We start from the raw sequence: 72,089 nt of genomic DNA on the forward strand, positions 1-72,089 counted from the left end.
TATTCTAAAGGGTCGGGTTTCACAATCTATCTTTTGTTTTTAATTCTGTACCAAAGGCGATTAGTTTTTTGTTAGCTAATTATTGTTGTTAGGATTCAACTTCAAGAATAGACTTCTTGAATTCAAGAAACTCTTTCTTGAATTCAATCTATCTTTAATTTTTCGTTGTTTTTTGTTTCTTTTTTTTTTTTTTAGCTTCCGCACGTTTCTTGATTTTCTTTAGTAATTCTTGGACCCTATCGTTATCATTTTCAAGGCAGTGAAAGGTGATGAGTGTTATTGGAGTTTAGAAGATCTGAAAGAAATCTCAATTCTCCTTACTAAGCAAAGCAAATCTGATTGGTGGAAGAGTTTGTTCAAAGGTGGACCAGAAATTGGCACACAAAAAGTTGAGCCAGAGCAGAGTAAATTGTCTGATATAGACATAGAGACAAGGGCAGCAGTGGAAAAAATGATGTTTGATCAAAAACAAAAACAGATGGGACTTCCAACAAGTGAGGAGATTAAGAATCAAGATATGCTCAAGTTCATGGAACAAAACTTTTCATTGTGATCTTCATACTTTTCATACAAGGTAGCCTTATTTACCCAGTTGAATGTACATAAAAATACATAATCATTTAATGGGCTATAGTTTTTTTTTTTTGTACAAGGACAAAATGATCTCTCAATCTTTAAAGGATATTTTTGTAAATCAGCTTTTGGATTAGGGTGCTCCACTTTTAGTACAGTATGATAATACTACACGTTAGTTTGAAATGGCCCTTGCCATTCAAAACCTTGAACACAACACATAAGGTAGCATATATGCAGATTGGATCAGAGAAACCATGGCACATGCATGGAACAACTTTACCGCTTTTGTTTTTGAAGATATTTGTTGGATATGGTTTCTATATTAGCTAAATAAAATTAAAATTCATCATTTTCATTCTTTAATAATATTTAAATTAAGATTAAAATTCATCATTTTCAAAAACTTGAATTTTTTCATTTAGCTTTAATTTTATAAATCCAAAATGTTCTTTAATAGTCTATTTAAATTAAGATTAAAATTCATCATTTTCATGAACTTGAATTTTTTCCTTATTAATATGGAGTACACGCGCAACGCACATGGCCAGATACTAGTCCTATTAAAAGTGCATAGCTTTTGACAAATAGCTTAGTTAATCCTATTAAAAGTGCATAGCTTTTGACAAATAGCTTAGTTTGCGTTGCTAGATGAAACGTTAAAAAAGAAAATTCGATGTCAAAGGTTCAAACCTTGTATGAAAAGTATGAAGATCACAACGAAAGAATTAGTAAACGACTGACAGATTTTCTAAAAATTAATGCATTTCAATAGAATTCTGGTGACATTGCTTCTCAAGTAATTGTGTACAGAGCAAGGCAAAAAGATTCTTACTAGTACTAAACAAACTATTCATAGACTAAAATTAGCTAAAGACATTAAGAAAATAAACAAAATCTCATCCAAGATGAGAAGGAAAAATGGATGCCATCTCTTCTCAGCCTGAATCTACAAACTGTAGTACTGCCCGATCCAGCACATACCCCTATTTACTTTTTCTCCAAACCCTCTTCTTACTCATGAAGAGCAGAGCAAAAGATTAATAAAATAAAATAAAAATAAAGAAAACATAAATGAAAAAATAAAAAAATAAAAAAGCTAAAAAGGAGGAAAAAAACTACATCTTACATCGATAAATGGCTAAAGAAATGCATGTGCTAAAAAATCCAAATCAGCCGGTGGACAACTGCAAGCATGAACGTGCCAGAAGGTGATACGTGACATTCCTATTTAATTTGCAGCTGTTAGAAATGCCATTGAAGAAGCTCTCCCGTTTCCATCGAGGAAACTATCTAGCACAGGCTGCACAGGTAAAAAGCTGTCTGTAAATTTGGTAAAGAGAGGATGGGTTATAAGCAGTGAAAGCATGCACATAAAAGGGCAGCTCGGTGCACTAAGCTCCCGCTATGCGTGGGATCCGGGGCCCCGAACCACAAGGGTCTATTGTACGTAGCCTTACCCTGCATTTCTGCAAGAGGTTATTTCCACGGCTTGAACCCGTGACCTCCTGGTCACTTGGTAGCAACTTTACCAGTTACGCCAGTGAAAGCATGCACATAGATGAAGGAAATTCCGAGCTGAAGTTTCTGAGACATCTAGATTTAGTGTAAACCAAACATAGAAAATCTCTGTAGGTTAGTTTAGTTTTTCACTGGGTCGCTCAATTCTTGATCAGCTCACAGGTACTAAAGAAATTGTGCCATAAGTTAAAGAAGCAGATAACATATCCATTAACAGACCAAACAGTCACAAATCTTCAGTATCTTGTGGCTCTCAAATGATGAGGCAACTCTCAACCTTCAGCTCATCCATTGGCCTTGAAATTTGTAGATGAACTGTTGAGCACTATTTTCTCATGCCTAACTCTACAGGTTCAGAACTTATCAATTATCATCAAGCACCAACTAATGCTTTGTGGTGCCCAATTATCTCAACTTAAATTCTCTCAGCTCCCACACATGGGGAAGAAACAATGTACATGACCGTAAGTTTACACTATAGTTTTCTTATAAGCTGAAGATAATTGATATACAGAAAAGAGAAGCATAACTGCCAGCTGTCAGGTTAAAGCAGGAATGCTCTTCCAGCATGGTAATCCAAATTGCAAAAAGAACAAAATTTCAGTATTCTCCAAAAATAGGATTAGAAGTTATGGAGGAACCAGCAAAAGATATTTACCGAACACTGGAAGCCTTGCACAATACTTATCAAGAATATTTTTGGCATTATTGGCAGTAACTTAGGCTTACTGAGTAGAAGATTTGTCTTTTCTCTATCAAGAAATTTCGCTTAACTTTGCAATCCACTGATGTTTGGTGTATGCAGATCAGAGATCCCATTAAGCTCATTGTATATCACTATCTCTTATTGCGTTAGCCTATAACTTAGGATCTCAAACTAACTAGTATTACTGTTGAAGTGTGTGACCATCTCATCTAAAAGCTTAAGATGTTAGAGAGAACATACTTTTATTTACTTAATTATGTCTTCAACACGCCTCCTCACGTGCAGGCTTGATTCTTTTTTATGAGCCAAATACGTGAAAATTCTTTTTGATATTGGGTGGTGGTGAGACTCGAACCCAGAACCTCTTCCTGGCTCTAATACCATGTTGAAGTGTGTGAACTGTGACCATCTCAGCTAAAAATTTAAGCTGTTAGAGAGAACACACTTTTATTTACTTAATTATGTCTTCAACTATTACTTTATTTCAATAGTGTCCTCTAGGTATTTCACGTCAAAGCAAGCATCTGGATTGCTCAAGTACACTAGATGATATTTCTTCATTGAACTACTTCTCAGGTTTATTTAGTCCATTAATAGACATTTATTAGCAACTTAGTCAGAAATTAACCTAGCATCATTCAGCTGTTTCTTCAAGTATGTCTGATGGCAATTTCTCCATATTTATTAATCTAGCCAGTCCAGGGAGTCTCTTTTTGTTTGTGGTTAGGTCAGCCCAAGGTTAACTCTGTAATCTCTATCACTTAACCTCTTTTCAGTGTTTGGCAAGTTGTAAAAGTGCTTAAAACAAGCCATAAGCTGGGCAACCCCAACTTATCGCTTTTTGGCTTAAAAGTTATTTTTGTTTGACCAATGATTTTACCTTTTTTATCCCTTACACTTTTCCGTAATTTCCAAAAGAACCCTACATAACAAAAGGCCCCAACTCTACTAGTTTCGTTTCTTCTTCATTCCTCCACAGGTTTTCATCTTGGACTTCCATGGCTATCTCTATGGCATAAACCAGTGGTGTGTGTAACCTATCTTCCCCCTGTTTTTGTTTTCTGTGCATTAGTTAGAAATCAACCATCATATAGAGTATTCTTCTTTACGTTGATATTCTTGAAACTCTCAAAAAGTTAAAGCTTCTATAAGGATCTCATTTTATTTATGCAATTGAAAAAGATAATTTTGCCTAGTTGAGATTTGGTGGAGCTTTTGAAATTATTTCAGATGGTCTTCAAAGGGACAAGGATTCAGGAATGAGTCCCTTTTTTTAAAAAAAAAAACATCCTCCTTTGTTAGTAGCAAGTTTCACAAATAATTATTATTTTATTTTTCTTGAAAATCCTTTTTTTTTAAGAGTTAGAGACTCTCTATTTCCTTTTACCAAACAAAAAACAAGCTTGTTAGTAGTAAAGAATAACAAACACTAATTATCAAAAAATAAAATCTAAACACAAATATTTCTAAAATCTTTAGAGAAAATTCTTTAAAAACAATATTTTTAATGTTAACGGATTTAAGGACATTTCAGTAATTTTACCAGAAAAAAGCGCTTAACGGCACTTTTTTGCCAAACGCATCACTGCTTATTTTCAGCTTCAGTATTTTTATCCAAACACGTAACTACATATTCATAAAACCAGCTCCCGCACTTAAAAAGTGTTTTTAAGCCCTTGCTGCTTTTATTCAGCTAACCCAAACGGGCCCCAAATTTATACATCACTTGTCCCCAGAGGATTGAGAATCAGTACCTCATTATTTGCTTTCGAAAGGAAGAATGGTTCTTTTTCACGCAGCCCATCATTGTCAGCAAGAATTCTCTCCAGATCCTGCAAGTTAAAGAAGAATAATGGCAATTAAAAGAAACATCACGTAAAGAAAGTCAGTAAACAAGAAATGAACACAAAATTGAGTCATGTACTGAGGGTTGGTACTTGGTACAACTCCTCTCAGAATATATTGTGAAAGACCCTGGGATAATCCTACCCTAGTTGATATTGGAAAAAAACAAATCATATGGAGAAAGTATACAGGGAGAAAACACGAATTATGAATAACGTATGAAGATATGTTGAGGACTTGAGGGTTGGTACGAAATCACTCAGAATGTCATAGTGAAATGTATTAATCCTACTCTCCAATAGCCACTGAAAATGGACGAAAGCTAGTACTCCTGTTAAGCAATTGAGGCAAACTTGAAATATAGATACTTCCCAAGAATTTTTACACAATACTGAATTTCAATGGGGAAAGTCACAATTTTCAATGTGCTGCATTCTTGCTTGACCAGAGCTTATTATTCATTATATATTTTAATATTATTGCCTCTTTCTGGTAACCATTCCAATGGAACCACTCCTTTGTGTGGGTGATCGTAAGACGTTATTCTTCTGACGACTTCTCCAGGATTTTTTGTGTTGATGCTCCGGAAACATTCTCGTTACGATTTACACACCAATTCAAACTACACTAATTATATTACCATACCACTTTTTGGTGTTTCAGATAAATTCCCTTCTGTACGTTCTACAAGAAGCATTTTCTTTAACTATGCAATTACCAACAATCTTTTTAGGGCTAAAACATCAGCACCATTTTTCTTCCTGTGATTGCTCACTATTTCGTGAAACAATTTGGGCGACTCGTCAACAATTTGAATGGGCATATTTAAAGTTAAGAGAATTAGTGAAAATTTGTATATTTGTATAGAATCGTTTTAGGATTTTAACAGAATAATTTGGAATTCCAAATCAAAGCTCCTAGCTGAGGAGCCTCCTTGTATGTTGTTAACTACCAATGCAATAAGATATTTCTCTTCTCTTCTTCTATTTCTACTGCTTTATCCAGGAATTATATGTTTAGGAATTTAATCAGGTCTGGTTTTATTTAATCAATGAGGACTCACTCAGATTTTGTGATTTGCAAAGGGGAAAGCAAGATCACAAGAATTACAGAAAACCTTGTTCATGCAAAATAGAATGCCAAAGTGCTATCCCAACCAAAAACCTCAAACTATAAAGACCCAGAGGCACCATGAAGAACTCAGTTCAAAAAAGGACGAATTTCAGATGATTTTTTTTAATTTAGTTTTTGCAATTTCAAACACATACTTCTACATCAACTTACCTTTCTTGTCAAAATTTCATACTTGAGCAGGTCCTCTACAATCTTCTCTAGCACTTGTCGATTTCTCTGTAGCATTTGTTTTGCTTTATCATAAGCCATATAGTACATCTGTGCCAAAAAATCAAGCAGGCAATTAATGAATTAAGGAGCTTGTTATTGAACAAGGTATGGGAAAATAGTTGATGTCTTATTCCATGAAGTAATCAGTATATATACATGTACAGAGAATCCTAACTATGGAAAGAATCAAAAAGGAAAATCCTACAGATATGCTATCAAATCCCTATAGTTATGCTATCATGTATATTACAAGGAATATGACTACATTCATTCTTTAATACTCCCCTCAAGCTGGAGCATAGATATTGATCATGCCCAGCTTGTTACAAAGGTAATCAACTCGAGTTCCACTCAACGCCTTGGTGAACAAATCAGCTAATTGCTCTCCCGTCTTCACATAGCCAGTGGAAATCAAATTTTCTTGAATCTTCTCACGAATAAAATGACAGTCAACCTCAAGACGTTTAGTTCCTTTATGATACACCGGATTTGAGGCAATATGAAGAGCAGCTTGATTATCACACTTGACAATGATACTTCAACCCAATTTCAGACGTAGACTGTGACATAGCTTTATACTCAGATTCTGCACTGGATCGAGATACAGCATTTTGCTTCTTACTCCTCCATGATATCAAGTTCCCTCCAATAAAAACACAATATCCTGTAGTAGATCTTCTATCAATTTTCGATCTAGCCCAATCAGCATTAGCAAAACACTCAACACAAGTATGGCCGTGATTGTTATACAATATGCCAAGTCCAGGAGCTCCTTTCAAGTAACATAGAATATGTTCCAAAGCTTCCCAATGTTTGACCGTAGACATCACCTTCAGTTAAAAGGTGATGTATCCACATAATCTCAGACGTAGACTGTGACATAGCTTTATATTCAGATTCTGCACTGGATCGATCTAGCCCAGCCAGCATCAGCAAAACACTCAACACAAGTATGGTCGTGATTGCTATACAATATGCCAAGTCCAGGAGCTCCTTTCAAGTAACATAGAATATGTTCCAAAGCTTCCCAATGTTTGACCGTAGACACGGACATGAACTGGCTAACAACACTTACCACAAAAGAAATATCTGGACGAGTCACCGTGAGGTAGTTTAACTTTCCAACTAACCTCCTATATCTCTCTGGATCATTAAAAGGATCACCATCATCTTTCATTAGATGCATATTGGGAACCGTTGGAGTACTGCACGGTTTGGCTGTCAACTTTCCAGTTCGGAAAATAAGTTAAGAATATACTTTCTTTGAGACAAAAAAATTCCCTCCTCGCTTCTATTTACTTCTACTCTTAAAAAGTATTTCTACTGGCCCAAATCCTTTGTACGAAACCTAGTATGCAGGACAAATTTAATGGAAGAGATTCTCGCATAATCACTTCCTGTGATGACAATGTCATCAACATATACAACGAGGCCGGTAGAAGACTGAATGATCACATTTGCTCATTTTCAGCCCAAACCCCAGAACTAGCTCACTGAACTTGCCAAACCAAGCCCGGGGACTCTGCTTCAAGCCATATAATGACTTATTCAAATGACAGGCTTTCACATACTCCCCCTGAGCAACAAAACCTGGTGATTGCTCCATATACACTTCCTCTTGAGGATCACCATGAAGGAATGCATTATTGTTATCCAACTGATGTAGAGGCCAATTTTGAGAAGCGACTAAAGAAATGAACAAGCGGACAGAAGTGAGTTTGGCAACTAAGAGAAAGTGTCTGAATAATCCACCCATAAGTCTGAGCATACCCTTTAGCCACAAGTCTGGCTTTAAGTCTGGCCACGGAACCATCTGGATTAACTTAACTGTAAAGACCCACTAACATCCCACTGGTTTCTTTCCCTTGGGTAAATTCACCAAATCCCATGTGCGGTTATCCTCTAAGGCATGTATTTCCTCGAGCATTGCATCGACCATCCAGGATGATTCAAAGCCTCATTCACTGTTTTGGGTATAGAGATGGAGTCTAGAGAAGCAATCATAGATCTAGATGTAGAGGATAAGCGGTCATAGGAAATAAAATTAGCAATGAAATATGTGGATTTGCAAGTCCGCGTACCTTTGCGAAGAGCAATAGGAAGGTCAAGGTTCTCTGAAGGTGCAGGCGAAGGAAGATCTGGTGATGAAGGAACTGGTGCAGGACATGTATTATTGGTCTCTCGCCTCCTCAAGTAAACTTGAACAATTGGCGATCTTGCTAACGCATACGGAGTAGGTGGTGACAGTATAATAGTCGATCGATGCTCAATAGAAGAACTAGGAGGTGGAGGAACATCATCTGACTGTTGTGTCAAAGCATGGGCAACCTGATAGACTAGCCATTCATCTTCCTCCCTTGACTTGTACAAATTGGAGGTGCATAGAAAAATGGTGTAGTCTCTGAAAATACCACATCAGTTGACACCAAATACTTGCCAAGTTCAGTAGAATAACACAAATATCCCTTCTGAAGGCGAGAATAGCCCAAGAAGACACATTTCAATGCCTTTGGATCCAATTTGGTAACAAATGGTTGAACATCTCGAACATAACATGTGCTTCCAAATACCTTAGGTTCCGCTAGAAATAATGACTTATTTGGAAAAAGAACACTGTAAGACGTATTACCAACAAGCACCGTAGATGGCATGCGATTAATCAGAAGACAAGTCGTAGAGACCGCATCGACCCAAAACTATTTAGAGACCTTCATTCGGAACAAAAGTGCTTGAGCTGTCTCAAGTAGATGCCTATTCTTCCTCTCAGCATCTCCATTTTGAGACGGTGTATCAACACATGAAGACTAATGTAGAATAACATGCTGTCTCATGTAGGACTGAAATAGTTCTGACATGTATAGCGTTATCACTCCGTAGAATCCGTACCGAAGCATTAAATTGAGTTTTGACTTCAACATAAAAGGCAAAACAGTGAGTAAACACTTCAGAGCGGCTCTTCATAAAATAAATGCAAGTCATTCGAGAGAAATTATTCACAACAACAACAACAAACCCAGTGTATTCCCACAAGTGGGGTCTGGGGAAGGTAGTGTGTACGTAGACCTTACCCCTACCTTTAAAAGGCAGCGAAGCTGTTTTCGGTAGACTCTCGGCTAAGGGAAGATAAAGGGAAGGGCCAATGACAAGCAAACCAATCGGAAAACAGGCGAAAACACACAATTATCACTAGCTAGTACAGTTAAAACCGAAGCGAAGGCAACCACAAGTAATAACAGAAGTCCAAAAGGGCGAAAAAACATAAAGACACTAAGTGGTGTAATAAAGCTGATGTACCAAAACAAAGACAAAGCTCGACTACCTAACCCTCTACCCTAATTCTCAACCCCATACCTACTTATCCATGCTCATGTCCTCAATAAGCTGGAGCAACGCCATATCTTTCCCAATCACCTCTCCCCAATACTTCTTCGGCCTGCCTCTATCCCTCCGTTGGCCCTCCAAGACCAACCTCTCACACCTCCTCACTGGTGCATCTGTGCCTCTCCTCTTGAACCATCTTAGTCTTCACAAAGATAACAAAATACTTATTCCCAGTTTTGGAAATAACGGAACATGGTCCCAAACATCAGAATGAACTAACTCAAAAGCTTACTCAGCCCGCTTATTAAACCTTGGACCTACCGAGCTGCGATGCTGCTTTCCCCTGATTTCATATTTTGGTGAAGGAACTCTTTTGATTCATCGAAAATGCCACTTGGATCAGATGCTTTTGGTTCTAAAACTATGGTATCCAGTAATTCAAACCAAGTAATTACCACAAAAACATTAGTACGTAGTGCAACATGCCTCTTTTGATCCTCTTCTGTTCAGTTATAGGGCAAAAGACAAGGCGTTCAAGATCACTTAATTAAACAAGCTATGTATATTGAAGAGAAAGTTCGAGGAGAATGAGAAACGATCGATGCTCAATTGTCTAGCCTCTTATGGAACACTATTGATTCTAAATTAATGCCTTTGTTTCATCCATCCTAGACCTGCTTTTTAGTTTGGGAAAAGGCTCGTGCTCTATACACAAATGACATCTCTTGCTTTTATAATGTGATTTCTAGTTGACTAAACCATCGAACCCCTTCGTTTTCTAATATAAATAACACAAAATAACCATTCTCTAACTGCTAGGGACAGTAATGTAAATACATAAACTTAGTAATTACTCCCTCATTTTCAATTTGTGTCTTACTTTTCTTTTTAGTGTGTTTCAAAAAGAACGTCTCTTACTATATTTAGTAACTCTTTAACTCCAACTTTCTACGTGGCATTATTAATAGTTTAATACCACAAGATTCAAGGATATTTTGGTACATTATACACGTCTTTAGTTTAAGACCACAAGGTTTAAAATTATTCCTTACTTCCTTAAACTTCGTGCCTAGTTAAACTAAGACACATAAATTGAGGAGTAACAAATAAACACAATTACATTTAGGCTATATTTCATCCCTGCCTCTACGGTTGTACACCCTAGTAGCTTGAGCATGTTTAACAAAGCCATAAACCAAGTATTACTCCATCGTATTCAACAACTCGAAGATTAGAGATCCACAAAATACCATGACAATTTCTTAGTGGTAATCAAGTTGCACTGCATATTTGCGACAAATGCTATATAAAGATGTTTTTAGAGAACCAAACATATCAAAATCAACTGTCATTTTCGTAGAGAAAAGAAAAACATTGGCGCTAGATTTATAAAACAAATGACCAACAATAACAACTATGCCTCAATCCCAAACAAGTTAGGGTTGGCCATATGAATCCCCAAAGATCATGTATCTCCATTTAAATTCATCTTAGGCCAACACTATACAAAATAAAATTGTAAAACCAAAAAACCAACTGGCTAAACCAAATGATCAACTGACAAAAATACTCAACAAGTCACTTATAAGCCACTGGATTAGCTGCATAAGCAACAAGCCTGATACATATAACACGCATGCAACCAACCAAGGAAGAGTGTTATGGGTGTTACTTGGTTAAACTTCTACCTAGATAAACGTGCAAATACAATAGTGTGATATGAGTGTCCTACATATACATTTATCCAAATACCTGAACTTAACCTTTGTTTTCACACGTTCTCCCTTTTCTCTTATTTCTTATCAAAGATGTTAAACCCTTCTGATAATAAGCCCAAGCACACACTAAGACTACTACATGTAAAGTTTAGCTAAAGTCAAGCCAGATGGTGGGAGCTACAAGAAGAGGCCAAAAATATAGTTCTTCAAAAAACTGACTCTGGATATTTGGATTTATTACAAAGATTAAGTACCATTTCTGTCCCACAGTTCCGTTGAAGCAATAAAAATTTGCACATAGAATTCTCAGATAACAAGAAAATAATGTTTCATATCATCAATCTAAAGGACCAGGGAGAATACTCAATAGGTTTATACCTTTTCCACTTTTGTAGCCATCTCATATTCAAAATGGTTTCCCATACTCAAAGCTGTCACCTATTCAGAGCAGCAACACGGAAAAGAAGACAATTGAGACAAAAATATATCAATGAAAAAAGAGCAAATTAGTCACGCACCAAGATATACAGCGTTAATCAGTTACTTATGTTTGACAAATATTTTAACATGCACACATATCTATACATTTGGGCTCCCATTTCCATGTGCAAATCTTTTTGGCAAGATATTTCCATGGCAGAGATGTGGTTCACCCATTAGCGTCGAGGTGAATTATCTTCTGGTTTGGTTCCACCCCTAACTGTTTGCAGCCAAGGTCATTATAGCAAACAAAGTGATGTGGCTCACAAGCTAAGTTGTAACATTTCATTAAGAAGTTAATGTCTTAGGAAAGAGAAATGGCTCATGAAAACTATGGGATATCTAACTTTAGTGAAGATACAAAGGGGAAATATCTTTGAATGAAATAAAAGATAATGCAGTCACGAATAAGATTGGGAAAATAATGGTAAATACCGAATTGCCATGATGGTAAATCGTAGGACTATCATCGGGGCCCCAGCCATATTGAATCACCATCCTTGTAGCTATCTGTCACAAAATACTATGAATTATTAGGTCCCAGTATCCACAGCAAAGTATATGAGAGAACTATAGTTCAAGAGGGCAAGAAGAGAATTTTACAACCTCTTGTGCCTGCTTCAGCTCTGATGAAGAAAGAATGTTTTCTTCCCCAAATGGAAGCAATAGCTGGGCCGCAACATAAGAACCAAAGCAAAAAACTAGTCTTTTTTCAAGATATGATCTTGATTCAACATTCCCACTGATAGAACCTTCATTTTTAGCTTTGGTGATCTTAGTACACCCAATTCCCTGAAATCAGCAGGCCCAAACATTGTAAAAGTCAACATCTTCGGGACAGACCAAGCACACAATCCAATGAGGCAATCTTTCATGGGTTTAAGTAGGAACATTAGTTGTAAGCACACCTCTCTGTGTCACTATGAGAAATCACCAAAAGGTATAGGGAAAAAATACATAAGGAGTTAGTGGGAGTGTCAGCGTACAACTCACCCAACCTTATGGAAGACTGATCAAACCACAAGGGCAGCAAAGGAGATTCGTCTTGAAAAAGAAGGGAGGATAATGCAGATAGATAAACACCCAAAGAGGGTTTCAGTACTAAATATGCTCTACTCTTACAAGCTAAGTTGCTCCGACACGGCAGTTTAGGTGCCGCACCCGTGTCGACACGACACTAGTATGGATGTGGGTATGGGATCCGTACCGGATCTGGTCAAATAATTTTGGGTTCTTTGACCACGACGGACGAAAAAATTAGAGACGAGATACAATTTGATTCCCGAAATCAGAATTTGAAGAAAATAGCATACCTTATGTAAGAAATCAATCATTTACTTATCTACAACTTGAGAATAAAATAGAAATTCACATTTTACAAGCTATACGTAAGTATTCCACAAAATTTCTCATAATTTAGAGTTTTTTTTTATTTTTTTGAATTATTTTAAGCCGGATCCCTACACCCGTATCCATACTAGGATCTGTATCCCTGAATCTTAGAATTTACATTTCGAAAGATCCGATCTCTAGATCCGCACTCGTGTCGGACACCCGCACATGTGTCCGAGCAACTTAGCTTACAAGGGTAAAAAGAAAGTACATAAGCATTACAACAACAATAACAACACCTCTGTCCCAAACAAAATCGGAGTCGGCGATATGAATTCTCACTTCTTTCTTCAAGCTCAACTCATATCATCGTCATGCCAAAAATAAAATAATAATAGTGAAAATAAGTTTTATATAAAAGAAAAATAGTAACATTTAAAGCGTATCCCTAACTAGTAAGTTTCACCTATATGGATCGTTATCTTCCATTTTTTCTATTTTTAGCTAAGTCTACACTAGTTCCAAGAATTTGTAGGTCTAAACAGCTTCTTTTCATGTGATTTTAGGTCTACCTCTTCATATGGTCCAAATTTGCATCAGTGTCAACCTCACATAATGTGTTTGTGGAAGAGAGACAGATCTTGGATGCAGCTTTGATGGCAAATGAAGTTGTGAACTCTATAAGGAAAAAAGGAAAACGTCAGAAGGCTTTTGATCATGTTAATTGGGAGTTTCTGGATCTTTTAACGGTGAAGATGGGGTTCAGTGAAAGACGGAGAAGATGGATCAAGGTTTGCATTTCCACTGTCAGATTCTCTGTTCTTGTCAATGGTAACCCTTGTGGTTTTTTTGGTAGCTCAAGGGGCCCCAGACAAGGGGACCCCTTATCCTCTATGCTATTTATTCTAGTGATGGAAGCTCTGAGCAAGATAACGGATAGGGCAGCGGGTATTGGTTATTTGAGGGGTTTCACGGCTTTGATTAGGGAGCATAGCACTGAAAGGGTTTCAAACTTGCTCTTTGCAGATGACACATTAGCTATTTTTTTGTGATGCAGATATTAACCGGCTGACATACTTGAAACAGGTTCCTAAGTGGTTTCAGATCGTGCCAAGTCACAAAATCAACATCTGCAAGTGTGAGATTTTCCTAGTGGGCGAGGTAGACAACATTGAAGAACTAGCACAAGTATCAATGGTAAGGTGTACTCTTTACCTACGGGGCTACTACATACTTGGGTTGCCTCTATGTGCTTCAAATAAGGATCTCGCAGTGTGGAATCCTATTATTGAAAGGGTTGAACGGAGATTAGCAGGGCCAAAGCAATACTTGTTGAAGGAAAAGACGTACTCACTAAAAGCAATTTATCAAGTATTCCCACTTACTATTGTTCTTTGTTGCAAGCACCAGGGAGAGTCACAGGAAAATTGGAAAGGCTTCAAAGAAATTTTGTATAAGATGTGGCAGATGGCACCGGAAAGATCCACCTGGTAAATTGGGAGGTTGTCACAACACCAAAGTGGGGTGTAATAGGGGTGAAAGATCTTAGGGTGTTCAATAGAGCTCTATCGGGAAAGTGATTATGGAGATTTGGGATGGAGGAGCACGCCTTATATGAGGGAGGTAGTAGTTGAGAAGTATAGTTTTATGGGAGGGGATGGAGAACTAGAACTATTACAGTTCCATTTGGGTGTAGCATGTGGAGGAGCATAATGAAGGGGTGGGAGGACATCAATGGTCATCTTTAGGGTTGGGGATGGGAGAAGAATTAGCTTTTGGAATCACGAGTGGTGCGGGAAAGACTCATTGAGGATTTCATTCCCTAATCTGTTACAGAGTTTCGAACCAAAAGAAGTTGACATTCCATCAGATTCATAGGGAGTATGAAGGTGAAGTACTTTGGGATCTCACGTTTAGGAGAAATCCACAACACAAAGAGCTGGGGGAGTTTCAAAGGTTAGTGGAGTTACTTTACAAGCAAATCAGACCTCACTTTAACAATGACTCGTGGAGATGGGCGCTAAGAAGTGATGGTTTGTTCACAGTCAAATCTTTCTACCAGAATTTGCAAGAGAAAAGAGACGCGCTTTCCATATTTATCAATATGGATTCATAGGGCACCTAGGAAGGTGCGCTTTTTGCATGGTTGGCAACAAGGGGAGCGATTCTGACAGCTGAGAATCTGTGTAAGAGAAGCATTACCTATGTCATTTGGTGCTACATGTGCAAACGTCCGGGTAAAAAAGTTGATCATCTAGTGGTGCATTGTAGAGTGGCATCGGGTTTGTGGAGGGTGGTCCTGAATTATTTTGTTGCACAATGGGTGATGTCAGGTACTATTAGAGATGTGTTGCACATGTAGGCTGGTAGACATAGTAGAAGAAGACAATATACGGGACGTATGGAGAGAGAGAAATAGGAAAGCTTTGAGGGAATTGAAAATGATTTTGTACACTCGAGGAATAGCCTTTGTCTTTGATTGCTTTTTGGTGCACCTTGAAATTCCCACTTTTATAGATGATTGAGTGTCTTCGGTAGAAAATCATACTTTGTTGTAGATTCTCTACTTTTTGGTATACCTTTTGTATACGGGAGCTTTCCCATTTTTTTAGTAATACCATTTACCTTATCAAAGAAAGATATGGCCAAACCATCTCAACGTTAATTTATCACAACTCTCTCTCCATATTCATCCAAACGAGTAAACCAATTATTGAAACTCACATGTATGGAAAATGTCCAAGAACGTAATCATCAAGTTATACTCTCTGTCCCATTTTATGTGACGGTATTTACTATGCACGAAGTTCAAGAAATAAAGAAAGACTTATTAGAAAATCGTGTCACATAAAATGAGAAAGAGGGAGTATTATGTACCTTAAAGAAAAGCACGACATAAAAACATATTCACCCAACTAGAACTCAAAGGCTCAAGGATTGCTTCTTGATGCGAAGGCTTATATAACAGTAAAATAAGAGAATAGTAGAAAATTTCTATTCCCTTTTCCTTCTATTTTTGGAGGCAGAAGTTAAGAGAATAAAATGCTCATACAACTGATAGGGGTGTAGTTACTGAGTAGTGAGCAACTGAACGTACTCCCTTTTATTTTCTTTTGATAAAGTAAATAACCTTGTTCTTTTAACAAGAAAAGTAAATGATTTTATTAAAGTTGGGAGAAGAAAACTCATGTATACAAGTATACCAAAAAGTAAAGAACCTATACCAAACAATTGAACATACTCTTGTAAGAGGTTAGCACTAATTCTGATGCACTAATTCTGATGAAACAAACCACATCTTCAGGCAATGAACAGATACTGCAGTAAATATTACATGTGTAGATGACATTTTTCTAATCATTAGAATCACCAGGTATTGATAATTGATAACAAATCTGCATATGACGCTTTGATCCATAATGGCCAGCACGCTAATTGGTGGTCATAGAAACATATCTGGAAAACTAAAATTCCATATAAGGTGGCCTGTTATGTGTGACCTGGTAGCAAAAGAAGCTTGCCTGTCACAGGAAAATTTAAAGAGAAGGGGGATTAATCTATGTTCAAAATGTAATTTGTGTGGGAAGAAGCTAGAGAACAGCAGCCATTTGTTTTTGCATTGTGGAATAACTGATCAACTATGGCAGCTTTTCCTAAACGTGATAGGCATTACATGGATAATGCCAAGATCAACGAGGGAGTTGTCGGCATGTTAGAACAGTGTCAGACACAAGACAGATGGAAATTAATCCATGCATGCATATGGTGGACTATCTGGAAGGAAAGAAACTCAACATGTTTTAAAGATAGATATAGTTCTACCCAGAAGATCAAGATGAATTGCATTTTACTTTTTCATTTTTGGTGTAAAGAAACTTATACAGATGATTCAGTCTCTATTTTAGAAGCTTTAAAATCCTTGTAAGAAGAATCAATGATGAACTGGAGCTGTCCTTTGTTTTGTAAATTTAGCCTCCAGCACTGCCTTTGTGCTGAAGTTTATAGCTTCTGTTACCTTTTTCTCAACAAAAAAAAACAAAGCTCTCCTAATTAATCTGTGATCTCCGATCTGGTTCCAAAGTAAAATTTGTGTAGAACAAACAACAAAAAGGTTGGCCACCATTAATCAAGTGCTGACTGATAACTTATTTTCTTTTTGTGACACTTAGTGCGACTCTTACAGTCTTACTCTGTAGAACCATCACTTCTCTCATAGATCAATAACATCAGTCCGATAAATTTCTCTTGCTTTCTCTTTTAAGAAAAATGACAAAGATATAACTACAATCATACTTTAAAAAAGCTACTTCTAAAGAAGAAACAGAATATGGTACCTCCCACGAGAAAGGCTCAAGCCACAGATTATCCACAATATCGAAGTTTGGTAGAAGAAGAGCAATTAAACTCCGACCGGCAGCCCAAACAGCATGCGGAAACTTTGTTTCCATTGTCCACTACAAAAAAATTAAATGAAAAGTCAATTTCATGTTGTATCTCACATGAAGAGACAATAAAGATGCTTTCAGTATAGGCAGTTGTAGTTCACTATTAACTAAAGATAACTCAGCTCTACAAATTATAGAGCTGGTTAATCTTTTTTGCCAGTAGTTCACAAAGTTACTGAACTACTAACAACGAGACTGAAGAATGCACTTGAAATCCCTGGCGCTTGAAATGCTTTTATTGATGAGAGGCAGATTCTTGATGTAGTTTTAATTGCTACTGAACTAACTGGTTCAAGAGAATTGAATGAAAGTGCTGGTAATAGATTTGGAAAAAAGGGTAATGAGTCACCAAACGGAGTTCATTGATCGAAAGATGGGTTCCACGAAAAATGGAGAAGCTGGATTAGTACTGCATATCTATTGTCAGATTCTCAATCTCCATTAAGTCTACTTGCTTTCTTTGAAAACTCTTAAGGGTTTTAGTGATGATGCAATATCACTTATGCCTCTGTCTTTGTGATGGGAGGCATAACCCTAGATAAAGCAGCAGAAGGTGGATATCTGAAGGGCCTCCAACCAGGACATGGGCAGGCTAAGTCTAGCAATAGCTCACCTCCTCAAATATGATACCTTACTTGTTGTGTGATGCTGTTGAAAATGAACAGATAAGAGTACACTGCTAGTAGCAAACAGTCTTGAGGCTGGTTAATCTAAAATGAATGTGACATCATCCAAGTTGGGAAGTGCAGTTTAACCACTTAAACAAATCCATGGGTTCAAGCTGAGTTAAACCCCACCCATCTATTTTGATCTTCCTTTGCTGCCTCAAAGATGTTCAGGTGTGAAATCCATTACTTCATAAACTTAAGATTAAATGGACTTCTGGCAGAAAAAATATTAGTACAAAGGAGGTAAAGCTGTCACTATTTAACAAGCACCTTAACTTGTTTACCTACCTACTATGTCCCTTTCTGTATTCTTGCTTCACTGGCAAAAGAATTTATCTGCTCTAGAATTTCAGTAGCGGTGGAACCTAGAGGTTCAAAAAAAGTAGCATTTGGTTGGAATAAAGGTGATTGACTTAGAAGGTTAATATCATTTCTCAAATCTTTCTAAGTTTTACTATTCAGTATACCCCTGCAAAGTGCCTAAGGATTTCATCAAAGGATGATGCCAAGGAGTGTTCAACAACCGTTTTGTGATTGTCATAATTCTATTGATGTTATGAGAAACCCCCATATACAAAACATAGAGGACCTAGAGAAAATATGACTATCTTCTATAGAGATGGAGGAGAAATGTGAATCAAAGAGCATAGAGTTTGGTCCCTCAAGTAACAACGAAGTGATTAATGTTTATACATATAGCACACACGATATTCCATCATGTAGAGATGATTCACTAGCTTTTTTAGAGCTTCAATAAAATCACCTATGAAAAAGAGTGTCTTTTGATGTTCACAGATCAATAAGACAAGATCATGTGCATCATAAAGAGAGCAGAAAATTGACAATTTTGTAATATTAAGGTGGAGAGTTCTCAAAGTCGCATGTACCAGCACAGAAAACTCGGTTTAATGTGCCATTGAATCACTTTTTGGATAGTGCTGGCTGCAGCAAAACAGCTGCTCCAGTTTTGGAAAGTGAAGGGAGTGGAAACCAAGGGGGCAGCACCGGGAAAATAGCCCAACATGTACTCATGCATGGGCATTAAGGAGCAATTGGAAGGCTTCCCTTCCACCTTCCGAAACTTTGCTCTTCCTTTCCTTGTTTGCCCAACTTTCATGAATTTCCCATGATACTGCAGTCTTGTACAGACGATTCATTAAACTTTACGTATATGGTCGTTGTTAGAGGCTTCTCTACTTGTTACATTCTTATCATCAGCTTACGTGATCAGACGGAAACTGAGAATCCTACAAAAATAATTCCAGGAGAAATGCCCTAATGATCTAGAAAAGACAAAAAGGTAATGACAAAAAAAGTTGTGCTATTACGATATAGTGAAAGGATATTACGATATAGTTAAAGGATATTACGATCTAGGGAAAGGTTTCATTAGGAACAATCATCACTCGAATAAAAAATATATAATTTAAAAACTGAACGTATAAATGACAAGACAATAAACAGGAACACCTAACTGGGGTCAAGGAAATACAGTAGCGTACAGGATGTCTAATCATTCATCAAAAAATGCATACTGATAAAGGAAATAAAAATGGGAATGCTTACATCAAGAGGAGGATTTAGCAATTCGATTCCGTTGCTTATTTGACCATAAGGCTCCATTAGATCAACAACACTTTCTAGATCCTCTTTCGTTAATGTCAATCCAAGATGATTCACCAGCATTCTGCTTAATTGCTTTACAGCTTTGGTCTTCCTTAACCATTTCGGGACAAGGCTGCTGAAGGTCTGCAGAACAGCAAACCCAATTATCCAGTTGAGAAAAATGGCTAGTGAAGAGGACAAAGGTAAAAATTCTTCTTTTTGTACGCGGAGAATCTCAGTGATGAAGCTTTTGAGAGATGTTATGGAGTATATACATAACAATTGAAGAAAACAAGTGTATTGAAAAACAGCCCATGGTAGCTGAACATGGTGAAACTCTACATTTTACAGAGAAACTTCATCAAGTTCAGCTTCCCAATCCTTTGCAAACCGCTCAATGTAGCAGTGCTTGATTTTTTTCATCATAAGATTGGTTTTTACGGAATGCGTAATTGTTTTTAAAAAAAAAGAATTGATTTTAAGAGATTTGTTCTCATGAAGTTCAGGATTTTAGATGTATATCATCACCAGAATGACGATGTCATGGATGTGCCCTTTGACCATGTTCTTGAAATTCACAGAATCTTCAAATACATGTCTAGTCTAGAAAAGAGCAATGAGATCCATTGTCATCTCATCTTCCCCCTTTTCTATTTCTCTCAGTAGCCTCGCGGATATCATCTTTTCTTGTTCGCCTTTAATTATGAGCTTTCAGCTTCTAACATAATGTCATGAGACTCCTAGGCAGCTGGAGCCAATTCTGATGCAGCAGGCTTTATAGGTTAGATAAGCGAGAATGTTACTACCACAACCTTTTTAGACACTATCAGATTTTCATTTCAAGATGTAAATAGCCCTATTAGTCTCCACGCTTTTAGAATAACTATTCACTGGAGATAATGTGTTAACAAGAAGTTCAAGCCCTATATTTGCAACATTATTCAAAGTATTACCATGACCACTATGTGCAAAGGAAAGTGAACAATGGACAACAGCATAGATGAATAAAGTATCTCATATTATAGGGAGCGAACATTAGAACAAAAATCAGTCTTTTCTAACGGAATGTGCGTTAGAATATGGAGGCGAAGCTAATTGACATCCTTTTATAGATGCTTTTTATAGTTTTCTCCATACCATACACTGAATGTCATGGTTATCAAAAACCTTTAGGGTAGATTGCATATTTTCATAAATCAGTCCAATAGCTGCAAAATTTGAAAATTTAGCCAGTCAAAATTATTCAAGAGTACACATAATGTCGTGATTTAGAAACAATAGGCAACAACCTATGCAATTCACACCCCCGAAGCAAGAAGATGGGAGCAATTACTTTTTCAAACAATGACCCAAAGCATAATGTGTTTCTATCCAGACTCAGATATACCGGTCCTCTAAACTATGTATTTCATGGTTATTAGGAAAGAAAACAGATGCTCATAATTCGCCAAGTTTATTCTCTTTTACTTGGTAGACTTGGACAACCAATAAGAGTATGCATTTTATTCAGGAGCTCCACTCAAATTAAATATTTTGCATTATTCCAACTGTGAGAAAGCACGGGAGAAAATATTATTGATTGTTATTCTATGTTACAATGAGCCCTATTTATATGTATACATAACATATAACCTGCTCTTATTACATAAGGGACTAGGACTAATTACATATATTCACATAACTATTCTAACACTCCCCCTCAAGTTGGTGCATATAAATCATATGTACCGAACTTGTTACATATGTAGTTAATACGAGGACCAGTGAGGGACTTGGTGAAAATATCTGCAAGCTGATCATTTGACTTCACAAACTTTGTAGCAATATCTCCCGAGAGTATCTTTTCTCTGACAAAGTGACAGTCAATCTCAATGTGTTTAGTTCTCTCATGGAACACTGGATTTGACGCAATATGAAGAGCAGCTTGATTATCACACACAAGTTCCATCTGGCTGATCTCACCAAATTTCAACTCCTTGAGCAATTGTTTGATCCAAATTAGCTCACATGTCGCCATGGCCATTGCTCGATAATCTGCTTCTGGACTAGACCGAGCAACCACATTCTGTTTCTTGCTCTTCCAAAACACCAAATTACCTCTTACTAAGACACAATATCCAGGCGTACAACGTCTATCGGAAGGTGATCCTGCCCAATCAGCATCTGAGTATCCAACGATCTGCTCATAGCCTCGATCCTTAAACAATAAACCTTTGCCTGGAGCTGATTTTATATACCGAAGAATCCGGAAAACTGCATCCCAATGACTATCACTGGGAGAATCCATAAACTGACTCATAATACTCACAGGAAAGGAAATGTCAGGTCTAGTGAGGTAATTTAATTTACCAATCAGCCGCCTATATCTTGCAGGATCGCTAAAAGGCTCCCCTGTCCTGACAGAAGTTTAGAATTCGGATCTATTGAAGTGTTAACAGGTCTATAACTTGTCATTCTAGTCTCCTCAAGAATGTCTAATGCATACTTCCGTTGTGAGATCACAATACCTGAACTAGACTGAGCGACCTAAATACCCAGAAAATACTTTAATCTGCCCAGATCCTTAGTCTGAAAGTGCTGAAAGAGATGTTGCTTCAACTTAGTAATACCATCCTGATCATTGCCGGTAATAACAATATCATCAACATAAACGACCAGATAAATATAGAGATTTGAAGCAAAATGCCGATAAAACGCAGAGTGATTAGCTTCACTAGGGTCATGCCAAACTCCTAGATAATTGTGCTGAACTTACCAAACCAGGCTCTGAGGAGACTACTTTAGACCATAAAGTGACCGGCGCAAGCGACGTACAAGGCTACTAGACTCCCTCTGAGCAACAAAACCAGGAGGTTGCTCCATATAAACTTCATCCTCAAGGTCACTGTGAAGAAAAGCGTTCTTAATGTCCAACTGATAGAGAGGCCAATGGCGAACTGCAACCATGGATAGAAAAGGGCGGATTGATGCTATTTTAGTGACGGGCAAGAAAGTACCACTGTAATTAGGGGTGGCAAACGAGCGGGGTGGGGCGGATATGGGTCGGGTCGAAAACGGGTAATGAAAAAACAGATAAATTATCCAACCCGACCCATATTTAATACGGATAAAAAAAGGATTAACCGATGGATAATATATGTATCCATGGCTTCATGAATATGATCACTTTTGGGAGAATTTCTAGTCTCCCAATTTGAGGTTTTACAAATATAAAAGTTAAATTCATTGGTTATCCATTTTCTAAATGGATAATATGGTTCTTTTCCATATTTGACCCGTTTTTAAAAAATTGATTATCCAACGCATTTTTTAGTGGATTATATGGGTGGTTAATTGTTTTGCCACCACTAACTGTAATCGAGCCCATATATCTGAGTATATTCTTTGGCAACAAGACGGGCCTTAAGTCTATCAACCTGACCATTCGGACCAACTTTGACTGTATAAATCCAACGACACCCAACAGTAGATTTACCTGAAGGCAGAGGAACAAGCTCCCAAGTACCACTCGTATGTAAAGCAGACATCTCGTCAAGCATAGCATGTCGCCATCCTGGATAAGACAGTGCTTCACCTGTAGACTTAGGGATGGAAACAGAAGAAAAAGAAGATACAAAAACATAATGGGGTGATGACAGACGATGATAACTTAAACCGACATAATGGGAATTAGGATTAAGTGTGGTCCTTATACCTTTTCGAAGTGCAATTAGCTGACTAGGAGGAGACAAGTCCGTAGTAGGAGCAGGGTCAAGTGCAGGACGTTAATCAGCCGGAACTGATGCTGGGGCGGACGACGCTAATCTGGGGATCTAGGAGGAGCAACACTAGACTTCTCAACGGTTGGTATGGTAAGACCACTGTGGCTGAGGGCGTAGGAGGAGCTATAGTAAACTCCTCAAAAGTCGGTATAGGTAAGACCTCAGATATATCAAGGTAGTCAGAAGAGATAAAGTAAGGTCTAGACTCAAAAAATGTGACATCAGCTGACATAAGGTACCTACAAAGATCACGTGAGTAACAACGATATCCCTTCTGAACGCGAGAATAACCAAGGAAGACACTTAAGAGTACGAGGAGCTAACTTATCTTTTCCAGGGACTAAGTTATGAACAAAACATGTGCTCCCAAAAACATGACAGGGAAGAGAGTATAAGGGTGATCGGGGAAACAATACTGAATGCGGAATTTGATTATGGATGGGAGATGAAGGCATCCGATTAATCAAATAACAAGCTGTAAGAACTACATCTCCCCAAAAACACAACGGAACATGAGACTCAATGAGAAGTGTGCGAGCAGTCGTAATGAGATGCCTATTCTTTCTCCAAGCTACCCGATTTTGTTGAGATGTGCACGCACAAGATGTTTGATGAATGATTCCATGAGAGTTCATAAACTGCTGAAATAGGGAAGACAAATACTCTAGGGCATTATCACTACGAAATGTGCGGATCGAAACCCCAAATTGATTTTGAATTTGAGCGTAGAAGGTCTGGAAAATAGAAAACAACTCAGATCGATTTTTTATCAAAAATATTCAAGTGCACCTGGAATAATCATCAATGAAATTGACAAAATAGCGGAATCCCAAGGTAGAACTGACCTGACTAGGACACCAAACATCTAAATGGACTAAAGTGAAAGGTGACTCCGCTCGATTATCGAGACGCCGAGGGAAATGGGAGCAAGTATGCTTACCGAGCTGACATGACTCACACTATAGAGTGGACAAGTGAGATAAACCAGGTACCATTTTATGAAGTTTTGACAAACTTGGATGTCCCAACCGTTTATGTAATAAATCCGGTGAATCGGTAATAAGACAAGTGTTGAAGGAAGACAAGATGTGAGTCCATGTGATTTAGCAAGAATAAGGTAATAAAGTCCATTTGATTCACACCCGGTACCAATGATCTGCCCCCGTACTACGTTCCTGTATAAAAACAAGGTCATCAAGAAATAAAACAGCACATTTAAGTGATTTGGCTAAGCGACTAGCGGCTATGAGATTAAAAGGACTACCGAGAACATAAAGAACTGAATCTAAAGGTAAGGAAGGAAGTGGACTTGCTTGACCTATTGCAGTTGCCACGGTTTGAGACCCATTGGCCATTGTGAATTTTGAAAGAGATTGAGAATATGAAATACTAGTGAAAAGAGATTTGTTACTAGAAATATGATTAGATGCACCTGAATCAATGACCCAAGAGTCGAGAAAAGAAGACGATTGAGAGAAAGAAGAAGACGATTGAGAGACACAACTCACGTTATTACCTGTTTAAGCTACAGAAGCTATCTCGGAAGGTATCTGCTTACGTTCTTTATACTGAAGGAACTCGATATAATCTGATAAAGACACCATATGAACATTCGAAATATAGGATCCAACGGTATTTGAGCCAAAAGCATCAGATCAGAGTGACATTATAATGGACTTAAGAGAGATCAAAGCCAAATATCTTATGAAGATTACCAACAGTGATGAGATAACCTCAAATCAAGCAATTAGAAACTGTAACCAAACTTTTATAATGATCGGACACTGTTCCGATCACCAAACTAGAGTAAGTTGGTCTGATATTGTTAATCGAGCTTCAGAGTGCTGAAATATTTATGTTGAAGACCTTCGGTTGACAGACACAACTGCTCTGACTTCTCAGATCTTCGTCGGAAGCAAATTGAAGTCAACAAAATAGTGGAAATTAAATGACTGAGGTCGGAATCAACAGACGACCTTAGTATGTGAACAAGGTGGGCGGAAAAGTGACCAGAACAGTGACGGACCACTGCTCGCGTCGGAAAACACTTTTTCGGTAACTGAAAAATCACAAAATCTTTAAGGGTCGAGTCGAAATAGGCAGGCGACCAACCCAGAAGAAAAATCGGACTTGAAAGATGCCGGAAAACGACCTCACGCGCCGGCGCGTGAAGTGAAAACTCTCGGCGGAACCTTAACTGTCGGAGGTGCGTGGCGGCGCATGTGAAGTTTTCTGCAGGGGATCTTCACAGGGGTTTGGTCGCCGGTAATAGGAGAACCTTGTGGTGGTGTTGGAATTTGCACAAACTCCACTAAAACTCAGATTGATGTAAACAGCTGCTTAAGTCACCGGAAAATTGCACGGTGACAGTGTTTTGGATAGCGTGCGGTGACAAATAGCGACGAGGGCCCGCTTCACTGAGGCGAGAGGCGCGCAGCGAAGCGCTCGCCTTTTTGACGTGAAGCGATAATTTATACAAAAAAATAAAATATTATATATATAACTAAAAACTCAATAACAATAATATATTAATAAATATAACAATTCAAAAATTAAAAACTCAATAGATAGTCATAGTAGATTCATAAACTGAAAGTCTAAAACAAGAGACTCCACTGCCTCTGCTCTGCCTCTGCTGCTTGCTCGAAAAACAGAGCACAAAAACAGACATATATGTTCTGTTTTTGCTGCACTGTTGCTCGACAAAAAACAGAGCAAAAAAAATAGAAAGAAGAAGAGAAGAAGAAAGAAAAGAAACTCGAAGAAGAAGAGAAGCATAGCTAGGCTGGGTCAACTTGGATGAAGAAGAAGACGGCAGAAACTTGCAGCTTTCAGATGAAGAAGATGACTGGGCTGGGTCGAAATCTCCTTGGGCCGACTTGGCTGCTCTGTTGTTCGAAGGTTGAAGAAGAAAGAAACTTCTGAGAGCTCAAAGCCCTAATCGCGACCTTTTTCTTTAGTCTCTGCCCTTTTTCTTTTCTTTTATTTAAAAAATGACGCTACAGTCGCATCTCGCTACACAGGCAGAGGCGAGCGCTTTCTGTAAATCGCAACGCAACAGAGAAGAAAAGCGACGACAGCTCGCATCGCTACGCCCCACGCTATTAGCGGTGAGGCGAGCACTATTAGCGTTGAGGCGAGCGCTATTTACAACACTGTACGGTGACGACTGATTTCTTCCCGGATGTCGTTGGAATGACGCACAACGATAATTACCTCACCAATGCTCTGATACCATGTGAGAAAGCACGGGAGAAAATATTATATTGTTATTCTATGTACAATGAGCCCTATTTATATGTATACATAACACATAACCTACTATTACATAAGGAACTAGGACTAATTACATATATTCACATAACTATTCTAACACCAACAATCATAATATCCCGTGACTTAACTACCATACCCGGAAATATACTCTCACAGCCTATTTCAGGATACTGTTAGCTGTCTCTTTTTTTGGATAAGGTAAGTGAAATGTCATTAAAAGGCATCACCAAGATGCAGAGATTACAAAAGAGAGAAGATGTCAGCTCTAATACCCAAAAAAAAATATCATAAGGCTAAGGAGCTGACAAAATCCAGAAACATATCAGAGTTATTTACAGGGGAAAGTTTCACCCAACTAAAAAGGTTAACCAAACATTTAGCTTTCAGGTGACTTCTAGGAGTTGAAATACCATCAAAACAGCTGCTATTTCTTTCAATCCAAATACACCAACTGTTAGCTATCTCATATTAGAAAGTCCTTTCACTAAGCAGTGCTGTTTTTATTTCAAGTTAAAGTAGTTTACTTCATCAAAATGGAAAATCGCGTTCACTCTACTTCTGGATCCCTTCACATTCAAGTATAGAAAACTTAATTATCTGAAGATGGCTGAATTAATACTGATATAATAAAAGTGGCTTTAGTAATACTTCTCGATGCAGTCGGTTCACTAATAAAAACAGGTCATACTGCTAACAACTATAAAAACTGACTGGCAAAACACTTTAAACTGAAGGGGAATGAGAAAGGACAGGCAACAGGCTTTGAACGCTGAAACCACCAGAAAACTCCACGAGAGAGCTGCCTGAAGCTCGAGAAAGCAGGAAACTTCTAAAAAACACAAATGAAAAGGGAACAAAGGGGAGCAAACCCTAGAGGAAGGACGAACAACCCGTGCTTTTCTGAAGCCACAGAATTTCACAAGCTGCCTGAAGCTTGAGATAAAACTTCGAATAAACAAGAAATGAAAGCGAAAGAAGGGCAGCGAACCCCTAGGGGAAGGTTGTAAGACCTGGGTTCTTCTTCCTTTAGGCCACAACCTAGGCAGCAAGCTCCTAATGTGTTTGCTAGCAATCTTAATAGGGAGGTGGGCCTTATGGGGTCACAAAATCAGGTAAATACAAGGAGAAAGAAGGTATTAGGATTGTAGAAACTAGAAAGGGAGGGATGAAGAAGGAGCTTCAAGGACAGCCTTTAAGGGCAATAATTGGGGGCAGTTGTCAAACTCCATGTTTCAAAGAGATGCTTCAGTTGGAGTTAGCTGGGGGTAATAAGGTGGGATAGGGGGTTGCAAGGGAAAAGGGATGGAGTTACAGGAGCAGCATAACCACCATGCCTTTCGACCTCCGGCGAGCAAACCCCAACAAACCACTCCAGGAGACTCACCTCCATGTGTTGTCAAGTAGCCTCCCAAAGTTCCAACGCCGTCGATGCGTCAGATCCACATGTCGGATGCGTGAAGCCTTGTCTGTCCATCTTCTGAAGCAAATCTCTTCTCCTTGGAGGTTGGCCAGTGATTCCTTGTCACCACATCCAAATTCCAACTGCCGAAGCCCTAGTCCAGTGACCCCAATCAACCATATCTTTTCATTATATTCTTTTTTACTTTTTGGTATATTCTTTTATATGGGTGTAATATGGGTGTTTCCCATCATTAATAAAATTATTTTACCTTATCAAAAAAAAAAAAAAATCCAATTACATTCTTGATTAAAAAAATGATTCAATTGCATTTCAGCTTTTTTCCTTGATGCCTACACATCGTTAAAGTGCACATAATATGCCCTATTTTACATAAGGAGTAATTAGTGCACTTAATGTGCCCTTGTTACATAAGGAGTAATTTATAAACTGTATTGGCATGCAAAGCAAAAACAAAATGCCACGGAGGGAGTACTAGGCAAGTTATAGTAAAACATGCAGTGGACTAACATTTGACTCCCCAAAGTGAAAAAGATAAATCCTAATTACAGAAGCATAACAACCAATAGTGGAAGAGGAAATGTGCACAGATAAATATGCTGGAAAGGAGCTTGAAGTACATGCTGATACAGTGCAGTAATTTAGCTAGTATTGGCAGTAATTACCGCAAACCAGCTGCAGTGGGTCATAAGCTCATCTATGTCCAGGAATTTGCTTCGAAAGGCACTACCTTCCAAGGCCACGGGAACAAGTTTTAGTTCACTTGGACGCAAAAGAGCTGTTTTCTCTGCGACCTGTTAGGCAAAGTAGCAGTTTTATAAAATATCAGTACTAAATTTGACAAAGCTCTTCTGCTCTGCATTTAACATATAACAACAATAACTTCTAAACAAGTTGAGAACAGCAGAAGAAAGCAAAGCATAATCAACATAAGATTTGCAAAGAATCACTAAGTTGTGACACTGAAATATTTAATACAAATCATGCAAAACTACCAAAATAGGTTTAAATTATCGCTGCTGAAAGACTTCCACAAAATTGTAATCATTTCTAGTTCAGATAATCAGGTATCCAAGTCAACAGAATTTAAAATACATCATCATCCCCATGCATGATCTAGGTTGATTCTCATGCCCCATATGACCAAGAAGCTTCTCAAATTAGTAAGGAGCTGTCTAAGAACTGCTTCCAGAGTTTACTTATCAAAAAAAAACTGCTTTCAGAGTTTGAAGTAGCCTGAGCTTCTCTTTAATTCAATAAACTTGAAGGGCCTATATGATCCTCTGACAAAAATGATAATTGATGAGCTCTACAAGAGTAGAGTCTGCAGACCAAATAAGTGCACCTTTCTCCAATCTACAAAATCTATAAGTTCTTCATCCATAGTTCCTTTTGCAGCTATCGTAAGTATCTTTTCTCTTTCTGCTTGAGTAGGCCGCTGAAGACGGAATATCCTATCCATCCGACCAGGACGTTGCAAGGCCTCATCGATTTGCTTGAGATTTCTTGTAGTAGCCATCAAGACCACACCATCCTGTTTTTCAAACCTGCAACATAAGATGGTATGAGAGAACAGTAAGAAACTAAACATGAAGATGCATTTATTATTTATTTCAATCAACATAGATTATGCTTTGACCAATTACAAGGTAACAATGACCTGAAGTATGTCCTAGTTACAGTTTACAATACGTGAGAATCCTAGAACAAAATCAAGCACAAAACTTATGTCCTTGCTTGCAACATAAACGTTTTGGATATATTATCTAAAAACTATTACTACAACAAATAAGGAGATCAAAATTTGTTTGTCCTAAGCAAGATCAAGTGTGACAAGTTTATTTCCTGCTGGTATAAACAAATTGGCATTCCTTACATCATAGTGGCACCACTTAATTACAGGCCTGCAAGTTTTGCAGACAATTGAATAGAATTTTTTTTTAAATCCTCTGAGCACCAACAGAGCCATGAATTTACTAATATGAGTGCGGATTAGCCTGATTTTCCAAAATATCAAGGAAGACACAGAATGCATTTCACCGGCACAGAGAAAACAAGGAAGACACAGAATGTACTTTCCAACTAGCTCATGAGGTGAGGGATCACAGACAACACCATTCACCCACGTGAGACTCTACCTGAGTATAAACTGCATTATTATATCTAATACTGATGAAGAATGCATTTCACCGGCACAGAGAAAACAAGGAAGACACAAAAGCAGGATGATGATTAAAAAAGAAAAAGAACATTATGTCTTAATATGATGTAATGATAAGAAGACTAGAAAAGGGAGTAATGACCAATGTAAGAACACTTGTTATATGAATTAGAATGTTTACTTCTTATTACAATTTGTTTCAAGGAAATTCAATGGAGAATTTCACGTAGCTAGATGAATACTAAAGTTACTCTTATAAGGGTAAGGCATTGTTTCGTTCATCATTGTAGGTTGCTTGCTTGGAACATAAAATCTGAACTCCATCTAACTTTTTGGCATGAAATTGGCGAAGATAATCACCCAAAAGAATGGACATACCTCATTGTAGGTGTATGCTGCAAACCTAAATCAAATAGGTTACCATGTTCCTTCTTTACCGGTTTAAACTTTAGATGATATGGTAGACACAATTCAATTTGGTATCAAAGTGGCAGAGGCCTTATGTTCGAGTCTCACCACAATCCATCAACAATAGATGTGCTGGGCTCAAGAAAAAGAATTAGGTTTGTTAATTAGCACAATTCAAGGAGATTTGATTATACTTAGGAGATTGTTGATTAGCAGCATGATTTCAGGAAATTTGATTATATTTAGGAGATTTGATTTTATTTAGGAGATTTGATTTTATTTGATTTTATTTGATTTGATAGCTGGATTGATTGTATAGATTTATTTTAAATCCTTAATTAGCATTGGGAGCTTTGTATAAATTCCCTTGCTCATGGGATATATAAACACACAGATATACAAGAAGACTTTTCTTCTTCTCAAAATCTACATGGTATCAGATCCATTGCTGCCTTTTTTATGTGAGTTATCTCCATCGCAGCACTAGGGTTTCGTTTTTATCAAAGAGGTCGAGTTTTCTCTATATTGGTAGTTGTCCGCAACACAAACTCCTTCTGGTCAGTTTTGTTTTTGGAATTTTATTTTCTATTGGGGTTGCCGAAACATTCTGAATCTATCTCTACCAGTATTGATTTTTCTGTTCACCGGAGTTAAGGTTCCGTCGAGACATATTTGATTTCCAGCGAGACGAATTATTTTTGAGCAATTTTCTTCAAATTTCCTTCTGATTGGGCAAAATTATGGAGACATTAAAGGAGACGATTTCTGGAGAAATCTTGTCTTCGGTTGAAATTCAGCTTCTCCATCGCCTCCTAGCCAAACTTGACTCCGCTAATGTTGTCACATCCAATTATGTGCAATCAGGTACTGCCTTTGCTGCTCATCTTAATTCTTGGATTGTTGATTCTGGTGCAAATAGACACATGACAGGCTCTTTAAAAGGCATTCAAAACTATTCTCCGGGTCCCAAAGGAGATAAGGTTAAAATAGCCAATGGTTCTTTAACACCTATCTCTGGAACAAGTTCTGTCGTTTGTACTCCTAATATTAAACTATCATTTGTGCTCCATGTCCCTGAGTTCCCTGACAATCTTTTTTCTATTAGTGTCATCACCAAAGCTCTAAGTTGTAAAATGGAGTTCTTTCCCGACCATTGTATTTTTCACGATCTTCAAACAGGGAAAAATATTGGTTGTGGTAGATTGCGTGATGACTTGTATATATTAGATGGAATTCAAAACTCTGGTCAAGCCTTTTTTGAGGAAAGTAAGGATGTCAACCGAGAAATAATACAGCGGCATAGACGGTTAGGACACCCATCATTCTTCGTTTTGAAGAAATTATATCCCGATTTGTTTTCAAGAACTCGATTTGAATCTTTATTCTGTGATGCGTGTGAATATGCCAAGCATACTAGAAACTCTTATCTTGTGAGTGATAATAGAAGCACAACTCCGTTTATGACTATTCATTCTGATGTATGGGGTCCTACCCAGACTGTTTCTTAATCTAGCAGTTAATGGTTTGTTACTTTCATTGATTGCTGCACTAGGATGACTTGGGTATATTTGTTAAAAGCCAAAAGTGAAGTTTTCTCTTGTTTTTAGTAGTTTCATAAAATGATTTGTACTCGGTATGATGCCAAAATAAAAATCTTGAGAACTGACAATGGCGGCGAATACATGGATAAAAGATTTGGTGCTTATTTGGAGTCCAATGGGATCGTCCATCAGACTAGTTGTCCTCATACTAGTGCACAAAATGGGGTCAGTGAAAGAAAAAATATTTATTAGAAGTAGCAAGATCTCTGGTGACTGCCTATCTTATTAACAGAAAGCCACTTAAAACCCTCAATTTTCAAAGTCCTCTAGAAGCTTTAAAGGGTGAGAATGAATATATTGTTCCTCCAAAAGTGTTTGGGTGTGTTTGCTTTGTCCACACTAGGAATGTTGTTAAACTTGATCCTAGAGCTATAAAGTGTTTTTATTGGGTATACTCCGACACACAAAGGTTACAATGTTATCATCCTCCCTCTCGGAAATCTTTTGTTAGCATGGATGTAACTTTCGAGAATATGAACCCTATTTAAGTATTACCTCATCACCTCTTCAGGGGGAGAGTAAGTAAGGAGGAAGAGGTGATTCTACCTAGCACTATTACTGGACCTCTTGATGACATTGTCACAGGGGAAAGGGAAATTGGAGAAAGAATTCAGGGGGGGGCTATTGGGGGCGTTTGGATAGGCCTGATTTGAAAACTTACTCAAGGAGAAATAGAGCTGAAGAAGCCACCATGCAATCTACCGAAGTTGAACCTTGTTCAACTGGTGAGTTATCTACATTTCCTAATGAGTTAGATATGCCTATTGCTCACAGAAAAGGAGTCAGATCTTGCACCACCAAACACCATTTATCTAATTTTATCTCCTATAATTCTTTTGTCTCCCTCCTATAGAGCCTTTGCCTTGTCTATTTCTTCTGTGTCTATTCCCCAGAATTGGAGGGAAGCTTTTGCAGATCTTAATTGGAAGCAAGCTAAGATTGAAAAAATGAAGGTCTTCTCAAAAAATAAGACTTGGGAACTTGTCACTTCACCACCAAACAAGAAGTTGGTTGGCTGCAAATGGGTCTTCACTGTGAAGCCCAAAGCTGATGGCTTAATTGAAAGATTCAAAGCAAGATTGGTGGCTAAGGGATTTACTCAGACTTATGGAGGGGATTAACAAGAGACATTTGCCTTTGTTGCTAAGATGAACATTATTAGAATTCTTTTGTCTTGTGCAGCTAATCTTGATTGGGACTTGTAACAGTTTGATGTGAAAAATGCATTTCTTCACGAAGACTTAGAAGAAGAGGCATATATGGAGATTCCTCCTGGATTTGATATTGCCCAAAGTCGAGAAAAGGTATGCAGATTGAAGAAAGCCTTGTACTGACTGAAGCAATCCCCAGAGCTTGATTTGACAGATTCAGCAAAGCAATGATCTCCATAGCTTGCAATGATGTCTTGGTTTGACAGATTCAGCAAGCTATGAAAAGATTGAAGAAAGCCTTGTACTGACTGAAGCAATCCCCTGAGCTTGGTTTGATCACACCCTTTTCATAAGACATCAAACGGGTAAACTAACTCTTCTCATATTTTATGTTGATGATATAATAATGACAGGAAATGACAAAGAGGAAACGGCCTGATTGAAGAAGTTGTTGGCACATGAATTTGAGATCAAGGATTTAGGAAAATTGCAGTACTTCTTGGGAATTGAGGTAGCTAGATCAAAAAGAGGAATCTTTATTTCTCAAATGAAGTATATTCTGGATCTCTTGAAAGAAACTGCTATGACAGGTTGCAAACACGCAGAATCGCCCATTGAAAGCAATCACAAGTTACAAAGCGGAGCTGGATAGTCAGTTGATAAGGAGAGATATTACAGGTTGGTTGGAAGACTCATTTATCTTTCCCACACTAGACCAGACATAACATATTCAGTTAGCCTGGTGAGTCACTTCAAGCATAATCCCCGAGATCCTCACATGCAAGATGTCTTTCACATTTGCGGTATCTGAAGTCTGCTCCAGGGAAAGGTCTACTTTTCTCCAAACATGATCGACTCCAAATAGAAGCCTTTACATATGCGAATTGGGCTCGATCTCTAAATGACAAAAGATCTACATCCGGTTATTGTATGCTTATAGGAGGAAACTTGGTTACTTGGAGAAGTAAGAAGCAAAGCGTAGTTGCTAGATCAAGTGCAGAGGCGGAATACAGAGTTATGGCCAACCTAGTCCAGCATGACCGACCAAAGCATGTGAAAATTGATCGACACTTCATCAAAAAAAAAGTTATAACAGGTGTCTTGAGTTTGTTTCATGTGCCATCGGAAAAACAACTAGCTGATATGTTTACCAAAGGTCTCAAGTCTCAACAAGCAAACTTTCCATATATTGAGTTGCAAGTTGGGCATGTGCGACATATTTTCACCAACTTGAGGGGGAGTGTTAATTAGCATGATTCAAGAAGATTTAATTATATTTAGGAGATTGTTGATTAGCATGATTTCAGGAGATTTGATTATATTTAGGAGATTTGATTTGATTTGATTTGATTTGATAGCTAGATTGATTGTATAGATTTATTTTATTTTCTTAATAAGTATTAGGAGCTTTGTATAAATTCACTTGCTCATGTGATATAAACACACACAGAAATACAAGAAGCATTTTCTTCTTCTCAAAATCTACAAGGTTCGCACATGAGAAACCGTATGGCAAGCCTAATATAAGCAAATTAATTTTTTTAATATTTTAAAATGTTATATGAGATGGTAGACATAACTAACAATGTAAAAGAAGATAAAGTTGAAAATTTAGAACAATTACAAAATAATAAAAGCTCTTTCTAGAAGAATTGACAGCTAGTAAATCATATCAACCCCTATTTTCCTTATGACAGCCGAGAAATCTCCTATGGACGGCTAGCCCAACATCACTTGATCCACAAGTTCGAAACTCGAGGAAGTATGGCTCCCCTTACCCTGCTCCCACTTAAATGTTAGGCTCCCCGTGAAGATAACGTGTGCTCTATCCACACATACAATATTGCGTCCTTACCACTGAATCAAAGCCCTGGGCGCTCATATTAGCCCTACCTTCTCCCCTCCACAAAACCACAACAAAAGTAGACATAACTATTATATAAGAGGAGTTGGGTAACTCAACAATAGCTATATGAGGCCATTTGCCTGATGTATGATTTACATCAACATGATGCTTGTCTGTTGCTGCAATATCTAAACTTGTTAAAAACATGAGAATACACTTACCCATCAAGTTCCACCAAGAGTTGATTGATGAAGGCTTCATGGTCCTGCTTTTTAGTGTGGATAAACTTCCCTCTGACTCCAGCAAAGAGGTCAAAATCCTCCACAAATATGATTACAGGGGCCTGAACAGGATAATCAAGTAAGCAGATATCACCACAGAAAAACAACTCTGAAGAATGCACCAGATGTGTTCCTTGACATCATACTCTATATTACTCCAGTATTGTTGGCTTTTCACTCAGTCAGTCAAGTAAAAATCATAAGATTAAGCCACAAAAAGGTTCTACCCCGGTAAGCTTTTGCAAACTTTCTTATTATCTCTTGCATAAAATTAATAATGAGTTGCAGTTCAAGATAAGCCATGTTTTACTTGATTTCCTTTCAATGAAAACATGCACACAAACAAAATCAATCAGCTTTTGTCAGTTCGTGCAAAGAGAGATGTGTCTTTATCCATTATCCATGCTATATCAGCAGCCAATTTCAACAAGACCCTTTTCTTTTTCTTTTTCTTTTTCTTTTTTAGAATAACGACAAGAAGTTGCAGATGGACACCATAACCAGGTATTGGAAATTGTTAGGAGAGGCAATACACAAAGAAACCAGACTGACCAGATCACGTGCTGTTTGAAACAGCTCTCTAACATTTGATGCACTTTGGCCAACCCATAAACCAGCCTCTAACTGTTGGGCTTTAACTTCAACAAGAGGCACCTTAGCTTCTGCTGCAATTGCTAGTGCTAGGGATGTCTTTCCAGTTCCTCTCTCCCCTACAATAAGAACTCCCTGTCATATCACACATGAAATAGAACTTAGTGCAAGCATAAAGCATCATTTTAGCTTTAACATGTGTTGTAGATACGCATCCATACTCAACCACGCACACACAAACAATGTTACACTGTTTTTTGTTTTTTTTTTGGTGATTGGGATGATGTGCTGGTAATTATATCAACACATCCCACAACGTGATATGGTGGTAACCTTTTACAAGAACCGTTGTTAATCGTACAGTAGATTGGCCATATATTACTCATTATGGTACAACTCTACCATTATATCTATAACAATAACATGACGTTCATCGACGTGATTATATCACTTTGACAAACTCTGCAAGTTCTTTCATTCTTTTTACTTTATTAAAAATGAGGATTGCCAAAAGAATGTCCTCTAAAATTGGTGCACAATAACCAAATTCAATTCTGAAATTTAGATGCTTTTTGTTCTCTCCTTTTTCTGTTTGTCCTAGAAGTAGCAAAAGTTACCAAATGTTAACAACAATTTTATGATAACGTACAACATGGCCAAGCTTATGGACGCTTAGAAGATCTTGCCAAGAAGACTTGAGGGCTCACAATAGGCTAAATTGGAGGTTCAAGTGGTGGATTTGCAAGAAATGGCCCGATTGCTTGCTCTAGCCGGCTTAATGGCACACTTTAGTCATAATTTAGTTATGTAGTGGCTAATTTTATAATTAGGAGCTAGCTATTATAAGGAGTAGCTCAAGCCCTCATTTCTCCTTAGATTGGATGATGAAAGAAATGATGTCTCTTTATTTCCTTTTACGTATTTATGTTTATCTTAATTTCTTTCTTTAATTTGAGGATATTAAGTTTTAGCTTGTGAGTGATTAGTTTTGTGAGAGGTTTATGGTGATTGGTGAAAACCCCAATGTTGCCTTTTGACTTGCCCTTGGATTTGCAAGAGGAAGCATTTTTCTTCAGGATCCAAATCGCCTAGGTGCTTGTTCTTGATTCTGATAGAAAATAATTAGGAATCTTCTCATCTAATCATTGTCTATTACTTCATTGCTTGCTTGTGTCGAGCTTCTATCCTTATTTTCTTTCCTGTTTTCCATATCCGTGTTCTTGACTTTGATTCATATCATCTTGATACCAAGATGATAACAAACAAGGACGGAAACTCAATGGATAAGGAAATTCAACAAGGAATCAAAGATAGAAGTTAATTAGTATCTAGAATTAATTAGACTAAAGAAAGCCTAATCAACTCAAAGAACAATTAATGAAGCACCTAAACTATGGAAATCCTCAAGAGATCAGGACTCTTGCAAATTCTTGGACAAAGTTAATCAAGCAGTGCATTAATTCACTACTAAACACTCACAATCTACACATTAATTAAGCTCAAAATGAAGGAAACAATTAAACAACAACAACAACAACAAACCTAGTAGCTCAAATATAAATGCATAAATTCAGAAATACATAAAAGGAAATAAAGAGACATCAGGTCTCTCATCATCAAAGTCTAAGGAGAAATGATGGCTATGCTACTATTTATAGTAGCTAGCTCCTAATTATAAAATTAGCCACTACATAACTAAACAATGGCTAAATTGTGCAATAAGCTGGCTAGAGCATGCAATTGGGCCGTTTCTGCTACTCCTGCATTTGTAAACTTTAGCCTATTTTGAGCCTTAAAGTCTTGGCAAAAAACAAAACAAAACCAAAAAAGATCATCACTTCATTTGATTGGACAGAAAATTGAATCTGGATGCATTGTCACAACTTTTGTCAACAAAAGACTAGTTGGCAGATGTTTTCACAAAATCACTCTGAGGGTCCAGAATTAACATCATCTGTGGCAAGCTAGGAGCATACGATATGTAAGCCCCAGCTTGAGAGAGTATTAAATATGTCAAATACAGATACAATGTAAATATGGAAAGAATCCTAAATCCCTGTAATTAAGTTATTAGGAGATTTTGTAGGAAATAATTATTTTCTTTGCTTTTTGTGTTTCTTGTAAAGGTTATTTAAACCCAATAGCTTGAGTGAATAATCCAGCAATCTATTTCCCAAATTCTCTTCTCTTCTTGTTTCACAGTGTCATTCTTTTCAGGACGGGGTAAAAAGGAAATACCATCACATAAATTAGGACAGAGAGAGTATGCATTGTTACTCTTAAAATCAGGTAAATGGCTGGAATTACTCTTTTCCAGTATGTGATTACACTACTAACCTAAGAGAGCTTGAGATAGCCATACCAGTCCAGGAACAACCAAAACCAACAACTGGACCAAGGAAGAATTCTACCTATCCATCTTCTTGTTTTGTCTTTGATGTCACTTATGAGCCTATTGCATTAGTTGTAAAATAATACATCAAGACTTAAAGGATGAATTGGAATCTAAAAGTGATATATCGGAGATCTACATCAATTTGCAGTTAACTTGATGTCAAGTTAACACGTGACTTTGACTCTGCACATAGAAAGCCACTGAACTTAACTGAATACACAAATTAACTACAAAATACAGCAAGAACCATTTTTGTAGGACCAGAGAGATTATGATTATTGTTGAGAGGACCATAACATCTATACTATATTAAAAGCACAAAGGCTAAGGGCCTTTGTGATTATTGTTGAGAGGACCATAACATCTATACTATATTAAAAGCACAAAGGCCCTTAGCGAAATGTCGTTCGCATTTTTTACCCCTTAAAAATAGATTTCACATTAGACAAAATTGTAATTTAACTATTTTCCTAATATTTAGGACTTTGAAATCTACTAAAATTTTGGCTATAAAAACTCTTATTTAGAAACTTAAAATAAAATAATTTTTTTACTTATAAAACTTTTCCTTATTTAGATTGTATAAAGTAACTAACCTTTTTCCTATATGTATGTGATAAAGTGTATATAAACGTACATTACAATTTTACTAATGATAATTTAGATCTAATTTTATGTCTTCAAAATTGAAGATTACTATACAATGTAAAACCAAACTAATACACATATTAGGACGAGTAAGAAAATATCTGTAAACAAGACTATTATGACATGCCAATTGCCATAATTTGAAAATAATAGTAATACTTATATTTAAAGTAATAATAAATACTCAAATTATATACTGAAATTAGTATAAATAAATGGTATGTATCTATTCATAAATTTATACAAGTAATTGTATTCTATCATTTATTTGTGACTTTTAGCACAATAACATATTTCGGTTGGTAATTAAGATATTGGGAATTTAATATTTTGTGTTATTAGGCAGCTTTCTCTGCCATGAAGATTTAAGAAACACAAAAATATAGAATTAATTGCCCGCCCCAATCAAACACTTTGGACAAATATCCTTTTTATAAATGATCCTTTGATTTTCTTTAAACCTTTCTCAGTATTTGTATTTTGACTGTTCATTCTTTAATTATATTTTGATGATTGAGGACTATGGCAGTTTCATTCCTTATTGAGTTGACTATATAGAACCAATATTCCTTATTCTACATGAATTTATATTTTTATTTTATAACTCAAACATAATATTTTTATATAAATTCTAAAAACTTTTTACTCATTTAAATAGATTACACGCGCAACGCGCATATCATAAGACTAGTTCATTTCAAACACCAGAAAATAATTCCCCCATCAACATCATTCTTTCACACAGGTTATCGTTTATTGGTGTATAAGATATTTAAACAACCATATGACTGAATTCTTCATAGGAAAGCGAATGCCCTTAAATTATTAGTATATGCGTGTATAACTGTCAAGTAGTGGATACATAGTGGAAGTGCCTTTTTAATCAGTCACAAAGATCTAAACAAAAATGCACCAGTAAGAAAGCAAACCTCTTAAAGAAAAGCATATTCACACTTATCTTAAACTAAGAAATTCTGCTTCAATCAAACAGACTTGCAGTAACATACCCGAGGGGCGCGAGCTCCCATTTCTTGAAAAGCGCGAGGGTTTTGCAAAAATGCTACGACTTCATTAATTTCTTCTCTCATAGAATCAATGCTTGCAAAGTCATTCAAACGTATAGGGGGATTCTTCACCCTCTGGGAAACAGAGAAAAGGAGAATTGATCACCGAAAGTAAGTATACCAAGGCATTGTCATGGTTAAAGAACAAAAGTGCAAACCTTCATCTGATCAAAAGCAGTACTGATTGGATCAACACCTGCCTTCTTTTTTCGCTTTATTCTCCTCGTCCTAAATCTAAAATATGCTTTCTGCAGCAAAGTATAACAATTATTATGCATAAACTTGACTTACTTGAAATTATTGCAAGAAGTAACAATTACTTGTAAGTTGTTATCTAGCAATGATTTGTCCAGACACTAGCTATATAACTGAGTCGAGGAGGTAATTATACCACTCTCCGCAGCTTCCGTAAGTTGGGGTTTCTCCTTAAAGGTCCATAACCAAGAAGCCGTGGAATTTTCCTCTTCATAAAGCGTATCACATAATACAATACATAGCCATATATTGCAGTTCTAATCAAGAACCAGAGATACCACTGCAATTCATCTGTTTTTCTTGATCTGAAACTCATTTCAGCCTCAGATTGCCATTTCAAGTACCAAGTTGAGGCAACAGATTGATCGACATACTCTGGCCAAGCCATACCCAGCCGCATCCTCACCTACACCACAACAGCAAGAGACTGCTTTGAAAACACAGTTAATAAACAAGAAGGAAGATTAAACAATCAACCAGGGTCAAGTTGCAAGCTATATAAATACCCGATAAGGGATGACAAATTCCACGGTAGGGAAAACAATCATCATCATGATGTCATCATTTATGTTTCTAACTTTCTCCACAATCCAGTCTCTCCCGCATGAAACAATTCTCAGAGTCCACAATCCATTTAGACATTGAAGACAGAGTCTTGTGACCAAGAGAAATTGTTGGCGGAAGTCCAGTTCTGAGAAAGGAATCCACATCAGCTGAACCACAGTTGGGATACCTGAAGCAAGCATTCTCAGGTACAAGGCATCAAAACCTCCAAAATCTTCATAAATCATATCATATTCCTGGAATAAAAATGATGAGGTTAAAAACCAATGACAGATATTTACATCAGAAAGAGAAATCACTGCAGATAGAGCATCATACCTTGATATCAACATAATACTCTTTGTCATCTCCCTTCAACATAACATACATGGCAGCCCAGTCATGTCTGATTCTAGCACTCTCAAGAAGCTTCTTGGACACGGCATAGGGAACAGCCACAGGATCCATCTCCCACCTATTTCTTTCTTCATTGTACCATGATTTTGCCACCACTCTATCCCGATCCAGGAGGATCCTTTCCTATAATAAGCATTTGGAAATAATTATTAAAAAAATTCCACCTTACGAGAGGGCATGGTATCTTGCACTGAGACAAGCAATGAGCAACAACAACAACAAACAAACAAACCCAGTGAAATCACACAAGTGGGGTCTTGGAAGGGCAGAGTGCACGCAGACCTTACCTCTACCTTTGTGAGGGTAAAGAGGTTGTTTCCGATAGATCCTCAGCACGAGAAAAGATGAGAAAGAAGCAATACCAACAACATGATACTAGATAAATCGAAGCGAAAGAGGCAAGCCTAGAGACAGTAGTAAAAACACAGAACATGTAGTAATAGAAAACTAAGCATAAGGGAATGCAAGATCAATAATGCTAATGGTATGGCAAAGAAAAATGCTCAACTACCTACTAACCTTCTGCCCTAATCCTCGATCTTCACACCCTCCTACCAAGGGTCATGTCCTCGGTTAGTTGAAGTTACGCCAAGTCCTACCTAATCACCTCCTCCCACAACTTATTTGGCCTACCTCTACCTACCTCATACCCACCACGGTCAACCTCTCGCATCTACTAACTAGGGAAACTGTGTCCCCTCTGTTCACATGCCCGAACTATCTCAACCTCACTTCCCGCATCTTGTCCTCCACAAAGACCACTCCCATTTGTCCCCAATATCTTTTTTCCTCTAATCTTATCTCTCCTGGTATGACACATCCATCTCACCATTCTCATTTCCACCACTTTCATCTTCTGGACGTGGAATTCCTTTACACGCCAATACTCTACCCCATACAACATAGTCGGTCTAATCATTGTTCTGTAGAACTTACATTTAAGTCTCGGACGTATATTCTTGTCACACAAAACACCGAATGCACGCCTCCATTTCATCCACCTCGCTCCAATACGACATGTGACGTCATCATCAATCTCCCCATTATCTTAGATTACTGACCCAAGGTACATAAAACTAGCTTTCTTAGGTATGACATGTGAGTCAAGCTTCACGTCCACATCCGCCTCATGAGTCACGTCGTTGAACTTGCACTCCAAGTATTTTGTCTTGGTCCTGCTCAACTTGAATCCTTTTGACTCTAGGGTCTGTCTCTAAACCTCCAACCTTGCGTTAACCCCACCTCGCGTCTCGTCAATCAGTACTATGTCATCAGCAAACAACATGAACCATGGCACCTTCCCTTGAATGTGACGCGTCAAAATGTCCATCGCCAAGGCAAATAAAAAGGACTAAGAGTTGATCCATGATGCAACCCCATCTCAACTTGGAAGTGTTCTGAGTCCCCACCCACTATCTTTACCTGAGTCTTAGCTTCATCATACATGTCCTTAATCACCCTAATGTAAGCTACAGGAACACCTCTACCCTCCAGACATCTCCATAAGACCTCCATCGGGACTTTGTCATAAGTTTTTTCTAGGTCGATGAACATCATATGCAGGTCCCTCTTCCTCTCTCTATACAGCTTCACCAATCTCCTAACGAGGTGAATTTGTCACGCCCCGACCTCGGGGAGAGCGACCGGCGCTCAACAGAGTTACCTTGGTCGAGCAAGCCTCCACAGTGTCGTCTACCCAACTCACCCACAAATAAAGAGAAGAATAAAGTTCATTAATAAGTCAATAAGAAGTCATGTGAACAACACCGGTTCATTTCCATTAGTTACGTCATTAACAAGTTTTCAAAACAGTACATTGTGCAATCATAGTTAAAGTGGAACAGATGATAAAATTACAACATTTTTAGTTTAAACTTCCCCAAAACAGACACAACCCACACCATGTATACGCTCCTCTAACAGGGAACAAAAGAGTGTTATGACAGTGTCAGCAACAAGGCCCCGGCTATACCTCAAAATGCTATATACAAAGGATAGAAGATACAGGACCCCGAAATGAAGTGGGGCTCACCAAATCAGCTGAGGGGAGGATGTGCTGCTATCACTGATCAATACCACCTGCTATGGAACCACCCGCATAGGTACTGTTACGCGGCGCCTTCCTGATGTTCCTTGGAAGGGCGACGTAAGGCTAAGCAACCGATGTCAGTGCGATTGTTGTCCGCCAACTGAGGTCCCTTCCGACGCTAGACTAGATTGTCAGTGCCGTACGGGAAAACCAATGTCGTGATCAATTGAAAGAGAGAGCAGAAAAGAGAATTGAGAATGAAAGAAAGCTTGATTGCATTGAATGAAAGCTATTACAGAAAAACAACACGGTGTCGGGGGGGGGAGACACCAGTACAGAGAATTGTTTGCTTGCTTGAAAGTTTGATTGCTTGGTCCCCCTTAATAATGCTTAAAAAAATAAACCAAAGTTACATGACTAGACCTATGAAAGCTGGAAAATCATACTTAAAGAAAATGCAGCAAAACTACTCTATATTTACAATGAAAAGGACTTAGTCTTCTACAAAGCAGAAACAAGTCCGTTGGCAGCAACTTTGTCTTTAGCATCAGGGTCTGCGCGCGCGGCGCTGTTGGCATCTACCTGTGGCTGGGCGTTGGCGATGGCTATCGGTGGGGCGACAGAGGCACATGCGCGCTTGTCACTTGGAGCTGCCGAGACCACGGGGCCGACCGTGGCGACGGGCGTTGGGAAGCTGGCCAGGACGCCACGGGGCGCGTCCAAGGGGTCATGGGGCATGGTTGGAAAGACGCCCATGACAGTACATATGGAATAGTACTAGTATGTAAAACTAAGCACTCTCTCAATAGAACGAGCAACAGTAAACGGAGAATAAAACATGATATCAATAAGAGACTCAAACGGTATCAAGGTGTCACATTAAGGGAAACGAAAATTTCAAGTAGGTTTCGGTAATTTAAGTTGGGAGATCTTTAGCACCAATATACCACCGTGTTTTAGCACGGAGTCCGATCTCAGCCCGACCGGCTAAGCCGTCTCACTCCGAGACATACACTCACAATACCACCATGTGCGCGGCATGGCGTCCGATCGCAGCCCGATCGGCTAAGTCGTATCACCACAATGCCGTGTGGGTCGACATTACATCACATCTAGCTAGCAATAATCTCATCCCATTTAAGGGGAAAACATCTCAACACACCAATCTCATCCCATATAAGGGAAACAGCCTCATCATATTAACACGGGGATTTACCCTTCAATCATTCCTACACCGGCACGTGTAGTTTCGGGGTTAGGTTGTTCAGACCTACCATTCCTCAGTGGCTAATCGATACTCCCAAAGCATTTGTTATTAAAAGTATTCACCTCTCAATTCATATTCTTTTACATGTCATTCATTTTATTGACATCATTGGCCATAACGCAATATCATTCTTGGCACATTGGTCGTACTTCATAATTCAGCTCACTATTTCATTTTCAATCATTATCATGGATAATCAACAACAAGGCCTTTCAAATTAAGACTTTGATCACATACTAGAAGGTTGGATAGAATACAGAGAGATTTCTTATGGCAAGGTTATCGAGAAAAGAAGACTTACCATTTGGCTGAGTGGAAGACCGTCACAAAAAGCAAGAAACTAGGAAGCTTGGGGGTTAGAGAATTGAAGGCACTTAACAACGCAACAATTTGATCTGCAAGTGGATTTGGAGGTTCAATCAAGAAGAAAAGGCTCTTTAGAGAGTCGTAATATGCACTAATTACGGACTTCTCAACCCCTGAATATCCAAATATGCTCCTCCCCCCTCCCCACTTGGTATGGGAAAACAAAAAATTTGAGCCAAATGGGAATTCTTCTTTGTGAACTCTACTATAAATGTAGGCGATGGTAGGAGCACAAGATTTTGGCATGATATTTGGCAATGGCTGGTACCTATCCTTATTAGACACTCTAAGTTTAAGCAAATATCCTCCAGTTTCTTTCAACTCTGATTGTCTTTAATGGGCATCCAAAAAGCAGCTTCTCTGTTAGTTCTTGTACTCTATATCTACCCATACATCCCCCCAGAATGTTATATGGCATTGGAAGATCATTTGGGAAGGTTTGGCCTCTCAAGGTGAAGTGCCTCTCTTGGTTGGTGGCCAAATAGGCTTGTCTCACGCAAAGCAACCAGCAGAAAAGGGCTGCAGCTTTGTAACAGATGTCTCTTATGTGAAGAGCATATTGAACACCCATCTCTTCCTCTGCAAAAAAAATTGGGATTTTATTCTTAACATCTTGGGAATTGATTGGTGTATGCCCAAAAAAGTCGTATCATTTTTGCCGTGATGGCACAGGAAAGGTACACAATTTTCTTCGAACAACAAATGGAACAACAATGCTCTGGTGGTGCATCTGGAAAGCAAGAAATAGAAGGTTGTTTGACGACAGAAAGAACACTGTTATATTTTCCTAGTAGTACCTGTATGTTGGTTCCTAATATACTCCATTTGTCCCAATTTATGTGGTGGTGTTTGATTGGGCACAGAGTTTAAGAAAGAAATGAATATATTTTAAACTTGTGGTTTAAAATAAGCCACAGATATATGTACAGCTATAAATCATCTCATTAAGGATAAATAAAAACTTTAAAATTAAATTATTTCTAAATAAAGAAGTATGACATTCTTTTCGGGACAGACTAAAACGCAAAGTATGACACATAAACTGGGACAGAGGAAATAGAAGTTATCTTTACCGATTTAAAAACTAAAAAACAAACAGTTCAAAGTTTTATCATTTTGAACTGCCTATTGCAAGTCAAATAGTAATCATAAACACTTAATAGTCATCATAATAAAAGAGCAAAGTTTCTTTTCCCCTTCTTGAGCTACGTTCATTTTTTTCTATATAAGGCAAATAAAATGACTAGGGAAACCCTATAGGCAAGCTGTACACCGAATTGCAGCGAACCCACAAAATAATATGGTTCTCTACAAATAGGGTTCTTGATGCAAAAATTTGTAAGTACCTTTTAGCGCACAACAACGGATTTTTCAATGGTTTAGAGGGTGAACTTAGTCAAAATGAAGAAAACTGGTTTGTAGAGTTATCTAAGTGAAATATCAAAGGAACAAAAGCCCCAAAATCCTGTAACAAAATGAAAAAAAAAAAAAAAAAACTACTGTCGTCGGCAATTCTAGATTTGTCAACGGGTGTTTTGCAGGAGCATCATTTATCTTTAAAAAGGACTAGAAAATTCTATAGATTGATCCTCAGCATGTACCAGTCACAATCTGAGCACATTTATATGATCTCACAGAAGGTAATCCCCACCCTCAGCCCAACAAACAGGAAAATTAAAAACAGAAGGATCTCATGCTAAGACAACTGTAACCTGTAAGCATTCCTAATGAGCTAGGTTTTATTTCTCCTCTGGGGAGAGGGCCGGATGGCATAGGCATAGGTTAGTATCCATAAATTCAGCTAATTCTACCATTGAAACCTGATTATAGGTTGCTCCAGAGCATAAAAAATAGCTGGTGATGTGATTCTCTTCTGCATATCCTTATTTTTTTTAGAATGCTCTTCTGTCTATCCTCATTGGGGCACATAATGGAGCATTCAAGATTAGACCATGAAATCGGTTAATACAAGTTCTAAAGGTGCAGTCTTTCATGTTCTCTCCTGATTGCTGATACCCAATACAGTAGTTTTGGCAGGAAAAACAGTTATCCCTAGAGTAGAAGTGAACTTTATTAGGGAAAATCATCCAACCTATCAGACACTTATTTAGCCATGAGACCACAACCCCACAATCTATAATGTCTCATGGCAGGAAAAACAGTTATCCCTAGAGTAGAAGTGAACTTTATTAGGGAAAATCATCCAACCTATCAGACACCTATTTAGCCATGAGACCACAACCCCACAATCTATAATGTACCAACCCCTCACTTATGTAGAGTCTCACACTTCTAGATCACAAAATTGAAGCCAAGATATGAGACAAACAGTTACTGAGAAACACTAGCTAATTAGATACAAAGTAACTCTTACTACAGAGGAAAAGATAAGTTATGGATAGCAATGAGCCACAAGAGGAATTCCAAGATGATCAATTTAATGATAAATTATCAAACTGATAGTAATAGAAAGGCAAAAGTAGAAGCGGATGATTGCACTACCTAACATAAGCAGGCATATCTAAGCATTTCAGCAAAACATACCTGTTTTTCAGCCATGTACTTTTTACCATGCTCAACATTCTCCAGCAAATCCCTCTTGAGCTCTGCTTTAACGTCCTCACGCCATTTCTTCCAACCATGATGCAAATTGAGGCTAACGGCCTTTGGAACTACGACCTCCCTGTTTCCAAACATCCACTTTAATTCAATCTCAGGGAAACCCTTGACAACTTCATCTGCTGGCGTGTTTACAACAAAACGTTTTTCATCGCCATATCTCTTCAATTTTTTCTTAATACGACTCTCGAAACTCTGTTGCATCTCTCTGGAGTTCTTAAGTGTTTGTTCTATTCGCTGAGCAAACACCATAGAGTCTTGATCAAAAAGGAGTACATTCTCTTCATTTTCCAAAACACTGGGTAGAGCTATCTGCTCTAATAATTGTCTTTGAGCAGTTTGCAGCTCTTCTTTTATCTCAGATCTAGAAAGCTTGGTGAGAGAGTTTTTAGGCACACTGCAAACACATAGAACACAAGTATATTAAATGATTGGAACAATATAGTTCACAAACAATATCAGATAGCAAGTTTTGTTACAAATAGTATTAAACAAAACTAACCTCTTCTAAAGAACAAAAGGATATCTACAGCCTACAATAATAACATGCTAAACGTCAACTATTTAGTCACCAACATAAAGTAGATTAGATGACCAAGGAACAAGTAAAATTGGAGATGGACTTAAATTCTAGCTAATATAATAGCTAACTAAGCATTAAAATGTCTAGATGAGGTATTCCAGGCAAATACCAGAACAATTTACAAGGTTAAATCCTCAAAAGAAAGAAAAAGCAATCAGTTCACAACAGAGCTATATGTTTTAGGTGCCAACTAAATTAGTACGTGCACATGGGCAGTTGCATCCCAAGATTTTCCCTGAACCTGAGGGCACAATTGAAACAAAAGAGCTCCATGCCAAATTCATGCCCATATCAGGTGTCAGATTAAAAGAAGCACAGCTGCTTTGCTATCATTACTTGTACCAAAGACCTAAAATTTCAATATTGTCTTACCTCCTGATGCTTTCCAGCCTCATTTTCCTTAGAAATTCCTTGACCAAGATTTCACACTCCCTCTCAATAGAAGCAAGCTCCCTCACACCAATGCTTAATGCAAGTGTTTCTCTCCTCATAATCTCATCGTCTATCTCAGCAATCCTTTCCCACAATCCATTATATTCCTCCTCGCTCCGTCTCACTTCCTCATCCAATTTCGCAACTTTTCCCTTTACTACTGCATCTTCATTGCCCTTAGCCTTCTTCAATAAACTTTCCTCCTCCCTCTTAATCTTCAGCACTACATCAATAATCTCCTCTGAACGCTTGACCAACACGCCTTTTTCTCCATTTAATAATCTCAGTTCCACATAGAGACCGTTCATGATCTCCTCTTGCAACTCCTTCCTCTTCATCTTCACATCTTTTAGCTTTCCCTCCACACATTTTACATCCTCTTTACCGGACTTCACCTTCTCTATCACTTTAAGCAACCCCGAGACTGTCTCTAACAATCTCTTAGTACAATGTGAATACACATGTTCCCCTTTACTACTACCTTTCTTTTTTGTTTTGTTAATCAGCTCAGCTGCCGCGGGCGGAGCAGCGATAGCAGGAGGCAATTGAAATCCTAGAATGGGGCAAAATGTAAAAGCAATAGAGAATAATGTGTAGACTAAAGGCTTTACAAAGGGTTTCAGAGGATTTTGGTCATTATTATACCTATATGGTATTATTGTGTCATTTTTGGTGATAGAACACTCTAGAAGAAGTCTAGCTGGAGCTGAAGTTATAGGAACTAGAAGAGAATTTTTGGGTTTATCTCCTTCACAGGAAGATTTAACAGGGAATTTTTTCAAGCGGATTCGGTTATTTGGGCGATTGAAATTTTGAGTAGGGTTAGTGAAGAATGGAGTAGTAGTAGTAGCAGTAGTATACATAATAGGGCGGTGATGAAGGCTAAGACGTTGGTGTTATAGCGCATGAAATTGGGAGAGTAGAAGCATTTCTGAGAAAGTTGAAAGAGAAGAAGGATAAGACCGCTGGGGTTTTATAAAACTCCAAGAGAAAGAGCCGGCGAGCAGAGTTAATACAGCTAAGTTGTCACGGGCCCAAATCCTCGGCTAGCGGCACCTGCTCGCTCTAATGTGTCAAGTGAGCCGGGCCCGGTCCCAAGTTAGCTTCGCCGGCCCGGTCCTAAATGGGTTAGTCCTATGCGATTCGATCCTAAACGGTTCCGGATTTTGCGGGTTTATTGCTGGAATCGGCTCAAGACCGGTACCACGAACTACCGGCCCCGAGTTAAGTGGGCCGGGTCCCGGGCCTAAACGGGCCCACATATTTTTTCTTTTTTGGTTTTTTTTTTATAGAAGTTAGAGGGAAAAAAATAGTAATAAAGATATATAAGCTATATGTATATTATATACTATACTATATATACATAGTATATAAGTCATATTCGATAGTATATATCTTAAGTAACGTGTTAAATCTTTACCTTGCTTAACCCTTGCTAATCCTGTATGGCAAAAGATTATAGAGACTGATGCGTCTAATATTGGTTACAGAGGGATTTTGAAACATATAAATCCTAACAATAAGCATGAATATCTGATTAGATTATACTCTAGTAAATGGTCTGAAGCCCAGAGAAAATACGCTACTGTGGCACATGAAATGTTAACCATAGTAAAATGTCTTTTAAAATTTCAAGACGATTTATACAATCAAAGGTTTTTGATAAAAACTGACGCACAATATGTTAAATATATGTTTAACAAGGACTTTAAACATGATGCCTTGAAAATGACATTTGCAAGATGGCAGGCTCAATTAGCCCCTTTTGATTTTGAAATACAATATAAAAAGGGAATTGATAATTCTCTGCCAGATTTCTTATCTCGTGAATATTCACATGATGGACCCCCCCTGAGGTAGGGGAAGAGGTAGAGGTTGGGAAGATCATCCTCACAGAAATTATCTTCATAAGGCAGAGTGACAATATGTTTTTTTCTATTCCAAAAAGCACTGGGATGTTCTGCACAAATATCAATAGCAATATTTTCGGAAATTATTTTGATCTTTTCCTGTATTTTAGTAAAATTCAAAGTATCAAATATATTCATACTAAACAATTCTTACTGCAAAGAATCAACATATTTCTGCTTCATATCAATCAAAGCATTAATATTTCTAGTTACTGGATCTGTAATAAAAGTATAACTAATCTCTTTATCCTTATAAGTAACAGTAAAACCTTTCGAGTCTATGCTACTAAAAGGATAAATGGCATTAATAAACGGTGTTCCTAGTATAATAGGAGAGTATAATTGGTTTTTAACCAAGAAAAAGAAGTGCAGAATACAGACTTTATTCTGACAAATACCCGTATTAGGTAGTTTATACTTTATATCTAAAGCATGTCCGGATGCAGATCTAACCATATGAGTAGTTTTTTGAAAATATTTCGTAGGTATTAAACCTTCTTGAATGCATCTAACATCTGCTCCACTATCAATCATGGCAATGTTTGTAATAGAAAAACTATTATCAATGAGAATAGTACATTTGATATACCATTTATGAGCAGTAATAATTTGCATCATTCCTAAAAACATATCATATTTAGGATCAAAACTAATAGGTTTTTCTTCAATATTATTTTCAGAAATACCTTTGTTTTTATCATTAGATTTCTCAGCTAGAGAATTGATTTTCTCAACCTGAGTAATCCTATGATCACAAATCATTTGATTTTGTTTAAGAGATTTGATCTCTCGTTTCAAGTTTTCCACTTCAACCTTTAAATCATTGAAAGAAGAATCTCTTGCTGGAGTTGCATTTTTATTCAAAATACGGTTATTAACCTCTAATAAAGAATAAGGCGGGGAATATTCAAAAAAAATTCAAAAGGTTTTGCAAAACTAGAACTTGAATTAGAACTTGAACTAGTAGCCAAATTAATAATTTTTTCACGAACTTTTTCAACAGTAACTTCTTTTAAAAGTTCTATTACATTATGAGATGTAATAGTTTTCATGTTCAAATCTTGAAACTGTGATTGCAATTTATAAAATTCATCATCATCACAAGTACATGTATTACCCTTGCAAGCAGTACAAGTATTATCAATATTTTTATCACTATCAGATAAATCAAGTAATCTACTTCAACTTCGGATTCTGACTCAGAATAATAATAATCAGATTCTGATCCAGAAGTGTATAACAAACCATAAACCTTATCACGTAACTCATTGTCTAGTTCTAAGGTTTTCAGCTTTTGAAGCTTACAATTCGGGGCTATATGGCCAAATTTACCACACTTGTAACACTTAATGTCAGCAAGATCTCGCTTAGACCTATTTTTGGTAAATCTAGTAAACTTGCGATGGGATTTCTTGGCTTCTCGTTCTTATTTGGATCTATATCTAGATCTCATTCTCCTATAAAGACTGTCTTGGTTGGGGTATCTATGATACTTATGTTTCTTCTTCTTATGAGTAGAAGTCTCGGGTAAACTGAACTGGGTGCAAAAGTCCCCTAATTGGTTTCTTTCCTTAAGCTTATCCATTTTAAGTTGTCTGGACAATCTTAATTCATTGCACAAGTTTAATCCTTCCTGTGTGCAAATTCGTATCAATTTACCATAGGTATAGTCTATGTAGGGAATTTCACCATAACTACCTCTTAAAATCTTTCTAACTCTTTCAGCAAATAAAGAGGGAAGGCCATCTATGAACTTAGCTTTCTAATGTTCAAGTTTATTCTCTGGTAGTTCCATTACTCTACTCATAAATGTATCTTTATACCACCTAAACTCAACTAAGGTATTACATCTGAGGCCATTAAGGAGAGTACGGACAGTCTCATTCTGGTTGGTAAATCTACCATTGAAGTGTTCTAATATAGTAAGAATAAGAGTATAAACAACATCGTCTCTATTTGCCACTAGGGCCATTCCTAAGTTATCAACTCCTTCTTCAGTGGCTTGAGCATTAATAACCATTGCTCTTTCTTCGATAGTCAAATAATTGTCCCACCAACCACGAAGTTGGCCAGTAAAACCTGCAACAATCATTCTGCAAATATTTCTATCTGTATTTTTCACACTTTTATAGATAGTTACATACATAAGCATTCTTTGTACAAGAATAGTCAATTGTCTATCAGTTAGTTCATCAAAATTCCATTCGTAAATTTCGGAACCACTGTAAGACGTATTAGTCTAATTCCAATCACGTTCCTCTATTAAAACATCTTGAGGAGTTGGACGATTGTAATAATAAGTTTGTATTCTGGGTTTATCAGCGTATCTGCTATCTGTAAACTTACTATTCTTTTTGGGGTAACTTCTGAGTTCATTAAACTCTGACAAAACATCTTTTTTATAGTCAAAAGTAGTATCTAATTTATCAGCAAAATCTTTTGATAAATCAATGGGTTTGATATTCAAACCGGATAACTTTTTATCAAGAAGTTCTTCTAAATTATTTAATGATTTAAATTTAAAATCCTGAATCTCAGGAGGTCTTTGAATATGAATAAAAACAATTTGAGGTTCTGATTTGCTTCCTGAAGTAGAGGCAATATCAGTTATTTTCTTGCTAGTACTCATTTCTTTTATCAAAACTGTTAAATCGTCAAGTTTTTTATCAAGAAAACTAATATGTTTTCCCACAACTTTAACATATAAGCTCAAATAGTTATTTTTAGAAATTATTTTATTAATTTTTGCGATGCTGACTGCAGCAACATCTTCATCAATAAATTTTTGAAATGCAGTAAAAGTAATACATGTACTATTAGGTAAAACAAAAGGTGCTTGAGGAGGGTAAATGGATTTAGTAATATTGCTACTCCCGTCTTTATAAGATCTTTCCAAAACTTTTATAAAAAGTGGTAAATATGTGGTTATAAACCAAGGAACAAAATACATAATTTGATTATGTAAAACACAAGTTTCATAAAACTCTTGAGAAATATTGTTTAAATCCTCCTTACTATAAGTATCAAAAAACCAAGTTTTAAACTGGTTCCATTTATCACTGAAAAATTTATTTTGGATATAACCTCTAGCTTGTGACCCTGGACTAAAATCAATTTGGTGTGGAATCATTTAAACTTCATTTGGTCAAAATCCATTTCGGACGCATAAGGAATATCCTTATCAGAAATATTATAATTATCCTGAACAATATTGGTCCTGGGGTTAATCTAACCCTTTCAACAGGTTTATCACCTACTTTAGTAGAAATTGTGTGTAGAGATGCAACACGATTTCTAGCTGGTCCATAGACTGGTTCAACAGGAGAAATGTGTTGAATATCAGGCAACAGTCTACGATTGGTAAAGGAATATCTATTATAATTAGAACTAATAGCAGGCAAGAGTCTATTATTAGAAAATAACTGTCTACTATAAGTGGAACTATTATCATCGAACTGAATAACCATCCGGATTTTGAGTAATATGAGAATACTCAGTATTACTGACATCATTAGTTATCTGATTGGGGGATATAACCGAATCCAAAGTCCATGTAGTTGGAAAATTAATTTCTTCCCACTTAATAGGTCTCCTCGTGGTGACCTTAGACTTTGCAAAATTCGTTTCCACTAATATAGTCTGGTCAGATGTATCATATAATTTACATATAGGGTTTAACGTTGATAACAATTTAAAATAAATTCTATATGACAAACATATAAGTTCAGAACCATGCGCATAATTATAACCATGCGTTTTCACATTTAATGTTAATGCATCAAGTATATTAACATCAGATAGAGATAATTGCAGATTGGGTTGAATATTAAAATATACTGGGCCGTAAGCAACAGTAGATTCAATAGAACCCATCAGATACTGTCTAAAATTCAGATTTCTGGCATCTTTGAGAGCAACCAAAAACGTCTTTGGTAACCCTTTAAGGGTTAATGGCTTAAAAGCAATTTGAACCATACCAATATGCAAATAATGATATTGGTTTCTATAAACATTTACATCATGCTTGTTTAACAAACGAATAGTCTGTTTAGATGAATTTAAAGCTAAAGATTGCTCACTTGTTTTAACAAGCTGTTTAGAAGAGAGTTTATCAAACCATCCATAATCATAGATTGTTCTAATAGAGACTTTAGGAATAGTCCATTTGTTTAACAAATCGAGATTTTGAGGTATATCTACCTCTTCTAATCTAGTATTTTTCATACTAGTTTATCCTAAATCCATATTTTAGAAACATATCTATGTCGAATATTTCATATCTATCTCATATATACCATGAAAGTACCTAGGCTCCGATACCATTTTTAACAGGATCAAGTGGCGGGGGTAATCCGCACGACCTTCTTGACTGAGCTAAAACAGAGATCACCGAGTATAAGAATTGAAATATACTTGAATTTTATATATAGTTTAATGACTGTATGGAAGGTTAAACATTTTACTCGAGCAAGGGGCCTGTCTGATATTATAATACATACTTTTATTGAGCCCATGTGTCTAGCAGTTCTAACCGTGAAAGAATGTGCCCTTTTTAACTCCTTTAATCGGGCTAAGGTTCACGGCTGGCTAGACGAAGCCACTAAGGCAAAGCCAATAAGAGTAGTGTTATACTAGACTGTACCAACCATCTCTAAACCAAGTCAAAACTCTATATATAAAGTTCGTTTATACTTAAATAGATGCCGTCTCTTTCATGGTTTATATAGGAGAGAAGTTAGATACTCAACATAGATATGAAGTCTCTTAGCCGGACATCGTCACGACCAGAGAGGAGAGACTAGGGGGAAAACAAATTAAGAAAGAAAGAAATCAGTACCTTTTGGCCAAGGATGCAAGGCCTGAAGATGAAGAACTGAAAACTTTATTTACTTGTTCTTCTGTTACAAACTTTAAACTAAAAACTCTTAATTACACTTTGAAGAGAGAGAGAGAGAATTCTAGAGAGAGGGGGTCTCGACTTCACTTCCCCTTCAAGAATGAATGAAAGAACGTATAAATAGAAAAGAAAAAGAATCTATGAACAGTAAAGTAGAGTCCCATATGGGTTCCTGTACAGTGTTTCTATTGTACAAACAATGTTTCTACTGTCGATGAACAGTGTATCTACTATTTGAGTGGGGTCCTACGGCTTCACTGTGTTGTGGGTCCGGTGGCTTTACTGTGTTGTGGGGTCCAGCTGTTTCACGGTGCTGGTCATTTGTCCGATTCTTTCATTTTGCGGAGGAATTCTTCCGCACCCTACAAATCTTCATCAGATAGTATACTTTATGATTCAAGTGGTTGAGAATCTTCAGCGATATAATCATTGCTGGTTTCACTTTGCATAGAAGTGTCTGATTTCTCATATTGATTAATGGAATGAAGTAAATTTCTTTTGACTTCTTCCAGGTAGTTGTTAATCATTTCTTGTTTATCTCCGTCCTGAAAGGAGATTTTCCTAGTAATGTGCCGTACTGAGCTGTCAACACTAACCTCTTTCTGAGGTTTACTGGAATATTCTTGGTTATTTGTTTTGATATAATCCAAGAGTTCTTGACCGTATAATGTCTTTGTTTTGGGATCCTTTTTTCATTAGTTTGTCCCAAAAATTGTTGTAAAAAGTCCTGTATAAGCATGAGACTTGTTCTTCGGTGAATCCAATTTCTGGAGTCCATTTATGAATCTAGGGAATAGAGAATTCCAGAAAAAAATAAATCTGGTCAATTTTTTCTGGGTAACAGATATGATATGCGTGATATAAATCATTTATAAAAGGAGAAATTTTTATCCATTCTTTGTATAACATGAGAAATGGATCAGGTAAATTTTTTACTGTCGGACCGTGGTATGACCACCAATTTAGAAACCAGTTAGGAATTGGTTCTGCAAATATCTTTGCACATACTTTAATAAACCAAGTATGTTTGTGTCTATCATTGTTGTAGTATAATACTTTATCAAATGCTTGGATATAATCCCAATAGGTAAAACTCATTCGAGATTTGTTAAGGCTTATCTGCCTTTCTTTCATTGTGGATATACCCCAGTCTTCAACCGATATAATCTGTTTAATTATAATCTTTGAGAAGCTATAAACATTATCGTCTGTGCTATAGCCAGAAAAGTGTTGAAACTCTGCACTGCCAGTACTAGTTAGTATTGTTTCATAATAAGAGCGGGTTTTGTATGACTCACCCGGATAATACAATCCATTTATCAAATACCTTTGGAATATCTTCCAAGGCTCTTCCTTTCTCTGAATATCAGAATTTTCTAAAAGAAATATCATTTCTTTTTTAGACACTTTCTCGTATGACCTGATATCATCATTGTCATCTTTTGTAATGGAAGCAAAAGTGTCACTTTGCTTAGCATAAGTATCTTTCTGTTTTTGAGCAGTCAAATATGCCTGCAAATGTGCGTATAACGGACTATCTTCTGGAATATCTTCCAGATGGACGAATGGTCCGATCAATGATTCTTCTCTGAGAGATATCCTCTCATTGGTTAAAATCTTTCTTCACATTTGTATAACTGGGGATTTTGATGTGGATCCGTATGACGATCCTGAAGGTGATGATCTTCCTATGGACTGTGAGGATGATCTTCCCCAACCTCTACCTCTTCCTCTACCCCAGGGGGGTTCCATTATGTAAATATAAGAAGGCCGTGCGGATTATCGCCCGCCACTTGATCCTGTTAAAAATGGTATCAGAGCCTAGGTACTTTCATGGTATATATGAGATAGATATGAAATATTCGACATAGATATCTTTCTGAAATATGGATTTAGGAGAAACTAGTATGAAAAATACTAGATTAGAAGAGGTAGATATACCTCAAAACCTCGATTTGTTAAACAAATGGACTATTCCTAAAGTCCCTATTAGAACAATCTTGATTATGGATGGTTTGATAAACTCTCTTCAAAACAACTTGTTAAAACAAGTGAGCAATCTTTAGCTTTAAATTCATCTGAACAGACTATTCGTTTGTTAAACAAGCATGATGTAGATATTTATAGAAACCAATATAATTATTTGCATATTGGTATGGTTCAAATTGCTTTTAAGCCATTAACCCTTAAAGGGTTACCAAAGACGTTTTTGGCTGCTCTCAGAGATGCTAGAAATCTGAATTTTAGACAGTCTCTGATGGGTTCTATTGAATCTACTATTGCCTACGGCCTAGTATATTTTAATACTCAATCCAATCTGCAATTATCTCTATCTGATGTTAATATACTTGATGCATTAACATTAAATGTGAAAACGCATGGTTATAATTATGCGCATGGTTCTGAACTTATATGTTTGTCATATAGAATTTATTTTAATTTGCTATCAACGCTAAACCCTAGATGTAAATTATATGATACATATGACCAGACTATATTAGTGGAAACGAATTTTGCAAAGTCTAAGGTCGCCACGAGGAGACCTATTAAGTGGGAAGAAATTAATTTTCCAACTACATGGGCTTTGGATTCGGTTATATCCCCCAATCAGATAACTAATGATGTCAGTAATACTGAGTATTCTCATATTACTCAAAATCCGGATGGTTATTCAGTTCGATGATAATAGTTCCACTTATAGTAGACAGTTATTTTCTAATAATAGACTCTTGCCTGCTATTAGTTCTAATTATAATAGATATTCCTTAACAATCGTAGACTGTTGCCTGATATTCAACACATTTCTCCTGTTGAACCAGTCTATGGACCAGCTAGAAATCGTGTTGCATCTCTACACACAATTTCTACTAAAGTAGGTGATAAACCTGTTGAAAGGGTTAGATTAACCCCAGGACCAATATTGTTCAGGATAATTATAATATTTCTGATAAGGATATTCCTTATGCGTCCGAAATGGATTTTGACCAAATGAAGTTTAAATGATTCCACACCAAATTGATTTTAGTCCAGGGTCACAAGCTAGAGGTTATATCCAAAATAAATTTTTCAGTGATAAATGGAACCAGTTTAAAACTTGGTTTTTTGATACTTATAGTAAGGAGGATTTAAACAATATTTCTCAAGAGTTTTATGAAACTTGTGTTTTACATAATCAAATTATGTATTTTGTTCCTTGGTTTATAACCACATATTTACCACTTTTTATAAAAGTTTTGGAAAGATCTTATAAAGACGGGAGTAGCAATATTACTAAATCCATTTACCCTCCTCAAGCACCTTTTGTTTTACCTAATAGTACATGTATTACTTTTACTGCATTTCAAAAATTTATTGATGAAGATGTTGCTGCAGTCAGCATCGCAAAAATTAATAAAATAATTTCTAAAAATAACTATTTGAGCTTATATGTTAAAGTTGTGGGAAAACATATTAGTTTTCTTGATAAAAAACTTGACGATTTAACAGTTTTGATAAAAGAAATGAGTACTAGCAAGAAAATAACTGATATTGCCTCTACTTCAGGAAGCAAATCAGAACCTCAAATTGTTTTTATTCATATTCAAAGACCTCCTGAGATTCAGGATTTTAAATTTAAATCATTAAATAATTTAGAAGAACTTCTTGATAAAAAGTTATCCGGTTTGAATATCAAACCCATTGATTTATCAAAAGATTTTGCTGATAAATTAGATACTACTTTTGACTATAAAAAAGATGTTTTGTCAGAGTTTAATGAACTCAGAAGTTACCCCAAAAAGAATAGTAAGTTTACAGATAGCAGATACGCTGATAAACCCAGAATACAAACTTATTATTACAATCGTCCAACTCCTCAAGATGTTTTAATAGAGGAACGTGATTGGAATTAGACTAATACGTCTTACAGTGGTTCCGAAATTTACGAATGGAATTTTGATGAACTAACTGATAGACAATTGACTATTCTTGTACAAAGAATGCTTATGTATGTAACTATCTATAAAAGTGTGAAAAATACAGATAGAAATATTTGCAGAATGATTGTTGCAGGTTTTACTGGCCAACTTCGTGGTTGGTGGGACAATTATTTGACTATCGAAGAAAGAGCAATGGTTATTAATGCTCAAGCCACTGAAGAAGGAGTTGATAACTTAGGAATGGCCCTAGTGGCAAATAGAGAAGATGTTGTTTATACTCTTATTCTTACTATATTAGAACACTTCAATGGTAGATTTACCAACCAGAATGAGACTGTCCGTACTCTCCTTAATGGCCTCAGATGTAATACCTTAGTTGAGTTTAGGTGGTATAAAGATACATTTATGAGTAGAGTAATGGAACTACCAGAGAATAAACTTGAACATTAGAAAGCTAAGTTCATAGATGGCCTTCCCTCTTTATTTGCTGAAAGAGTTAGAAAGATTTTAAGAGGTAGTTATGGTGAAATTCCCTACATAGACTATACCTATGGTAAATTGATACGAATTTGCACACAGGAAGGATTAAACTTGTGCAATGAATTAAGATTGTCCAGACAACTTAAAATGGATAAGCTTAAGGAAAGAAACCAATTAGGGGACTTTTGCACCCAGTTCAGTTTACCCGAGACTTCTACTCATAAGAAGAAGAAACATAAGTATCATAGATACCCCAACCAAGACAGTCTTTATAGGAGAATGAGATCTAGATATAGATCCAAATAAGAACGAGAAGCCAAGAAATCCCATCGCAAGTTTACTAGATTTACCAAAAATAGGTCTAAGCGAGATCTTGCTGACATTAAGTGTTACAAGTGTGGTAAATTTGGCCATATAGCCCCGAATTGTAAGTTTCAAAAGCTGAAAACCTTAGAACTAGACAATAAGTTACGTGATAAGGTTTATGGTTTGTTATACACTTCTAGATCAGAATCTGATTATTATTATTCTGAGTCAGAATCAGAAGTTGAAATAGATTTACTTGATTTATCTAATAGTGATAAAAATGTTGATAATTCTTGTACAACTTGCAAAGGTAATACATGTACTTGTGATGATGATGAATTTTATAAATTGCAATCACAGTTTCAAGATTTGAATATGAAAACTATTACATCTAATAATGTAATAGAACTTTTAAAAGAAGTTACTAATGAAAAATTTCGTGAAAAAATTATTAATTTGGCTGCTAGTTCAAGTTCTAGTTTTGCAAAATCTTTTGAAAAAGAATTTGAATATTCCCCGCCTTATTCTTTACTAGAGGTTAATAACCGTCTTTTGAATAAAAATGCAACTTCAGCAAGAGATTCTTCTTTCAATGATTAAAGGTTGAAGTGAAAAACTTGAAACGAGAGATCAAATCTCTTAAATAAAATCAAATGATTTGTGATCATAGGATTACTCAAATTGAGAAAATCAATTTTCCAGTTGAGAAATTTAATGATAAAAACAAAGGTATTTCTGAAAATAATATTGAAGAAAAACCTATTAGTTTTGATCCTAAACATGATATGTTTTTAGGAATGATGCAAATTATTACTGCTCATAAATGGTATATCAAATATACTATTCTCATTGATAATAGTTTTTCTATTACAAAAATTGCCATGATTGATAGTGGAGCAGATGTTAGCTGCATTCAAGAAGGTTTAATACCTATGAAATATTTTCAAAAAACTACTCATATGGTTAGATCTGCATCCGGACATGCTTTAGATATAAAGTATAAACTACCTAATACGAGTATTTGTCAGAATAAAGTCTGTATTCCGCACTTCTTTTTCTTGGTTAAAAACCAGTTATACCCTCCTATTATACTAGAAACACCGTTTATTAACGCCGTTTATCCTTTTACTAGCATAGACTCGAAAGGATTTACTGCTACTTATATGAATAAAGAGATTAGTTATACTTTTGTTACAGATCCAGTAACTAGAGATATTAATGCTTTGATGGATATGAAGCAGAAACATGTTGATTCTTTGCAGTTAGAATTGTTTAGTATGAATATATTTGATACTTTGAATTCTACTAAAATACAGGAAAAGATCAAAATGATTTCCGAAAATATTGCTATTGATATTTGTGGAGAACATCCCAGTGCTTTTTGTCATAGAAAAAAACATATTGTCACTTTGCCTTATGAAGATAATTTCTCTGAGGATGATATTCCTACTAAATCTTGACCTTGTCAGATGAACGCGGAATTAGTGGAATTCTGCAAAAAAGAGATTGATAACTTGTTATAGAAGGGTTTGATAAAACCCTCAAATTCTCCTTGGTCTTGCACAACTTTTTATGTTAATAACGCAGCTGAAAAAGAACGTGGTTTTCCTAGATTGGTCATTAATTATAAACTCTTGAATAAATATTTGAAATGGGTAAGGTATCCTATTCCCAATAAAAGAGATTTATTGTCAAGATTATATGATGCCAATAAATTTTTAAAAATTGATTTAAAATCTAGTTATTAGCAAATTCAAATATTTAAAGAGCATACTTATAGAACTGCTTTTAATGTTCCATTTGGGCAATATGAATGGAATGTTATGCCTTTTGGATTGAAGAATGCCCCTTCTGAATTCCAAAAAATTATGAATGATATTTTCAACCCCTATCTAGACTTTATCATTGTTTATATCGATGACATTTTGGTATTTTCCAAAACACTTGAAATGCATATTAAGCATTTAGATATTTTTAAAAGAATTGTTATACAAAGTGGTTTGGTTATCTCAAAACAAAAAATGAGTTTATTCCAAACTAACATTCGATTTTTAGGATATTATATTTGTCAAGGAAAGATTACTCCTATTCAAAGATCAATAGATTTTTCCTCAAAATTTCCCGATATTATTACTGATAGAACTCAGTTACAAAGATTTTTCGGTAGTTTAAATTATATATCGCCTTTTTATAAAGATTTATCGCGTGATTTAGCCCCCTTATATGATAGGCTAAAAAGAATTATAAAAACCCTTGGACTGATAGTCATACAACTTTGGTTAAAAATATTAAGCAACGTGTTAAATCTTTACCTTCCTTAACCCTTGCTAATCCTGCATGGCAAAAGATTATAGAGACTGATGCGTCTAATATTGGTTACAGAGGGATCTTGAAACAGATAAATCCTAACAATAAGCATGAATATATGATTAAATTCTACCCTGGTAAATGGTCTGAAGCCCAGAGAAAATACGCTACTGTGGCACATGAAATGTTAACCATAGTAAAATATGTTTTAAAATTTCAAGACGATTTATACAATCAAAGGTTTTTGATAAAAACTGACGCACAATCTGTTAAATATATGTTTAACAAGGACTTTAAACATGATGCCTCGAAAATGATATTTGCAAGATGGCAAGCTCAATTAGCCCCTTTTGATTTTGAAATACAATATAAAAAGAGGTTGGGGAAGATCATCCTCACAGTACAGAGGAAGATCATCACCTTCAGGATCGTCATACGGATCCACATCAAACTCCCCAGTTATACAAATGGGAAGAAAGATTTTAACCAATGAGGGGATATCTCTCAGAGAAGAATCATCGATAGGACCATCCGTCCATCTGGAAGATATTCCAGAAGATAGTCCGTTATACGCACATTTGCAGGCATATTTGACTGCTCAAAAACAGAAAGATACTTCTGCTAAGCAAAGTGATACTTTTGCTTCCATTACAAAAGATGACAATGATGATATCAGGTCATACGAGAAAGTGTCTAAAAAAGAAATGATATTTCTTTTAGAAAATTCTGATATTCAGAGAAAGGAAGAGCCTTGGAAGATATTCCAAAGGTATTTGATAAATGGATTGTATTATCCGGGTGAGTCATACAAAACCCGCTCTTATTATGAAACAATACTAACTAGTACTGGCAGTGCAGAGTTTCAACACTTTTCTGGCTATAGCACAGACGATAATGTTTATAGCTTCTCAAAGATTATAATTAAACAGATTATATCGGTTGAAGACTGGGGTATATCCACAATGAAAGAAAGGCAGATAAGCCTTAACAAATCTCGAATGAGTTTTACCTATTGGGATTATATCCAGGCATTTGATAAAGTATTATACTACAACAATGATATACACAAACATACTTGGTTTATTAAAGTATGTGCAAAGATATTTGCAGAGCCAATTCCTAACTGGTTTCTAAATTGGTGGTCATACCACGGCCCGACAGTAAAAATTTTACCTGATCCATTTCTCATGTTATACAAAGAATGGATAAAATTTTCTCCCTTTATAAACGATTTATATCACGCAGATCATATTTGTTACCCAGAAAAAATTGACGAGATTTCTTTCTTTCTGGAATTCTCTATTCCCTAGATTCATAAATGGACTCTAGAAGTTGGATTCACCGAAGAACAAGCCCCATGCTTATATATGACTTTTTACAACAATTTTTGGGACAAACTAATGAAAAAGGATCCCAAAACAAAGACATTATACGGTCAAGAACTTTTGGATTATATCAAAACAAAGATCCAAGAATATTCCAGTAAACCTCAGAAAGAGGTAATTGATGACAGCTCAGTACGGCACATTGCCAGGAAAATCTCCTTTCAGGACGGAGATAAACAAGAAATGATTAACAACTACCTGGAAGAAGTCAAAAGAAATTTACTTCGTTCCATTAATCAATATGAGAAATCAGACACTTCTATGCAAAGTGAAACCAGCAATGATGATATCGCTGAAGATTCTCAACCACTTGAATCAGAGAGGATACTATCTGATGAAGATTTGTAGGGTGCGGAAGAATTCCTCCGCAAAATGAAAGAATCGGACAAACGACCAGCACCGTGAAATAGCTGGACCCCACAGCACAGTAAAGCCGCCGGACCCACAACATAGTGAAGCCGCCAGACCCCACTCAAACAGTAGATACACTGTTCATCAACAGTAGAAACACTGTACAGGGACCCATATGCGACTCGACTTTACTGTTCATAGATTCTTTTTCTTTTCTATTTATACGTTCTTTCATTCATTATTGAAGGGGAAGTGAAGTCGATACCCTCTCTAACTAGAATTCTTTCTCTCTCTCTCTCTCTCTCTTCAAAGTGTAATTAAGAGTTTATAGTTTAAAGTTTGTAACAGAAGAACAAGTAAATAAAGTTTTTAGTTTTTCATCTTCAGGGCCTTGCATCTTGGACAAAAGTTACTGATTTCTTTCTTTCTTAATTAGTTTTTCTTCTAGTCTCTCCTCTCTGGCCGTGACGATGTCCGGTTAAGAGACTTCATATCTATGTTGAGTATCTAACTTCTCTCTTATATAAATCATGAAAGAGATGGCATCTATTTAAATATAAATGAGTTTTATATATAGTATTTTGACTTGGTTTCGAGATGGTTGGTACAGTCTAGTATAACACTACTCTTATTGGATTTGCCTTAGTGGCTTCGTCTAGCCAGCCGTGAACCTTAGCCCGATTAAAGGAGTTAAAAATGGCACCTTCTTTCACGGTTAGAATTGCTAGACACATGGGCTCAATAAAAGTATGTATTATATTATCAGACAGGCCCCTTGCTCAAGTAAAAGGTTTAACCTTCCATACAATCATTAAACTATATATAAAATTCAGGTATATTTCAATTCTTATATCCTTACAAATTTGCGGTTCACCGCCAGTCTTTAAATATAAGGGTACTGAATTAGCTAGATTGAGAATTTTTGATCGTGTTAAAATAAGAGATCTTTAACTGGTGGAAACCTCGGTGGACATTTAAAATTCAGTAGAGGTGCGAAAAAATTCCAGTTCCCGATAACTCGGTGATCTCTGTTTTAGCTCAGTTAAGAAGGCCGTGCGGATTACCGCCCGTCACTTGATCCTGTTAAAAATGGCGCCTTCTTTCACGGTTAGAACTGCTAGACACATGAGCTCAATAAAAGTATGTATTATATTATCAGACAGGCCCCTTGCTCGAGTAAAAGGTTTAACCTTCCATACAGTCATTAAACTATATATAAAATTCAAGTATATTTCAATTCTTATATCCTTACTGATTGTGCGGTTCACCGCTAGTCTTCAAATATAAGGGTACTGAATTAACTAGATCGAGAATTTTTGATCGTGTTAAAATAAGAGATCTTTAACTGGTGGAAACCTCGGTGGACATTTAAAAGTCAGCAGAGGTGCGAAACAATTCCAGTTCCCGATAACTCGGTGATCTCTGTTTTACCTTAGTCAAGAAGGCCGTGCGGATTACCGCCCGCCACTTGATCCTGTTAAAAATGATAAATTGTCTGAAGCCCAGAGAAAATACGCTACTATGGCACATGAAATGTTAACCATAGTAAAATGTGTTTTAAAATTTCAAGACGATTTATACAATCAAAGGTTTTTGTAAAAACTGACGCACAATCTGTTAAATATATGTTTAACAAGGACTTTAAACATGATGCCTCGAAAATGATATTTGCAAGATGGCAGGCTCAATTAGTCCCTTTTGATTTTGAAATACAATATAAAAAGAGGTTGGGGAAGATCATCCTCACAGTCCAGAGGAAGATCATCACCTTCAGGATCGTCATACGGATCCACATCAAACTCCCCAGTTATACAAATGGGAAGAAAGATTTTAACCAATGAGGGGATATCTCTCAGAGAAGAATCATCGATCGGACCATCCGTCCATCTGGAAGATATTCTAGAAGATAGTCCGTTATACGCACATTTGCAGGCATATTTGACTGCTCAAAAACAGAAAGATACTTCTGCTAAGCAAAGTGATACTTTTGCTTCCATTACAAAAGATGACAATGATGATATCAGGTCATACGAGAAAGTGTCTAAAAAAGAAATGATATTTCTTTTAGAAAATTCTGATATTCAGAGAAAGGAAGAGCCTTGGAAGATATTCCAAAGGTATTTGATAAATGGATTGTATTATCCGGGTGAGTCATACAAAACCCGCTCTTATTATGAAACAATACTAACCAGTACTGGCAGTGCAGAGTTTCAACACTTTTCTGGCTATAGCACATACGAGAACGTTTATAACTTCTCAAAGATTATAATTAAACAGATTATATCGGTTGAAGACTGGGGTATATCCACAATGAAAGAAAGGCAGATAAGCCTTAACAAATCTCGAATGAGTTTTACCTATTGGGATTATATCCAGGCATTTGATAAAGTATTATACTACAACAATGATATACACAAACATACTTGGTTTATTAAAGTATGTGCAAAGATATTTGCAGAGCCAATTCCTAACTGGTTTCTAAATTGGTGGTCATACCACGGTCCGACAGTAAAAAATTTACCTGATCCATTTCTCATGTTATACAAAGAATGGATAAAAAATTTCTCCCTTTATAAACGATTTATATCACGCAGATCATATTTGTTACCCAGAAAAAATTGACCAGATTTCTTTCTTTATGGAATTCTCTATTCCCTGGATTCATAAATGGACTCCAGAAGTTGGATTCACCGAAGAACAAGTCCCATGTTTATACAGTACTTTTTACAACAATTTTTGGGACAAACTAATGAAAAAGGATCCCAAAACAAAGACATTATACGGTCAAGAACTTTTGGATTATATCAAAACAAAGATCCAAGAATATTCCAGTAAACCTCAGAAAGAGGTTAGTGTTGACAGCTCAGTACGACACATTACCAGGAAAATCTCCTTTCAGGATGGAGATAAACAAGAAATGATTAACAACTACCTGGAAGAAGTCAAAAGAAATTTACTTCATTCCATTAATCAATATGAGAAATCAAACACTTCTATGCAAAGTAAAACCAGCAATGATTATATCGCTGAAGATTCTCAACCACTTGAATCAGAAAGTATACTATCTGATGAAGATTTGTAGGGTGCGGAAGAATTCCTCCGCAAAATGAAAGAATCGGACAAATGACCAGCACCGTGAAACAGCTGGACCCCATAGCACAGTAAAGCCGCCGGACCCACAACACAGTGAAGCCGCCGGACCCCACTCAAACAGTAGATACACTGTTCATCAACAGTAGAAACACTGTACAGGGACCCATATGCGACCCGACTTTACTGTTCATATATTCTTTTTCTTTTCTATTTATACATTCTTTCATTCATTCTTGAAGGGGAAGTGAAGTCGAGACCCTCTCTCTCTAGAATTCTCTCTCTCTCTCTCTTCAAAGTGTAATTAAGAGTTTTTAGTTTAAAGTTTGTAACAGTAGAATAAGTAAATAAAGTTTTCAGTTCTTCATCTTTAGGCCTTGCATCCTTGGCCAAAAGGTACTGATTTCTTTCTTTCTTAATTAGTTTTTCCGCTAGTCTCTCCTCTCTGGCCGCGACGATGTCCGGCTAAGAGACTTCATATCTATGTTGAGTATCTAACTTCTCTCCTATATAAATCATGAAAGAGACGACATCTATTTAAATATAAATGAACTTTATATATAGAGTTTTGGCTTGGTTTCGAGATGGTTGGTACAGTCTAGTATAACACTACTCTTATTGGCTTTGCCTTAGTGGCTTCGTCTAGCCAGCCGTGAACATTAGCCCGATTAAAGGAGTTAAAAGGGCACCTTCTTTCACGGTTAAAACTGCTAGACACATGGGCTCAATAAAAGTATGTATTATATTATCAGACAGGCCCCTTGCTCGAGTAAAAGGTTTAACCTTCCATACAGTCATTAAACTATATATAAAATTCAAGTATATTTCAATTCTTATATCCTTACTGATTGTGCGGTTTACCGCCAGTCTTTAAATATAAGGGTACTGAATTAGCTAGATTAAGAATTCTCAAGTATGTTAAAATAGAAATCTTTAACTGGTGAAAACCTCGGTGGAAATATAAATGTCAGCAGAGGAGCGAAACAATTCCAGTTCCCGGTCAAACGGTGATTTCTGTTTTAGTTTAGTTGAGAAGGCCGTGCGGATTACCGCCCGCCACTTGATCCTATATATATGTATATCGAATATAGCTTATATATCTTATGAGATGTATATGTATAGACTATAGTATAGTATAAATATAGCTTATATATCTTAAGATGTATACATAGTATAGTATAGTATATATATATAAGCTTATATATATATATATGTATATCGAATATAGCTTATATATCTTAAGTTGTATATATAGTATATTATATACTATACTATACTATATTATACTATATGTATAGCTTAAGATATATAAAAAGACAAAAATATTGTAAAGAGATATTCAAATCAATGCGTTATATTTTTATTATAGCATTAAAAATTATGGCAATATCTTTCTTAGTCTTCCCCCTATGGAATGAGCACAACAAGGTGCTAATACCACCATTGAGAAGAAAAAGAAACTAATCAAGATGTGCCAAAATACAAGTTACATATTAATTTACATGGTATCTCTTACAAATTTCATAAATCCTTCAAGGTTCGGAGGAATTTCCGTTGGTGGTGGCGGAAATGAAGCTTGCTCATCACCGCTTCCAGGCGAAGCATCATCCTCCGCAAGTTCAGCTAGCATTTCTTCATAAGCTTCGTCTACCTCAGGTTGTGATTCAGCAAGTCCAAAATTTCTTCTTCCGAACGGATCCAATCTCTGGCACGCTAAGGGACCAGTCCGGTCCCGGGCCCTGGTGGGCTAAACGGTCACGGGCCTGGCGGGGCCCAAATCATAGGACCGGTCCACGAGACCGGACCAGTCCCGCTAAAACTGGGCCAAACGGTCCTGGCCTGTTAGTCCGTTTGGTCCGTTTGGCCCGCGGTCCCCGGCCGGTCCCGGGCCTGGACCAGCCCACTTGCCACCCTTAGCTCGCTCGTGTGGTGCCTGCAGTTCCCCTATACCCTCCTTATATATGCTTAAAATTAAAAAGCCCAAGTTGTCAGAGTAGACAGTTCTACGTCAGACCATCAGAAGGACCTTTTCTCACCAGTTCTTGGCCGAAATGCGAGTTGTGACAAAGGGCCATACAAAGGGTCTCCTATTTTCTCTTCCTCCTCCATTATCCTTCTTTTCCCCTCTTTTTCTTTCCCTTTTTTGAACTTTTTCTAGTTACTTTAATGAGTATACAATTATAAAAAATCACATAACTGGTATGCATTAAAACAATGTGTAAGGGTTATAATATAAATTTAAAAAAAAATAAGTTTCCAAAAACGATCAATATTGATCCCATTTAGCAAATTCAACATAGTAAGAAATCATGTCCCATAGAAATCCTCGAATGCGTTATTTTGAATTTTGAAGACTTTTGTAGAAATATCTTTATAACCTAATACTAAAAGTAAAAAAAATAATACAAAATACTTTTATTACAATTTGTTAAATAACACAAATTGAAGATTTTAATATTTTGATTTTTAGAGATTTGAGAATGAAGTGATTGACCATATAGCTCCTACAAAAGAATTGGTAAGTGAAAGGGGCACTCCTAGCATAGATTACCATTCTAACCTGTTTTTGCTGGTAGATATATGCACTTAATTAGTTACTTGAATTAAAGAGGACTCTTGAATAAGTTGGCTTCGCTTGGGCATCATCTTTCCTTTCATTCACTAGTTGAGTACTTTCTCTTGTCAGATAGAAGCTTTTCAAAGGGTGCTTCGCTTCCACCTCTTCTTGTTCGATACCGCTTCCCGTCCTTGTAAATATCATTCTCTTACCGCTCTTATGGATCAATCGGTCAACTGTAGGAAACTAGCCAATTGCTGTCAACTGGTATCGGTACAATCACGAATCTCTTGTTTTCTTTGTTTACAGTTGGCCTTAACTTAAATAAATAGGAGTTCCTGCTTCTAGCTAGCTCAATTAGTACGCTGGAGTTCCGTTCTTTCAATCTCTCCGCCAGGGAAGTGCTCTTCGGGCCGAGGTCCAATTCATCTCGTAGGCTTATTGTAGAAAGGAAATCTTCAATCAATCATCATCTAGCTACGGTTTCTAAAAGTGATAGTTGAACTAATCAGATGGGCCACCCCAAACCTTACGCTAACATTTAAATCGCCTATCGGAGCCGTGATGGGGCCTAACACTGCTCGTTGGGCAATCCAACAACCAATATGCATAAATAAAATTCAATAACAGTATTAAGTAGTCTCAAATGCAGATTAATATAAATAACTGAAGCCAAAATAACAATACAACTTAAAACCATCCCAATATCTAGTGTCACCGAGTATATGAGCTTTATAGAATAAGTAAATACAAGGTCTGAGTCAAATACAATATTGTCCGAAAATACTAAATAGTGATAACAGGAAATAAGGAAATGGACTTCAAGGCCTGCGAACGAAACAACAGTATTACCTCGAAATCTCCAACTAGTCCAAACCCGGCTCACGGGCAGCTACTACAATCAGTAACACATGGATCTACATATAAAGTGTAGAGTGTAGTATGAGTACAACCGATCTCATACACTCAATAAGTAGCAAGCCTAATCTCGGGATGAAAGAAGTAGCGAGCTTGGAAAGGTCTGGTGCTCACTTTCCAAAGCCAACAACAATAATAACAGCAGAATAATAACATATAGGGGGAAAAGCAGCTTAGATAATAACAGGTTTAACTCTAACACAATAAGAAGATAAATAGGCATGCTTTTTAGAAATATCAGTCAAGGCATCAGCTTTTCCCCACAGAAATCACTTAGACAGAAATTTATCAAGGTAAACTATGATTTCAAGCTCTAAACATCAAGTAGAGACATCAAATACTAACTAGCATGAGAAAAATACAACTTTATACTTGCATGTCAAATATACATGTCAAATCAATAATTTCACAGTTAAATCATCACGTATATACAATATCAGCACATTCATAGTGCCTAGCACATGTACCCCTTAATCATACTCTTATCACTCTCACGGTGCCTGGAAAATTGCCCATAGATCATATCACACATACACACATACACATACACATATACTCAGTACTGTACGGGTGTCTGGCATAAGCCCTCACTAAGCACATATTACTCACGGGCCCCAAAGTAACATGGGTTATCACCTAACTCCGGAGGGGCGGATCCTAGCCCAAGTGTTAATCTGATCTAAGTCAACGATCAATATCACTCAGCCCAATATGGATCATGGCGCACGCATCACCTTACTGTCAATACCGCTCAGTCCAACATGGGGTCTGGCGCACGCGTCACCTCACTATCAATATCAACACGGATCTATAGCCTAACATCAGTCATCAATCCGCTTAAGTCTCTGTATGCCAACATCTCATAGAAACATAATTCAATATATCACACGGAATATACCAATGTGCCACATTTAAGCTCAAACTAGTGTCACGCATGAGGACACTAGCAACATCTGAGATAACATATAAAAAGTGTACAGAGACAGAGATATAACACGCGGATATAATATCATGACCGAAAAGTATTACTATGGCTAAGGCAAATAGCTCAACATAGCAAAAATAGCTTTATCATGCCTCAACAAATAAGCAAATAGCCTAGACATAATTTCTAACATGAATAATTGCTCACGTAGTCATACAAATGGAAAAAACACGATATGAAACAAGCATGATAGCAAAATAAGGCATATAATAGCCTAAGATCTACCCGGATCATGAATAACAACGATGCACACATATACGCTCGTCAACTTGCATATACATCATTCCCAACATACGACCAGGACTAGGTAAGCC

The 72,089-nt window shown here is 36.8% G+C and overlaps 1 protein-coding gene across 2 annotated transcripts; it reads right to left on the bottom strand.

Annotated features, from left to right (window-relative positions):
• Positions 1–1,320: 1,320 nt before the first annotated feature.
• LOC107829614 (putative inactive ATP-dependent zinc metalloprotease FTSHI 5, chloroplastic) lies at positions 1,321–49,688 on the bottom strand. 2 transcript variants are annotated; one of them, XM_075234160.1, is made up of 19 exons: positions 48,613–49,688; positions 47,583–48,054; positions 41,299–41,499; positions 40,923–41,216; positions 40,553–40,822; positions 40,320–40,409; positions 40,105–40,236; positions 36,016–36,189; positions 35,404–35,525; positions 29,361–29,562; positions 28,681–28,809; positions 19,520–19,702; positions 17,175–17,294; positions 12,115–12,300; positions 11,944–12,018; positions 11,407–11,466; positions 5,930–6,037; positions 4,555–4,632; positions 1,321–1,876 (listed from the first exon to the last, which is right to left on the bottom strand). In XM_075234160.1, the coding sequence occupies exons 1-19, from the start codon at positions 49,533–49,535 to the stop codon at positions 1,805–1,807; spliced, it is 3,891 nt and encodes a 1,296-aa protein (XP_075090261.1). In that variant the 5' UTR covers positions 49,536–49,688; the 3' UTR covers positions 1,321–1,804. The 2 variants fall into 2 exon arrangements, with proteins under 2 accessions (XP_075090261.1, XP_075090262.1); XM_075234161.1 differs by lacking the exons at positions 1,321–1,876; positions 4,555–4,632; positions 5,930–6,037; ... (1 more) ...; positions 11,944–12,018; positions 12,115–12,300 and adding an exon at positions 16,216–16,361 and having other exon boundaries at positions 48,613–49,677.
• Positions 49,689–72,089: the final 22,401 nt, after the last annotated feature.

This window comes from Nicotiana tabacum, chromosome 17, assembly GCF_000715075.1.
Source record: "Nicotiana tabacum cultivar K326 chromosome 17, ASM71507v2, whole genome shotgun sequence".
Taxonomy (NCBI): domain Eukaryota; kingdom Viridiplantae; phylum Streptophyta; class Magnoliopsida; order Solanales; family Solanaceae; genus Nicotiana; species Nicotiana tabacum.

Excerpts from the sequence above, each read along its gene's own strand:
- LOC107829614 (XM_075234160.1), bottom strand. The coding sequence starts at position 49,535 with ATGTATACTACTGCTACTACTACTACTCCATTCTTCACTAACCCTACT. Across the intron at positions 35,526-36,015 it reads TTCAAACAGCACGTGATCTG|GCCCCTGTAATCATATTTGT; the intron begins GTCAGTCTGGTT and ends TATCCTGTTCAG. Across the intron at positions 19,703-28,680 it reads CCCACTGCAGCTGGTTTGCG|ACCTTCAGCAGCCTTGTCCC; the intron begins GTAATTACTGCC and ends GCTGTTCTGCAG.